This window comes from Homo sapiens, chromosome 8 (assembly GCF_000001405.40).
Source record: "Homo sapiens chromosome 8, GRCh38.p14 Primary Assembly".
In the NCBI taxonomy this organism is placed as follows: Eukaryota; Metazoa; Chordata; class Mammalia; order Primates; family Hominidae; genus Homo; species Homo sapiens.
In genome coordinates, this window is record NC_000008.11 from 43,468,304 (window position 1) to 43,540,392 (window position 72,089).

The 72,089-nt window shown below is 40.8% G+C and overlaps 1 long non-coding RNA gene and 2 pseudogenes across 3 annotated transcripts; all 3 read left to right on the forward strand.

Moving 5' to 3' along the window:
* Window positions 1-18,426: 18,426 nt before the first annotated feature.
* On the forward strand, window positions 18,427-42,472 carry LOC105379397 (uncharacterized). Of its 3 annotated transcripts, none has more exons than XR_949719.2 (4): window positions 18,427-18,524; window positions 27,830-27,959; window positions 35,285-35,581; window positions 42,357-42,472. It is a non-coding gene; the product is annotated as an uncharacterized LOC105379397 (long non-coding RNA). The 3 variants fall into 3 exon arrangements; XR_949720.2 differs by lacking the exon at window positions 42,357-42,472 and adding an exon at window positions 41,207-41,546; XR_949721.2 differs by lacking the exon at window positions 42,357-42,472 and adding an exon at window positions 37,332-38,236.
* SNX18P27 (sorting nexin 18 pseudogene 27) lies at window positions 45,340-46,118 on the forward strand (annotated as a pseudogene).
* Window positions 71,670-72,089, forward strand: part of CYP4F44P (cytochrome P450 family 4 subfamily F member 44, pseudogene) — a 955-nt pseudogene continuing 535 nt past the window's right edge.

The following is a 72,089-nucleotide window of genomic DNA, read 5'->3' on the forward strand; positions in this document are numbered from 1 at the left end:
GTTTTTTTTCAACCTTTGTTCCCTTTGCTTTTCAGTTTTGGAGGTTTCTATTGACAAATCTTCAACTCAGAGAGTCTTTCCCCAACTGTGTCCAGTCTAGTAATAAGCCCATCAGGGACATTCACAGTGTTTGTATCTCTAGCATTTCTCTTTGGTTCTTTCTTGGGATTTCAATCTCTCTGCTTATATTTCCCATCTGTTCTTGCATACTATCTGCTTTATCCATCATATCCCTTAATATATTAAACATAGTTCTTTTAGATTTCCTATCTGATAACTCTAAAATCCAGGCCATCTAGTTCTGGTGTTAGCTCTTTCTCTTTAAAGTGTTTTGTGTCTGGGAGTATGCCTTATAATTTTTCCTGAGAGCTGGACATGAAGTAGTGTATTAAGTAAACCACAGTAAATAGTTCTTTAGTATTGTGACAGTAAGGTTTTAGGAGATGAAACATTTTCTGTAGTTCTACAGTTAGATCTCAGTCTTATAGTGAGCCTGTGCTTCTGGACTGTAAGCCTTACAACTCTTTTTCCATTTTTTTTTCTCCCATCTTAGGTGAGGCAAGATGGTTAGAGTGGGCTGAAGTTTGGTATTTCCATTCTCCCTCATGACAAGGTAGAGCAGGCTGGAGTTGAGTATTTTATTCCCCCAGTTTAGTTAGCCTTTGCTCAAACTGCAGTAGGTTAGTATCTGGTTAACTAATTTATCCTGACAAGAGATTAAAACAACAACAACAACAACAACAGAGTGTTCTAGTATATTTCAAAGTGGTCTCTTTTTTTTCTTCCCCTGCTGGAAGCATGAGGAAATTTTTCTCCTATATTTACTGTGGCTAAGCTCCTGGAGGTAAAACTTAGAAAAGGGCGGTGTCTGTTCTGACTAGGTCACCCTGGATGTATTAACAGAGACATGTTCACACCTAGTCTCCAGCGAGTTATCAATCATAGTTCAGGGTTTCCTACCTTGACACTGGTTCCCATTAAGGCCTCTGTTTTAATATGTGGTGATTCTCTGTATTTGCCTGCTTGTGTCTTCTATTCTGGGCACAGTGGTTTGCTCTGTGGATCTAAGAAGAGTTGTTATTTACTTATTTTTTTGTTTGTTCAGTATTTTACTTTGTTTTTACAACAGAGTGGTGGCTTCCAAGCTTTTTCAATGTAGAATTGGACAGCAGAAGTCCCATATTATTTTCAAGTGCCCATGTAATAGATACCCAATTGAGCCATATTCTTATCATAGCACAAACTTTAATACATTTAAGGAATTGAAATCTTGCAGAATAATGTATATCGTAACAACAGTGGAATCTAACTAGAAATGAATAATAGAAGATTACAGAAAAATCTGAAGCACTTGGAAGCAGAACAGCACATCCTAAATAATCCATGGGTTTAAAAGGAAGCTTCCAAGGAAATCTAAAATCACACTGAACTGAATGAAAATGAAAATACAAATTATAAATTGTGAGATAGAGCTAAAACAGTGTTGAGAGAGAAATTTATAGCATTGAGTACATCTTTAATGAAAGAGAAAATGTATTCAATCAATTATCCAAGCTCCCATCTCAAGATCCTAGGGAAAAATAAACCACATGACACAGAACAAAAATAAAAAAGTTAAGAGAGAAAATTAAGAAAACATAAATACTAAAACAATAAAGAAACATGATGAAAAAATCTGATACAAATATCACTAAAACTTCCAAACCTCTAGAAAAACATAATAAAAAAGAGAGAAGACACAATATCAGAAATTAAAGAGAGGATATCACTACTGGCTCTATAGGCATCAAAAGAATAATACTAAGGATAGTAATGAACACATAAATACAAAAACTTAGTCAAAATAGATACCTACATTACACCTATATGATGTAGATTATTTCAACAGGGCTATGATTATTAAGAAAATTGAATTTATAATTTTCAATTTTTAAAGAAGTATCCAGGCCAAATTGGATTTGCTGGAAAATTCTATCAAACATTTAAAGAATTAACAATGTTACACAATTTCTACTAGAAAATAGAAGACTAAACACTCCACAATTTTAGGAATTTAATATTACTCTGATACCAACATCAGACAAAGACAGTACAAAGATAGAAAACACATATCAATATGCCTTATAAGAATGGACTCAACAGTCTCTCACAAAATATTAGTAAATGGAATTAGTAATATATAAAAAGACATTCACCATGAACAAGCAGGGATTTTTCCATGAATGTAAGCTTAGTTCCATATTTGAAAATCAATCAATATAATCCATAGTATAAACCAAAAAAGAGAAATTACATTACCGTAAGAAATAACGTAGAAAAAATTGACAAATTTAACACAAATTTGTGATAACTCTCAGAAAATAGAAATTGAGGGGAGCTACCTTAACACGATGAACAGTATCTACAGAAAGCCTGGAGCTTATGTTATGCTTGATGATATAACACTGTTTTTCCCCTAAGATATGGAATGTAGCAAGGATGTCTACTGTGAAATTCTTATTCATAATAGTGTTGGACAATCAATACAAAAGATAAGGAAATAAAAGTCCTACAGATGGGAAAAAAAGAAACAAAACTGTTCTCAATTTCAGATGGCATGCGTTTCTAGGAAGAAAATCTCAAGGAATATACAAATATAAATTATAGAACTAATATCTTATCTCCTGCAACCTTCAGTAAAGTCACCAGATATAAGATAAACATTTAGACATCATATTTAAATATATTAGCAATAAATACATGACATCAGTATTTAAAATGTGATATTACTTACAATCACTAAACAAAATTTGAAATAACTCTAAATCTAACAAACCATGTACAGGGCTTGTATGCAGATAAATACAAAATACTGATGAAGCAAGCAAGGAAGAACTACATAAATGGAAAGATATGTGTGTTTAGAGATTGAAGGAATCAACATATTGAAGATGTAAATTCTCCCTCAAGTTAACATACTGATTTAGCACAGTTCTCATCAAAATCCCAGCAATACTTTTTGACATATAGGTAATATTATTGTAAAATATATCTGTATAAGACAAAATATTAGAACAGCTGAAACAATTTTGGTGTGTAAAAATAAAGTGGGAGGAATCAGTCTATCTGGTTTTAAGACTGATTAGATAGTTGTAGTATCCAAGGCTGCATGAAATTTTTGAAGAGAGAGACACACAGATCAAGAGAAAGGATAGAAAACCAGAAATAGACTTATGCAAATTCTGCTCAAGTGATTTTTTTTTTTTTGCAAAAGTGAAAAGGAATTCAAAGGAAAAAAGATAACATTTTAAACAAATAGTGTAGGGGTGACTGGACATCCATGATGAAATAAATAAAAGAATTAATTTTTAGAAATTTTGCCTCACATTTTATACAGAATTAAAACAAAATGTATCATAGACTTAAATGTAAAATGTAACACTATAACATTTTAGATAAAAATTCATCTTCATGATATGAGATCAGGTGATGAGTTTTTTAATTTGACAACAAAAACAGGATTCATAAAGGAAAACTGATTATAATTTGACCTTATCAAAATTAAACAAATTTAATGTGAAAAATCCTGGCAAGAGGATGAAAATACAAGCCAGAGATGCGTAGAAATACTTAAAAAACACATATCTAACAAATGGGCTAGTTTATAGCATGTGTAAATAACTCTCAAACTCCCTAGCATAAAAAGAAACAATTCCTGCAGAGTGCAGTGGTTCACGCCTGTAATCCCAACACTCTGAGAGTCTGAAGCAGGCCGATCACTTGAGGTGAGGAGTTTAAGAGCAGCCTAGCCAACATGGCAAAAACCCTTCTCTACTAAAAATACAAAAATTAGCCAGGCATGGTGGCACATGCCTGTAATCCCAGCTATTCAGGATGCTGAGGGAGGAGAATCATTTGAACCCGGGAGGCGGGGGTCGCAGTGAGTCGAGATCGTGTCACAACACTCCAGCCTGGGCAACAGAATAAGTAGCTGGTGGAATTAAATTGTCAATCTTCTCCTAGTAAGAAAGTGATTGAAGGTGGTAACAGAAGAAATAATCTTGGGAGATAAACTGAAAATATTAACTGCTTTATGTTCTTAGTCAAAAATTCAGAATTTACGCAGCATGCTAATCCCTATAGATTTTCTGTTTGAACAAAAGTGACAATGATCTAATCTTTAACAATACTCAAAAATGTTACAAAACTCCTTTTATTCAAAAATCTACTTTGCAATTGTTTCTAAATGATTTCCAAAAATCCTGTCAGTCGTTAACAAGAGTAAATCTTAAATACACATAACTTTATACTATCTCCTTGCATTATGTTCTTTCGATTTGACATTCTGAGTGTCAGAATGATTTAACTTAACATAAATTACATCAGGAATATTTTTATATTGTACTTGGTTGTTTACATATTAATGACATTGACACAAAAAAATACTTGTTTTAATTCAATCTTTGTGAAAAGACATTACTCCAAAAGGATATTGACCTTCCACTTGCTATCTAGGGTGACGTCTGCAGTAAAGATTTGGGGAATGGCCATTTCCTTAAATGCTGGCTGGCCTTAATGCACCCTCAGATATTCTATGTCCCATAATAATAGCCAAGGTATGGGAATGGGATTTCTAATATGTAGGGTAAGAAAGGATGACAGGTCTGCTTTACTAGTAGGAGAATCTCATTTTGGGTAGTGGAGGATATAAAAGGAAAATTAATCCAGACATTAGAAACTTGGAAGATTTCATTATTGTAATGAAGCCAACATAGGAAATGTGCTACATTAATCCTGCTGAGGTTAAATATTTCTGAGAAAATGTGTGTATTTCAGGAAAAAATCTTCACTGAAAATACTTTAGAGTCATTTCTTAATTGTGCCTCTTCTCATCCATTAGATGGGAGTGAATATTTAATTCATTTAATGGATTAAAGTACCAATACCAGTAAAATACCAATAATCTATATTAGGGATTTTAAAAAGTGGATAGTAAAGTTCATATGTAAAAACAGATAAGAAGAGCTCAGAAAACACTGTAAGAGAAATCTGTGAAGGGGGATTTGCCCTAAAAGGTAAAAACAAACCAATACAAAATCTGTATAATAAAGCCAGTGTGGTATCAGAGCAGAAATAAACAGACCAGTGGAATAGAATAGGAAGTCTGTAAATAGGCTTATGTGCATATGTCACTTTTTTTATAAGGGATAAGTGGCATTTCAAATCACTAACATAAAGATGAGCATTTAATAAAGGGTGCTGGAGCAACTGGGTAGCCATTTAGAAAATGATAAGGTTAGATGTACATCTAACATCATAGACAACAATAAGCTCCAAATGGATGAGGAATAAAATGTAAATTAAAATCATAAAAGTGTGAGGAAAAAAAGATGGGTGGATTTGTCTCTGAACTTGGTATAGGGAAAATGTTCCTAAGGATAACTCAAAATCAGAAGCAATCAAATAAAAGATTAATGTATTTTACTACATAAAACTATTTAAAATGCATGCCCCAAAGACCGCAAGAACAGTCAAAAGATAACTGAAAAACAGAAAGTATATGTAACATACACCATGGTTGAAGGGCTAACATCACCATTATATAAGGAATTCCTAAATGTTAAGGGACAGAGTAGTAAAACTTAGAAAAATGGAAAACCAAATATTATCAGACAAATGATAAATAAATATTTTAAAATAACCTTCAAAAAGGTAAAAAGTAAAAACTAAATCATAGTAAGGAAAATGTTATTTAAAACAAACTAAGATACTATTTTCTATTTATTATATAGGTGAAAATTTAAAGTGTCCTGTTGGTGAGTCTGGAGAAACAGGTACTCTCACATATTGCTGGTAGAAATGATCATCAGTCTAAAAGTGTAAAAGGGACATTTGAATACACACACATACATGTATTTCTCTCTTCTCTCTTTCTCTCAATGATAGATAGATAGAGAGATAGATAGATAGACAGATAGATGAATGATAGATCTATATTCTTGCTTTCTGACCAGGAATCCCACTTCTAGGAATCTACCTTAAAGACATACCCCAGTAATACGGAAATACATAAGCCTAAGATCATTTGTGTTTTATTCACAATCACAAAATATTAAAGACAACCTAAATGACCATACTTAGGAGAGTGGTTGAATAAATTATGGCACATCTACACAAAAGAGTTTTTGGCATGAGGGCAAGCTCTACGCACTGAGCCGGGTCCATGTATAGGATATGTTATTAAGTGAAAAAAGTAAAATGCAAAAGAATGTTTGCAGTATGCTACCTCTCATGTAAAAAAAAGGAGTTTATATATTTATATGGTTCCATTTATGTGAAGTGTTCAAATTAGTCACACTGACAGAATAAGTAGATTTGTAGTTACCTAGAGCTGGAGTGGAGGGGATGGGGAGTGGATGTTAAATGGCTACAAGGCCATTTTGGGGGAAGATGAACATGTTCTAATTAGATCATAGGGATGCTTAGACAACTCTGCTAATACACCAAAATCCACTGAATTGTATAGACTTTGCAGAAGTAAAGTTCATGACATGTAGATTATATAGTACTAATAAATGTTCTAAAATTTAGAAAAAACAGAGGATTTAAGAAAACATATATGTATCAGATTTTTTGTGCCAAAAAATATAGGGAGGAAAAATCACACTTTAAAGAGATTGATTACCTATTGAGGGGATGGAAATATAGGAGAAGAGTGAAAACAAAGGGAGAAATAAATATAGAATATTAGGAATGAAAAGAAACTATCACACTTCTGAATATACATGGGATATGGGATATAGTTTGGATCTTTGTCTTCATCCAAATTTCATGTTGAATTTTCACCCCTAATGCTGGAGGTAGGACCTGGTGGGAGGTGTTTGGATCATGGAGGTGGAGCCCTCATGGCGTGATGCTGTCTTCATGATAGTGACTGAGTTCTCATGGGATCTAGTGGTTCAAAAGTGTGTGGCACTGCCTTCCCTACCACACTCTCTCTCTCTCTTGCTCTTGCTCCTGCTCTTTCCATGTGACATGCCTGTTCCCGCTTTGCCTTCTGCCATGATTGTAAGCCCCCTGAGGCCTCCCAGAAGCAGAAGCCGCTATGCATCCAGTGGGGCTTGTAGAACCATGAGTCAATCAAACCTCTTTTCTTATAATTTACTCAGTCTCAGGCATTTCTTTATAGCAATACGGTAATAGACTAGTACAATATGTTTGTATATTTTTGACTTGTAGAACTATAGTAGTTGTTCACATACTTGAAAAATAAAAGAATAAATAAAATCAACCACAATATGTGGGAAGTACAAAATCAAATACAAATATTAAAAATGAAACTAGCTGTATTACAAACGAAAAACATAAGCACACAAAAATTTGGGAAAAAGTGAACTAACCTAAATAATTTCAGGAAGCAATAGTTTTTGACTGGATATTCTAATGCTAAAGATGAAAATAATTATAAATAAATATTGAGCTCTAGTTAGTAAAGTTGTTTCTCAGAGGGTTATGTGTAGGTGATTCTGAAACCATGTGTAGACTAGGATTAATCAAAGAATAAATGTATTGGAAGTAATTAGAGCTAAGTGTCTCAATATTGAAGAAAGAATTAAAAGAAAGGGAAGGTTAGAAAAAACACTATTTTGGTGGAATGGCATTATAGTTGTCAGTATGAACTCTTGGTTTATAATATACACATACATAGGTAGATATAGAAATAAATATAGCTGTATAACAATGTGTGGATTAGTATTTATATCTCTGTTTCTATCTACTGAATCTATTTCTCTATCTCTATATCTATCTTTCTATCTATCTACATATAATCTATCTATTTCCTAGGTCTATATGCTAAAAGGGCCTAGGAAAATGATGTCCTGGTAGCAATGAGGACACCAAACAGAGAGCTCTTTGTTTCTAAGTATCATTCTCCACTTCAAAATGAAGAAACAACAACAATAAACCAGAGATTTGTGGAGAAGTGGTTGATCTAGACCTAGCACTAGGAAAGTATGAGATGAGCCTGGAAATTAATTGTTCATAAAGAATAAGGAAATGTCAAAACCTGACAGAGATCCCATTGGCCAAACCAGGCACAATCTGAGCAACAAAATAAGTACTGACAGTGTTGGATTATAACTCATAAAATAGAGGTCCATGAATTGGTCATAACTTAACTAAATAATGGAATAAATGAATAATTCATCCTACAAAAGAATTCTAACTAATACATATAGAAGGCACAAGGGAGATACAGAAATCATCATTAAGTAATCATTAATGCAGGCAAGATCCACTGCTGAATGCTAATGTGAGTAAACAGAAGTATGAGGAAAAGCAAAATATTTGAATAGTCTCAAAGTACCTATCTCAAGATATGTATTAGTTACACAAGGGGAAAAATAGTAACTTTAGGCTGGGCATGGTGGCTCATGCCTGTAATCCCAGCACTTTGGGAGGCCAAGGTGGACAGATCACCTGAGGCCAGGAGTTTGAGACCAGCCTGGCAAAGATGGTGAAACCCCGTCTCTACTAAAAAAATGAAAATTAGCAGGGCATGGTTGTGCAAACCTGTAATCCCAGGTACTTGAGAGGTTGAGGTAGGCGAATCACTCAAACCCAGGAGGTGAAGGCTGCAGTGAGCTGAGATCATGCCACTGCACCCCAGCCTGGGTGACACAGTGAGACTCCATCTCAAAAAACAAAGTAACTTTATAGTAGAGAAATACAGCAAACAAAACTTATAAGCAAGTAATGATGCTTAACATCACCAGTAACAAAACATCTATATTTCACAAATCCTAATATGGTACACTGAAAAGGGAACACCTCTGTTGTATTCTCATATCATCATCCCAACCACAAGTAAATAAATAAAAGCAAGAAGCATAACCTCAATATAATCATGAGAAAACATCAGAGAAACCCAAACTGAGAGACATTTTACAAAATAACTGAGGAGTACACATAAAATGAGTCAAGTCATAAAAAGACAAGAAAAAACCTGGAGATTGTGTCAGAAATTGGATAAGACTAAGGAGACACTACTAAACACAACATGGGGTATTGATTTATATCCTGAAACATGAGAAGATCTTAGTGGAAAAAGTGGTAAAATTCAAATAAGACATTGCAGTGGGATAATTAAGGAATCAGAGAGACCGAGGGGTTGAGGAGGAATTATTTAATTATTTATGTGCAACAACTCAGTTGGATTAACATCCAAAGGACTGAGCCCCAAACAAAGAGTCCGGTTACCTTTTAAGCATTTTGGGGTGGTGGTGGTGGGAGATCTGTGCAGGGGGAAGCATATTACAGAAGTGAGAAACAAAGACAGTTATTCAATTAAGACATGCATTACATCATTTCTTACTTTTCAAGGAATAGCATGTTTTACGACTTGAGTTTATCTGCCTAGTGACCTTGCAGCTGCACAGCTAGAGAAACAAGGTCTTCACAATGCCTGGGAAGGGGAGAGATAAGGCTCACTAGCCACAGAAAAGCAGGCAGTTAATTTTAAAGGACTCCAGCTCTTTCTCTTCTTCAGGGGGAATTGGGTTTTCTTACATACAACTGAGTTTTTGCTTACATTCTTTAATTTGTTTTAATTCCTGTTCCAACATGTTACTTGGTCAATACTGCTGAACCAATTTAATTTTCCTAAATGTATCTTTGTTATGTAAGTTGCTACCATGAGGAGCAGTGAGGTGAGGGGTACACATGAATTCTCCTTATTAACTTTGCAACTTTTCTGTAAACATAATATTATTTCAAAATAATAATAATAAGAAGAATGAGGTGCTTTTTACATTTTGGAGATTCAAAAGTTGAGCAAAGAAAAGGGAATGCAAACTGCCCAAGCTGAAACAGTTGTCCATCCGTGATTTAAAATCCAAAAGCCTGAATTCAAAAGCCATTGTCCTAAAACATTCACACAATGTTTAGAATGATGAAGGCACTCAATAACTGAAGGCATTTATAAATTCCAATACCTCAAACTACATAGAAATTTCATATGAACCGGAGAGCAGTTTTCACTGGGTGTCAGTGGAAATGCAGTGAGAGGTTTTGTGGTGGTCCAAAATTACTTGAAGCATTGGCAGTGGGAAAGGGTCAAGAATGTGAATAGCTCTTCAGAGCATGGAAAGATGAGCATAACAACAATAAACACATCTAAAGACCAATTGTGAATTGTGAATCACCAACTGGGGAACACTGAGGAACCAAGAAAGGCATTCTAAATCTGAAAAAGTTGAGTTTGTTTATTAGATCAACACAGACAAATATGTGTAGTGTTTCCAAAGGTAGACTAGCAAGGTGCTGTCTTCTTGCTGAACTTTAAAGCTAATTGTCAGATGCTAAAGTTTGGAGTATATAATTTGTATTCAATTTAGTTACATGTTTGGAGAAAAGATTGTCAATTATTATGATTATTCCTTAGTATTTAATAAAATAATAGGTGATACTTTTATTTGGCCCATATTTGTATATTAAAATTAGACATCTATAATTGAATCAGACCTCAAACCTATATTTTGATTATTTAATCTAAATGTTTTCCAATCGGAAAATGTTACTTTTTCTTCTCATCTTATAGCACATGGAAAAAGCACCACACTACCCTGACAAAGACGAGAAAAGGAACTCAAGGTGCCTCAGTGATGCAGAATGTTATCTTCATGCAATCAGGTTCCCTTCGCAGGTGTGCTGTTTGTGGGATTCACTGTCAGCTCCCATTAATTGTATCTCCTATATTCCTTGTAGATGGTTCCCTCAATGGTGACAGCTTGTTTTAGCAGTAGTCCTATTAACAGCGACTCTCACAAGAAATATCCTCTTCAATTGAAATGGCTTCCATTCAGAACAACTCTTAGTTTTGGCATTCTGTTCTATCCATAATGAATATAGCTTTCCCCAACTAGCACTCCAAGCAACATGTGTCATATCTCCAGTGTCTCTCACCTCCTTACACATGCCTAATTTCTTCACAGTTAACTCTCGCTACTCCAAATGGATACTGTAGAGTCTTTTAGAAATGCAGAATCTCAGGCTCTATGCTAGATTTGCTAAATCAGAGACTGCATTTTAACAAGATCCCCACATGATTTATTTGACCATCAGTTTAAGATGCACTGACCTAGGTGAATCAGTGTGGCAGTTTTAGTACCATATTCAAAGGCCAGCTCATATTGGGGTCCCTGAAAAGTTTTTCAGCGACAGCCTGCTGCAAAACTTCTACAAACTATGCAGAAAGACTCTAGACTAACCAGATATTCAAAAAAATGTTCTAATCAAAATTCCTTACATGTCATTTAAAACTTGATTTTTAGGCCATTATGTAAATACCTATGATTTTACTTTTTGTAAAAAAATTCTGAAAGATGCCATCACAAAATGTGTTTGCTTGCACTAGACAATAAGCTCTTTCAAGACCAGTGTACATGAGTTACTGAGATAGCTGAATATAAAATACTGATTTGGAAGGACCTTCAAAGATTTTGTTATATATTGCTTCCACTTTCTGAAGATGTTTTAATACTTAGTGGGCATTTGGAAAAGACCTTCAAATAGTCACCTCACTCAATTATTAATTATTTAATGTACACAACAGATTTACTTCCAGTCAGCCATGCTTTTATTATCTCCTTAAAAATATTATTCTATATTATCCAGAATATTTGATTCTTCTCATAGACATATTTTAAATCTTTAAGACTGTGAATTCAATTGAAGTCTATCCAATTGGAATAATAATTAGGATTTCTCCTTAAGAAACTTACGCATGAGAGGTGGAGCCAAGATGGCTGAATAGGAACAACTCTAGTCTATAACTCCCAGCATGAGTGACACAGAAGACGGGTGATTTCTGCATTTCCAATTGAGGTACTAGGTTCATCTCACTGGGGAGTGTTGGAAAGTGGGTGCAGGATATTGGGTGGAGTGCACTGAGCATGAGCCAAAGGCATTGCCTCAGCCAGGAAGTGCAAGGGGTCAGGGAATTCCCATTCCTATTCAAAGAAAGGGGTGACAGATGGCACCTGGAAAATTGGGTCACTCCCATCCCAATATTACACTTTTCCAGCAGTCTTATCAAATGGCACACCAGGAGATTATATCCTGTGCCTGGCTCAGAGGGTCCTACGCCCATGGAGCCTCATTCATTGAGAGCACAGCAGTCTGAGATCAAACTACAAGGTGGCAGCGACACTGGGGGAGGGGTGCCCACAATTGCTGAGGCTTGAGTAGGTAAACAAAGGGCCAGGAAACTCGAATTGGGTGGAGCCCATCACAGCTCAAGGAGGCCAGCCTGCCTCTGTAGCCTCCACCTCTGGGGGCAGGGCATTGCCAAACAAAAGGCAGCAGAATCCTCTGCAACTTAAATGTCCCTGTCTGACAGTTTTGAAGAGAGTAGTGGTTCTCTCAGCATGCAGCTGGAAATCAGAGAATGGACAGACTGCCTCCTCAAGTGGGTCCCTGACCCCCAAGTAACCTAACTGGGAGGCACCCCCCAGTAGGGGCAGACTGACACTTCACACAGCCGGTTACTCCTCTGAGACAAAACTTCCAGAGGAATGATCAGGCAGCAACATTTGCTGTTCACCAATATCCGCTGTTCTGCAGCCTCTGCTACTGATATCCAGGCAAACAGAGTCTGGAGTGGACGTCCAGCAAACTCCAAGAGACCTGCAGCTGAGGGTCCTGAATGTTAGAATGAAAACTAACAAACAGAAAAGACATCCACACCAAAACCCCATCTGTACATCACCATCATCAAAGACCAAAGGTAGATAAAAGCACAAAGATGGGGAAAAAACAGAGGAGAAAAACTGGAAACTCTAAAAATCGAGTGCCTCTCCTCCTCCAAAGGAACACAGCTCCTCACCAGCAATGGAACAAAGTTGGATGGAGAATGACTTTGACGAATTGAGAGAAGAAGGCTTCAGATGATCAAACTACTTTGAGCAAAAGGAGGAAGTTCAAACCCACCAGGAAGAAGTTAAAAACCTTGAAAAAAAATTAGACAAATGGCTAACTAGAATAACCAAGGCAGAGACGTCCTTAAATGACCTGATGGAGCTGAAAACCAAGGCAAGAGAACTACGTGAAGAATGCACAAGCCTCAGTAGCCAATTCGATCAACTGGAAGAAAGGGTATCAGTGATGAAAGATCAAATGAATGAAATGAAACAAGAAGAGAAGTTTAGAGAAAAAAGAATAAAAAGAAATGAACAAAGCCTCCAAGAAATATGGGACTATGTCAAAAGACCAAATCTACATCTGATTGGTGTACCTGAAAGTGACGGGAAGAATAGAACCAAGTTGGAAAACACTCTGCAGGATATTATCCAGGAGAACTTCCCCAATCTAGCAAGGCAGGCCAACATTCACATTCAGGAAATACAGAGAATGCCACAAAGATACTCCTCGAGAAAGACAACTCCAAGACACATAATTGTCAGATTCACCAAAGTTGAAATGAAGGAAAAAATGTTAACGGCAGACAGAGAGAAAGGTCAGGTTACCCACAAAGGGAAGACCATCAGACTAACAGCTGATCTCTCAGCAGAAACTCTACAAGCCAGAAGATAGTGGGGGCCAATATTCAACATTCTTAAAGAAAAGAATTTTCAACCCAGAATTTCATATCCAGCCAAACTAAGCTTCATAAGTGAAGGAGAAATAAAACCCTTTACAGACAAGCAAACGCTGAGAGATTTTGTCACCACCAGGCCTGCCCTAAAAGAGCTCGTGAAGGAAGCACTAAACATGCAAATGAACAACTGGTAGCAGCCACTGCAAAAACATGCCAAATTGTAAAGACCATCAAGGCCAGGAAGAAACTGCATGAACTAATGAGCAAAATAACCAGCTAACATCATAATGGTTATTTTATTGGATCAAATTCACACATAACAATATTAACCTTAAATGTAAATGGGCTAAATGCTCCAATGAAAAGGCACAGACTGACAAATTGGATAAAGAGTCAAGACCCATCAGTGTGCTGTATTCAGGAAATGCAACTCACATGCAGAGATAACACATAGGCTCAAAATAAAGGGATGGAAGAAGATCTACCAAGCAAGTGGAATACAAAAAATGGCAGGGGTTGCAATCCTAGTCTCTCATAAAACAGACTTTAAACCAACAAAGATCAAAAGAGACAAAGAAGGCCATTACATAATGGTAAAGGGATCAATTCAACAAGAAGACCTAACTATCCTAAATATATATGCACCCAATACAGGAGCACTCAGATTCATAAAGCAAGTCCTTAGAGACTTAGACTCCCACACAATAATAATGGGAGACTTTAACACTCACTGTCAACATTAGACAGATCAATGAGACAGAAAGTTAACAATGATATCCAGTAATTGAACTCAGCTCTCCACCAAGTGGACCTAATAGACATCTACAGAACTCTGCACCCCAAATCAACAGAATATACATTCATCTCAGCACCACCTCACACTTATTCCAAAATTGACCACATAGTTGGAAGTAAAGCACCCCTCAGCAAATGTAAAAGAACAGAAATTATAAAAAACTGTCTCTCAGACCACAGTGCAATCAAATTAGAACTCAGGATTAAGAAACTCACTCAAAACCACTCAACTACATGGAAACTGAACAACCTGCTCCTGAATGACTACTGGGTACATAACGAAATGAAGGCAGAAATAAAGATGTTCTTTGAAACCAACAAGAACAAAGACACAACATACCAGAATCTCTGGGACACATTCAAAGCAGTGTGTAGAGGGAAATTTATAGCACTAAATGTCCAAAAGAGAAAGCAGGAAAGATCTAAAATTGACACCCTAACAACATCATTAAACGAACTAGAGAAGCAAGAGCAAACACATTCAAAAGCTAGCAGAAGGCAAGAAATAACTAAGATCAGAGCAGAACTGAAAGAAATAGAGATGCAAAAAACCCTTCAAAAAATCAGGGAATCCCAGAGCTGGTTTTTTGAAAAGATCAAAAAAATTGATAGACCACTAGCAAGACTAATAAAGAAAAAAAGAGAGAAGAATCAAATAGATGCATTAAAAAATGATAAAGGGGATATCACCACCAATCCCACAGAAATACAAACTACCATCGGAGAATAACATAAACACCTCTATGCAAATAAACTAGAAAATCTAGAAGAAATGGATAAATTCCTCAACACATACACCCTCCCAAGTCTAAACCAGCAAGAAGTTGAATCCCTGAATAGACCAATAACAGGCTCTCAAATTGAGGCAAAAATTAGTAGCTTACCAACCAGAAAAAGTCCAGGACTAGATGGATTCACAGCTGAATTCTACCAGAGGTACAACGAGGAGATGGTAGCATTCCTTCTGAAACTATTCCAATCATTAGAAAAAGAGGGTATCCTCCCTAACTCATTTTATGAGGTCAGCATCATCCTGATACCAAAGCCTGATAGAGACACAACAAAAAAAGAGAATTTTAGACCAATATCCCTGATGAACATCGATGCAAAAATCCTCAATAAAATACAGGAAACCGAATCCAGCAGCACATCAAAAAGCTTATCCACCATGATCAAGTGGGCTTCATCCCTGCGATGCAAGGCTGGTTCAACATACAGAAATCAATAAACATAATCCAGCATATAAACAGAACCAATGACAAAAACCATATGATTATCTCAATAGATGCAGAAAAGGCATTTGACAAAATTCAATAACTCTTCATGCTAAAAACTCTCAATAAATTAGTAGGTATTGATGGGACATATCTCAAAATAATAAGAGCTATCTATGACAAACCCACAGCCAATATCATACTGAATGGGCAAAAACTGGAGGCATTCCCTTTGAAAACTGGCACAAGACAGGGATGCCCTCTCTCACCACTCCTATTCAACATAGTGTTGGAAGTTCTGGCCGGGGCAATCAGGCAGGAGAAGGAAATAAAGGGTATTCAATTTGGAAAGAGGAAGCCAAATTGTCCCTGTTTGCAGATGACATGATTGTATATCTAGAAAACCCCATTGTCTCAGCCCAAAATCTCCTTAAGCTGATAGGCAACTTCAGCAATGTCTCAGGATACAAAATCAACGTGCAAAAATCACAAGCATTCTTATACACCAACAACAGACAAACAGAGAGCCAAATCATGAGTGAACTCCCATTCACAATTGCTTCAAAGAGAATAAAATTCTTAGGAATCCAACTTACAAGGGACATGAAGGACCTCTTCAAGGAGAACTACAAACCACTGCTCAATGAAATGAAAGCGGATACAAACAAATGGAAGAATATTCCATGCTCATGGGTAGGAAGAATCAAAATCCTGAAAATGGCCATACTGCCCAAGGTAATTTATAGATTCAATGCCATCCCCATCAAGCTACCAATGACTTTCTTCACAGAATTGGAAAAAACTATTTTAAAGTTCATATGGAACCAAAAAAGAGCGCACATTGCTAAGTCAATCCAAAGCCAAAGAACAAAGCTGGAGGCATCACACTACCTGACTTCAAACTATACTACAAGGCTACAGTAACCAAAACAGCATGGTACTGGTACCAAAACAGAGATATAGAACAATGGAACAGAACAGAGCCCTCAGAAATAATGCTGCACATCTACAACTATCTGATCTTTGACAAACCTGAGAAAAACAAGCAATGGGGAAAGGATTCCCTATTTAATAAATGGTGCCGGGAAAACTGGCTAGCCATATGTAGAAAGCTGAAACTGGATCCCTTCCTTAAACCTTATACAAAAATTAATTCAAGATGGATTAAAGACTTAAGTGTTAGACCTAAAACCATAAAAACCCTGGAAGAAAATGTAGACAATACCATTCAGGACATAGGCATGGGCAAGAACTTTATGTCTAAAACACCAAAAGCAATGACAACACAAGCCAAAATTGATGAATGGGATCTAATTAAACTAAAGAGCTTCTGCACAGCAAAAGAAACTACCATCAGAGTGAACAAGCAACCTACGGAATGGGAGAAAATTTTTGCCATCTACTCTTCTGACAAAGGGCTAATATCCAAAATCTACAATGAACTCAAACAAATTTACAGGAAAAAACAACCCTATCAAAAAGTGAGCGAAGGATATTAACAGCCACCTCTCAAAAGAAGACATTTATGCAGCCAACAGACTCATGAAAAAATGCTCATCATCACTGGCCATCAGAGAAATGCAAATCACAACCACAATGAGATACCATCTCACACCAGTTAGAATGGTGATCATCAAAAAGTCAGGAAACAACAGGTGCTGGAGAGGATGTGGAGAAATAGGAACACTTTTACCCTGTTGGTGGGACTGTAAACTAGTTCAACCATTGTGGAAGTCAGTGTGGCAATTCCTCAGGGATCTAGAACTAGAAATGCCATTTGACCCAGCCATCCCATTACTGAGCATATACCCAAAGGACTATAAATCATGCTGCTATAACGACACATGCACACGTATGTTTATTGAGGCACTATTCTCAATAGCAAAGACTTGGAACCAACCCAAATGTCCAACAATGATAGACTGGATTAAGAAACTGTGGCACGTATACACCATGGAATACTATGCAGCCATAAAAAATGGGGAGTTCATGTCCTTTTAGGGACACGGATGAAGCTGGAAACCATCATCCTCAGCAAACTATTGCAAGGACGAAAAACCAAACACCGCATGTTCTCACTCATAAGTGGGAATCGAACAATGAGAACACATGAACACAGGAAGGGGAACATCACACACCGGGGCCTGTTGTGGGGTGGGGGGAGGGGGAGGGATAGCATTAGGAGATATACCTAATGTTAAATGACGAATTACTGGGTGCAGCACACCAACATGGCACATGTATACATATGTAACTAACCTGCACGTTATGCACATGTACCCTAAAACTTAAAGTATAATAAAAAAAATTATCCACCAGGCGTGGTGGCTCATGCCTGTAATCCCAGCACTTTGGGAGGCTAAGGCAGGCGGATCATGAGGTCAGGAGTTTGAGACCAGCCTGTCCAATATGATGAAACCCCGTCTCTTCTAAAAATACAAAAATTAGTTGGGCATCATGGCAATTGCCTGTAATTCCAGCTATTCAGGAGCCTGAGTCAGGAGAATCACTTGAACCCAGGAGGCAGAGATTGTAGTGAACTGAGATTGTGCCACTGCACTCCAGCCTGGGTGACAGAATGACACTCTGTCTCAAAAAAAAATTGTTAAATTTTCGTAACAACCTATTGAAATAAGGCAGCAAAATCCTCACTTTGTAGAAGAAGACATTGAGCCTATGAGAAGTAGGTTCTCCAAGAACAAATAGCTGTTCATTATGGAGCTAGGCCTTATGCAGAGTTGGGACACTTTCTATTATGTCAAGCTAAGGCAAGTTAATTTACTGAGTCACAGTGCCCTCGATTTATGAGTATTTCACCTTTTTTTCTCTTTAATTAGAAGCTTATTGAGAAGCTTGTGGAATGTAGGCGTAAGTGTATTGGATAATTAAAGTTTTGATATTCTGATATTGTTGGAACTACTTGAAGAATTTAACATTTGGTAAGTATTTTTCATATGAGTATTAAAATAGTAATTTTACTTATTATATGTTTATACATAGAATTTGTCAATTACTTTCTGACTACAAAGACAAACAGATACAAAAAAGCCGTTCTCTCAACAGCAATCCAAGTAAGACTTCTGACAGTGAATTACTCTAGGTCAGTGGTTCCCACTCTTTTTGGCACCAGGGACCGGTTTTGTGGACGACAATTTTTCCATGGACTGGAGGAAGGAGGGGATGGTCTTGGGATGATTCCAGCACATTACATTTATTGTGCTACTTTATATTATTATATTGTAATATATAATGAAATAATGATACAACTCTCCATAATGTAGAGTTAGTGAGATCCCTGAACTTGTTTTCCTGTCACTGGATGTTCTCATCTGGAGGCAATGGGAGAAAGTGACAGATCATCAGGCATTGGATTCTCATAAGAAGCACACAACCTAGATCCCTAGCATGTACAGTTTATAGCAGGGTTCATGCTCCAATGAGTATCTAATTCTACCTCTGATCTGACAGGAGGTGGAGCTCAAGTGGGAATAGGAGAAATGGGGTGTGGCTGTATATACAGATAAAGCTTTGCTGGCTTACCTGCCACTCACCTCTTGCTGTGTGGCCTGGTTCCTAACAGGCCATGGGCTGGTACCAGTTTGTTGCCCAGGAGTTGTGGACCCCTGCGCTAGGTGGTCCTACCATAGATAAGAAAGTAAAAGTAAGGAAGTTTTTATCACAAAAAAAAAACAGTTTGAAAAATCACTGTGTATAAATTGCATGTATATATTTTACAATTTTTTTTGAGAGTAGGTTCGATTTCAGAATTATTTAAAAATTTCATTTTAGGTGATTTATAATTTCAAATATCTGAAAAATTTAATTATGGTCTCTAAAATCTTGTATAATATTTTTATGTAAATAAGAAAAACACAAGTTAGTACATGGTATATCTTTTTTACGGTCACATGATAACAAATTGGACTTGTTATACAATTGAATCTTCTATTTAATTATTTAAATAAATGGTTTGCTTTGAGCAAATGAATGTTAATTACAGTTGACCCTTGAACAGTGTAGGACTTAGGGGTACCAATCCTCCATGCAGCCAAAAATCTATGTATAACTTTTGACTTCCCTCATAACTTAACTACTAATAGCCTACTGTTGACCAGAAGCCTTATTGGTAACACAGTCAGTTAAGATGATATTTGGTGTGTTATAAGTATTGTATGTTGTATTTGTACAATAAACTGGAGAAAAGAAACTGTCGGGAAGAAAAAATATAATTAATATCAAGTGGAAGTGGATCATCATAAATGTCTTCATCCTTAATCTTCAAGTTGAATAGGCTGAAGAGGAGAAAGAGGGAGGTTGGGCTTGCTGTCTGAGGTGACAGAGGTAGAAGAAAATCTGCATATGAGTAGTAGACCCCTACAGTTCAAGCCTGTGTTGGTCAAAGGTTAGCTATATTACACTGAGGTTTGTGTCACTAAAAAAGTAACTATCTTTAAAAGTGGAAACTCAGCAATACCTTTCTAATACCATAAGCAAATGAGAATGAGAACTGCAAGACTTAGTCAGTGTGCAGCAACACCAATGAGAAATTATTTTTTTTAAAGATACCTACAGAAGTGTCCCTGTCTGACAGCTTTGAAGAGAGCAGTGGTTTTCCCAGCATGCAGCTGGAGATCTGAGAATGGGCAGACTGCCTCCTCAAGTGGGTACCTGACCCCTGACCCCTGAGCAGCCTAACTGGGAGGCACCCCCCAGCAGGGGCAGACTGACATCTCACACATCTGGCCAGGTACTCCAACAGACCTGCAGCTGAGGGTCTTGTGTGTTAGAAGGAAAACTAACGAACAGAAAGGACATCCACACCAAAAACCCATCTGTACATCACCATCATCAAAGACCAAAAGTAGATAAAACCACAAAGATGGGGAAAAAACAGAGCAGAAAAACTGGAAACTCTAAAAAGCAGAGTGCCTCTCCACCTCCAAAGGAACGCAGTTCCTCACCAGCAATGGAACAAATCTGGACGGAGAATGACTTTGACGAGCTGAGAGAAGAAAGCTTCAGATGATCAAATTACTCCAAGCTACGGGAGGACATTCAAATCAAAGGCAAAGAAGCTGAAAACTTTGAAAAAAATTTAGGAGAATGTATAACTAGAATAACCAATACAGAGAAGTGCTTAAAGGAGCTGATGGAGCTGAAAACCAAGGCTCGAGAACTACCTGAAGAATGCAGAAGCCTCAGGAGCCAATGCAATCAACTGGAAGAAAGGGTATCAGCGATGGAAGATGAAATGAATGAAATGAAGTGAGAAGGGAAGTTTAGAGAAAAAAACAATAAAAAGAAACGAGCAAAGCCTCCAAGAAATATGGGACTATGTCAAAAGACCAAATCTACATCTGATTGGTGTACCTGAAAGTGACGGAGAGAATGGAACCAAGTTGGAAAACACTCTGAAGAATATTATCCAGGAGAACTTCCCCAATCTAGCAAGGCAGGCCAACATTCACATTCAGGAAATACGGAGAATGCCGCAAAGATACTCCTTGAGAAGAGCAACTCCAAGACACATAATTGTCAGATTCACCAAAGTTGAAATGAAGGAAAAAATGTTAAAGGCAGCCAAGGAGATAGGTCGGGTTACCCACAAAGGGAAGCCCATCAGACTAACAGCGGATCTCTCAGCAGAAATTCTACAAGCCAGAAGAGAGTGGGGGCCAATATTCAACATTCTTAAAGAAAAGAATTTTCAATCCAGAATTTCATATCCAGCCAAACTAATCTTCATAAGTGAAGGAGAAATAAAATACTTTACAGACAAGCAAATGCTGAGAGATTTCGTCACCACCAGGCCTGTCCTAAAAGTGCTCTTGAAGGAAGCACTAAACATGGAAAGGAACAACCGGTACCAGCCACTGCAAAATCATGCCAAAATGTAAAGACCATCGATGCTAGGAAGAAACTGCATGAACTAATGAGCAAAATAACCAGCTAACATCATAATGGCAGGATCAAATTCACACATAACAATATTAACTTTAAATGTAAATGGACTAAATGCTCCAATTAAAAGACACAGACTGGCAAATTGGATAAGGAGTCAAGACCCATCAGTGTGCTGTATTCAGGAAACCCATCTCACGTGCAGAGACACATATAGGCTCAAAATAAAAGGATGGAGGAAGATCTATCAAGCAAATGGAAAACAAAAAAAGGCAGGGGTTGCAATCCTAGTCTCTGATAAAACAGACATTAAACCAACAATGATCAAAAGAGACAAAGAAGGCCATTACATAATGGTAAAGGGATCAATTCAACAAGAAGAGCTAACTATCCTAAATATATATGCACCCAATACTGGAGCACCCCAATTCATAAAGCAAGTTCTGAGTGACCTACAAAGAGACTTACACTCCCACACATTAATAATGGGAGACTTTAACACCCCACTGTCAACATTAGACAGATCATTGAGACAGAAAGTCAATAAGGATACCCAGGAATTGAACTCAGCTCTGCACCCAGTGGACCTAATAGACATCTACAGAACTCTCCACCCCAAATCAACAGAGTATACATTTTTTCAGCACCACACCACACCTATTCCAAAATTGACCACATACTTGGAAGTAAAACTCTCCTCAGCAAATGTAAAAGAACAGAAATTATAACAAACTGTCTCTCAGACCACAGTGCAATCAAACTAGAACTCAGGATTAAGAATCTCATTCAAAAACGCTCAACTACATGGAAACTGAACAACCTGCTCCTGAATGACTACTGGGTACATAACGAAATAAAGGCAGAAATAAAGATGTTCTTTGAAACCAACGAGAACAAAGACACAACATACCAGAATCTCTGGGACGCACTCAAAGCAGTGTGTAGAGGGAAATTTATAGCACTAAATGCCCACAAGGGAAAGCAGGAAAGATTGAAAATTGACACCCTAACATCACAATTAAAAGAACTAGAAAAGCAAGAGCAAACACATTCAAAAGCTAGCAGAAGGCAAGAAATAACTAAAATCAGAGCAGAACTGAAGGAAATAGAGACACAAAAAACTCTTCAAAAAATTAATGAATCCAGGAGCTGGTTTTTTGAAAGGATCAACAAAATTGATAGACCGCTAGCAAGACTAATAAGAAAAGAGAGAAGAATCAAATAGATGCAATAAAAAATGATAAAGGGGATATCACCACCGATCCCACAGAAATACAAACTACCATCAGAGAATACTACAAACACCTCTACGCAAATAAACTAGAAAATCTAGAAGAAATGGATAAATTCCTCGACACAGACACTCTCCCAAGACTAAAGCAGGAAGAAGTTGAATCTCTGAATAGACCAATAACAGGATCTGAAATTGTGGCAATAATCAATAGCTTACCAACCAAAAAGAGTCCAGGACCAGATGGATTCACAGCCAAATTCTACCAGAGGTACAAGGAGGAACTGGTACCATTCCTTCTGAAACTATTCCAATCAATAGAAAAAGAGGGAATCCTCCCTAACTCATTTTATGAGGCCAGCATCATCCTGATACCAAAGCCGGGTGGAGGCACAACCAAAAAAAGAATTTTAGACCAATATCCTTGATGAACATTGATGCAAAAATCCTCAATAAAATACTGGCAAACCAAATCCAGCAGCACATCAAAAAGCTTATCCACCATGATCAAGTGGGCTTCATCCTGGGATGCAAGGCTGGTTCAATATACACAAATGAATAAATGTAATCCAGCATATAAACAGAACCAAAGACAAAAACCACATGATTATCTCAATAGATGCAGAAAAGGCCTTAGACAAAATTCAACAACCTTCATGATAAGAACTGTCAATAAATTGGGTATTGATGGGACGTATCTCAAAATAATAAGAGCTATCTATGACAAACCCACAGCCAATATCATACTCAATAAATTAGGTAGTGATGGGACGTATTTCAAAATAATAAGAGCTGTCTATGACAAACCCACAGCCGATATCATACTGAATGGGCAAAAACTGGAAGCATTCCCTTTGAAAACTGGCACAAGACAGGGATGCCCTCTCTCACCACTCCTATTCAACATAGTGTTGGAAGTTCTGGCCAGGGCAATTAGGCAGGAGAAGGAAATAACGGGTATTCAATTAGGAAAAGAGGAAGTCAAATTGTCCCTGTTTACAGTTGACATGATTGTATATCTAGAAAACCCCATTGTCTCAGCTCAAAATCTCCTTAAGCTGATAAGCAACTTCAGCAAAGTCTCAGGATACAAAATCAATGTACAAAAATCACAAGCATTCTTATACACCAACAACAGACAGACAGAGAGCCAAATCATGAGTGAACTCCCATTCATAATTGCTTCAAAGAAAATAAAATACCTAGGAATCCAACTTACAAGGGATGTGAAGGACCTCTTCAAGGAGAACTACAAACCACTGCTCAATGAAATAAAAGAGGACACAAACAAATGGAAGAACATTCCATGCTCATGGGTAGGAAGAATCAATATCGTGAAAATGGTCATACTGCCCAAGGTAATTTACAGATTCAATGCCATCCCCATCAAGCTACCAATGACTTTCTTCACAGAATTGGAAAAAACTACTTTAAAGTTCATATGGAACCAAAAAAGAGCCCACATCACCAAGTCAATCCAAAGCCAAAAGAACAAAGCTGGAGGCATCACACTACCTGACTTCAAACTATACTACAAGGCTACAGTAACCAAAACAGAGATATAGACCAATGGAACAGAACAGAGCCCTCAGAAAGAATGCCGCATATCTACAACTATCTGATCTTTGACAAACCTGAGAAAAACAAGCAATGGGGAAATGATTCCCTATTTAATAAATGGTGCTGGGAAAACTGGCTAGCCATATGGAGAAAGCTGAAACTGGATCCCTTCCTTACACCTTATACAAAAATCAATTCAAGATGGATTAAAGACTTAAACGTTAGACCTAAAACCATAAATACCCTAGAAGAAAGCCTAGGCATTACCATTCAGGACATAGGCATGGGCAAGGACTTCATGTCTAAAACACCAAAAGCAATGGCAACAAAAGCCAAAATTGACAAATGGGATCTAATTAAACTAAAGAGCTTCTGCACAGCAAAAGAAACTACCATCAGAGTGGACAGGAAACCTACAAAATGGGAGAAAATTTTCACAATCTACTCCTCTGACAAAGGGCTAATATCCAGAATCTACAATGAACTCCAACAAATTTACAAGAAAGAAACAAAGAACCCCATCAAAAAGTGGGTAAAGGATATGAACAGACACTTCTCAAAAGAAGACATTTATGCAGCCAACAGACACATGAAAAAATGCTCATCGTTACTGTCCATCAGAGAAATACAAATCAAAACCACAATGTGATATCATCTCACACCAGTTAGAATGGCAATCATTAAAAAGTCAGGAAACAACAGGTGCTGGAGAGGATGTGGAGAAATAGGAACACTTTTACCCTGTTGGTGGGACTGTAAACTAGTTCAACCTTTGTGGAAGACAATGTGGCAATTCCTCAGGGATCTAGAACTAGAAATACCATTTGACCCAGCCATCCCATTACTGGGTATATACCCAAAGGAATATGAATCATGCTGCTATAAAGACACATACACTCATATGTTTATTGCAGCACTATTCACAATAGCAAAGACCTGGAACCAACCCAAATGTCCAATGATAGACTGGATTAAGAAAATGTGGCACATATATACCATGGAATACTATGCAGCCATAAAAAATGATGAGTTCATGTCCTTTGTAGGGACATGGATGAAATTCGAAATCATCATTCTCAGCAAACTTTCTCAAGAACAAAAAACCAAACACCGCATATTCTCACTCATAGGTGGGAATTGAACAATGAGAACACATGGACACAGGAAGGGGAACATCACACTCTGGGGACTGTTGTGGGGTGGGGGAAGGGGGGAGGGATAGCATTGGGAGATATACCTAATGCTAGATGATGAGTTAATGGGTGCAGCACACCAGTATGGCACATGTATACATATGTAACTAACCTGCACATTGTGCACATGTACCCTAAAACTTAAAGTATAATAATAATAAAAAAAACCAGCTAAAGGAAAAGAAATATTTTGAGAACACTGAAAATATGAAAAAAAGAATGATAATCTTCTAAAAGCTATAAAATTGAATGAGGAAACTTTAACAAAAGAGGTATTTCACTACAATGAACAGCTTAGCATTTTGACAACTGAGAATAAAATGCTTGGTTTTAAACTGGGGGATATAAAGCACCACAAGGAAAGACTGGAAACAGAAATTCAATCATATAATTGTAGACTGGCCACTGCTGTATATTTTTGTGACCAAAGTGAGAAAGCAAAAAGAGACCTCTTTCCAGAGAATAAGACACAAATAGGTTCATTTACAGGAGAAAATGAAGTTTGATATGCCTACCCTAAAAGGTAACAGTGAGGTTCTTTCTGAACAACTCTCTAATGCTGACAGTAAAATTAACAGCCTAAAAATTAAGCTCCATCACACAAGATAAACACTCGGAGAAAAGACTTCAGTTTTAGAACATTTCCAAAGAGATCTATGCCAAACACAGACAGTGTCAAAAGAAAGAAATTGAACAAATGTGTCAAAATGAACAAAGCAGAGTAAATAAATATACTGGAGTGCAGAAACCTATGAAGACAGATTTTCTCAACTACAAAGTGAAAATAATTTGCTTTGGCAGCAACTGGATGATGCTGACAAGAAAGCTGAGAGTCAAGAAAAGACAATCAGTACTATCCAAGAGCAATTCCATGCTGTTGTCAGAAATCTTCTAGCTGAGAGTATAAAGTCTTCTGCTGGAAGAGGAAAACGAGGAGATAATCAATGTACGTAATCCCTTGAAAGAAAGAATATATCAATGTGAAAAAGAGACAGTGGGAAAAAAGTAAGTATTAACAAAGATATTTTTCAAACTTCCTGAAAGAAAATTTAAAGTAATATTTGGTTATGGTAAATGTTATATGTATTTGAATATAAAAATATGTAGACCATAAAATATATTTGCTGTACGGCCTAGAAACATACCAGCAAAAAAAGGTAGACCTGAAATTTGCCTTATTTTGAACAACGAAATTGTATCACCTTTGAAATTTTAAGACTTTATTTTACAAATTTACTATATATAGACTAATAGTTCTAATGTGGACTTCTGCTGAAATAATTTTAATATCTCTCTGTGGACTAATTTTAAGACCATGATGAGACAGATAAACAGAAATGCCTTTTACCTGAAATGAATTTTTTGAAATTAAGATTCAATCATGTGGGTTACTTTGACAGTTATTTCCAGATTTCCCAGGTGAACTGAAATATACTGCTGTATCTCATAGTACTTTTTTAAGGTAGCTTTTTATGTATTTATGTTGGTGTAGTTTTATTTTTATTTTTACTGATTTGACTTAAATCTGAGACTTTAAGTCTCACATTATTGTTATGACCTCTCAATTATTTGAAGGCATTTACTTTTTATAAAATCATTATTTGGAACAGATGTGAATTTCCAGCAAAACCATATTTGATTTAGTCGTACCTCTGGTGTTTATAATTTTAATGTTCTTAAAAGTAATTTGCTCATGATTTTTATCTTATGGCTCAATGACTGTCATTTGGCTATAACCTTGTCCAGTACAAAGATAATTGTGTTTGTCTGCAGTTGCTTTGTTTAGCATTGGGTTTTCATTTTAAAGCTAATGAGGGATGGCAGAATTCACATACAGTTGGAATGGAATGAGTAGGGGAGAGAGTTATAGGAACTGAGGTAAGGGAGGGAGGTGGAGGCCAGGTTACCTAGGGCCTCCAAATGTCATTGGAATTTTACTTTTATTCTGAGGTAGAAATCTATTAGAAGGATCTGAGCAGGCAATTGAATATGTGAGGAGTGGGGAGGTTTATTTGAGGTTCTGATAAAAAAGAGGAAAGACATTTTACACTCCAGCATTTTCCACCACTAGTGCCACCCACATACCGAATTTTTGGGACTTCAGTAGGTTGTTAAGCATTGTAAATGTATCAGGGGTTAATGAATAGTGGGCTGATTCTGTCATCTAGCAGAATACTCATTTGGAAGGAATATAACACCTGTGTCCTTAACTGAATTCAGTAATAAGAATGTATACACATGAGGAAAAGAAGGTGAATCCATGTATGTGGTGCTATTTTTCAAAGTATATGTTGAATGTTATGATCATGTTTTAATAATAAGGTGATATATGAAATCAGTAACAAAAATATCTTAACAGGTAATTATGAGACAACTTCTACAAGAACCGGCTGATACCCTGAAAAAAAACCTGTCAGAGCCTTCCCTAGAGGCTACACCACATTGTCACATTAATTTAGAAGAGACACAAGATTCAAAGAAGGAATTAGGTAAAATCAGAGTCAAGTATGTATGAAATGTAACATGTCAACAGTTAATCTGTAGGTGGTGGAGGAATATATAGTTTTAGGATGCTAATTGCAGTGGATAGATTTCTTTTGTATTTTCATTACAATTAATTTTATTATCTTTATCATGCACTTATTTCTTCTGACTTTTCAGTCTGTCATGTTTTTCTCATAAGTATGTACATTTTAAAGATAATATTTACCCTTAAGAAAGCTGGGAATTATACATCATTCCTCACAGAAGTTGAGAGACTTTTTTTTGTGTGTGAAACAGTATTTTTCAGGGATTTCTCTGTTGCCATGTTGAGGCAAGCCAGATTACATCAGAGGATAATGTTCAATAGAATGTTCCAGAAAAGCATCTTATTGCTTATCTTACTTTCTTGGATGGGTGCAGAATCTTTGTATATTTATTGCATGAATTTTAGGATAACTTGTACAGAAAGGCCATTATACTTTTCTCCAAAATGCAGATGTTTTAGGTTAATTTACAAAGTACTTGAAATGTTAAGCATTCCCTTCTTTTTTCTTTCATTTTAAGTATATTGTAAAAGCATGGAAATGCTCAGTTTGTGTAGAGTATATACATCCAAATTAGAGGATTAAGAAACGTATCTAGATCCTACCATTGGGATTTTAAAAGACAATTGTAGTGATGTATAATTTGAACACCATACAGTTCACATGGTCTCTTAGTATATTCACAGAGTTGTATAGCCATCACCATCACCAATTTTAGAATATTTTCATGATCCTAAAAAGAAACAGTGCATCATTTTGCTATTATCCACCAGTTTGCCCTTCCTCAGCTCTAGGGAACCACCAGCCTACTTTGTCTTTATAGAGTTGCCTATTCTGGACATTTCATATCAGTTGAACCACACAATATGTGGTGGTCTTTTGTGATTGGGTTCTTTCACATAGGATAAGGTTTTAAGGCTCATCTGTGTTGTAACATATATCAGTACTCAATTCCCTCTTATTGCTGAGTAATATTCCACTGTGTGGATATATCAGTCATTTTATTTACTCATTCCTCAGTTGTGGACCTTTGAATTGTTTCCATTCTTTGGCTATTAATCATGTCTGCTTTTATGTACAAGTTTTTGTGTTTTCATTTCTCTTGGGTGTATGCATACAAGTGGAATTGCTGGGTCATATTGTAACTCTATATGTAACATTTTGAGGAGCTGCCAGTCTGTTTTCCAGAGTGGCTGTATCATTTTACATTCCTATCAGAATTGTGTAAGGGTTCCAACTTCTCTATTTCTTTGCCAACATTTTTCACATTTTTGATTAAGAAAAGATTTCCTCTTAGTGGTGTGAAATGATACCTCATTCTGGTTCGATTTGCATTTCCATAATTCCCTATGATACCTCATTTTGGTTCGATTTGCATTTCCCTAATGACTAATTACTTTAATCATCTTTTTACGTGCTTCGGAGTGACTTGTGTATCTTCTTTGGAGAAATGTCTATTAAAATGCAGCCTATTTTTAAAAGTGGTTGCCTTTTTGTTTGTGAATCCATAAGATCCTTAACAGATATGATTCTCAAGTATTTTCTTTCACTCAATAGGCTTTTTTAAAACTTTCTTGATGATGTCTGTTCACGTGCAGACATTTCAAATTTTGATAGTCATTAATCTTTTTTTGCAGTCACAAAGATTTATGTCTATGCTTTCTTCTAAAAATTTTATAGTTTTAGCTCTTATATTTAGTGATTCTATTTTGAGTTAATTTTAGATACAGCATATGCCAGGAGTCTATTTTTATTCTTTTGCATGTAGATACCTAGTTTTCCCAGCACCATTTGTGGAAAAGACTATTCTTTTAAATAAATTAATATTCTTTTTTAAGTGTTGTTCTTTTTGGCACCCTTGTTGAAAATCAATTGACCATAAATGTGAGTTTATTTTTGGATTCTCAATTCTAATATGTTGATTTATGTCTACTGTTATGCCATTACCAAAGCAAATTTTAGAATTGTTTTCCAATCGTGTTACTTATTATTACCAATTGCCTAAAGTAAGAATAGAAATTCAAGTACTAGGTAGCCTTTAACTTCACTGTTTGCTTCTTGAAGGAACATGTGGTCAGCTTATATTATGGTAACTTCATGCTTAACCTTTTGAGGAGCTGCCAGTTTGTTTTCCAAAGTGGCTGCACCACTTTACATTTCCAGCAGCATTGTATAAGGGCTTTAATTTCTTTACATTTTTGCTAATATTTATATTTTCCTAATGACTAATTACATTAAGCATCGATTAATGTGCTTATATCCATCTTTTCTTCTTTGCAAAATTTCTATTCAAAATCTTTGCCCATTTTTAATTGGGTCATCTTTTTATTTATGAATTGAAAGGGTTCTTTATATATCCTAGATATAAGTCCCTTATCAGATATATGCTTTCCAAATATTTTCTTCTACTCGTTGACTTGACTTTTCACTTTCTTGACTGTTTTCTCACACACAGAATTTTTCAGTTTTGAAGTCCATTGAATCCATTTTTCCTTTGGAGTCAGAGCTAAGAAAACACTGCCAAATGTAGTTACAAAGACTTATGCCAATGTTTTCTTCTGAAAGTTTTAGAGTTTTAGCTGTTACAGTTAGCTGTTTTATTTTGAGTTAATTATTAAATATGGTATTTAGTGAGAGTCCAACTTTATTATGTTTTTGCATATGGATACCCAGTTGTCCCAGCACCATTTGTCTAAAAGACTATTCTTTTCCCATTTCATTGTTTTGTTAACCCTGTAAAAAATCAATTGACTGAATACGCAGGTTTATTTTTTAATGATCAGTTCTTTGTTTATGTCTATTCTTATGCCAGGGCCAAATTGAATTTAATAAGTTTTTTTCAATCATGTTGCATATTACCAGTTGTCTTATGTCATAATAAATATTAAATATAGTGGAACATCTTTAACTTCACCTTCTGCATCTCCAGAGAGTCTGTGGTCAGCTTATACTTTACTTATCCTAAGACATGATGAGAAGTCAGGCTTACAAGACACAATTCATTTCTTTTTTTTTCCTCCATTCAAGCCTTTAGTGTCTTATCCAGTGCCTCCCTCTATAGTTTCATTTTCAGTAAATTTTGGTCGCAGGATCCGCTGACATAGCCTACTATTTAGTGCATTATGTCTTATTAACTCATTATAATTCATAGAATCATCCATAGATGCTTACCATCTAGAAAGGAGAAGTTTAAGTCTGAGCTGCCAGCTTTCCTCAGTGGAAGTCAAGTGAAGTTATCATCTTTCAATTCGCAGATCCTTTTTCCACCTGGTAGCTGGTTCTCTTGTGTAGCACTGTGGCTGATCCTTTTCTTGGTGCAGATCCTGCATTCTCAGAAACCACAGTTCCCTGTATTGACCTCGTTTTACTGAAACAGAGATGCACAGCTGTGCTTTGTAGCTTAGTAGAAGATTCTTGGAGTAAAAAGTTTAACTCATTGCAAGAAAAATATTTAGGAGTGCAGCGCTTAAAAATCTGGTAATGTTCAGGAAATTTATCAGTAGTAGATTAGTAATTTGAATTTTAAAATTTCAGAGTCAACTTGTGTGCTATAGAGAAGCGTTGTGGTATAACATAGAGATGGGATGGTCTTAACTTCTCCATACAAACAAGCTTGAAGTAAGGATGAAGGAGAAATCGCATTTGATTTCTTAACACTCAAGGCACACTACATTTATTTTACTTCTGTGAAGATTAAAAATAATTCCATCGTGTTCTCCTTGTTTCCCCACTGAGTAAAGGAAAATGAAAATGGAATACTAGATTGATTAATAAATACTCAAAGCTGCTTACTTTTAGAATTTTTAGTTAATTGAAATCAGGTAAACTGTCTGATTTTGGTTATTTAACCAAGTAGTTCTAGTTGTTTTTAAAAATCACGTCTTCTTGCTTTCCAGTCTTATTTCCTAACTTGAGGGGAAATTCTAAGGAGACACCCTTGCCTTGTCATCAGAGTTCATAATTGAAGGGAGTTTTAGGAAAAGTTCATCCTCAGGAACTTATGTCTCTCTCCCAGTTATCTGCTGCTTCTCAATAATGCTTGTCATCAATAAATTAATCTCAACATTTATTTGATTCTACTTTAAAAGAGACTCTTTTCTGCTGTGTAAGTTATGTTTCCTGTTGTCTCTTTTTTAAAATCATTTTTTTCTAACAATTACCCAGAGTTTAGTGGCGTAAAAGAGAAACATTTAAGGCTGGGCACGGTGGCTCATGCTTGTAATCCCAGCACTTTGTGAGGCAGAGGTGGGTGGATCATGAGGTCAGGAGTTCAAGACCAGCCTGGCCAAGATGGTGAAACCCCGTCTCTAATAAAAATACTAAAAAAAGAACAACATTTATTTTGCTCATGAATCTGTGGCTTGGAAAAAGCTTGGCCAGGACAGCTTGTCTCTGCTTCCCTCAGCTTCCCTAGGAACAGCTGAATGACTGGGGAAATGGAATCATCAGATGCTTTGTTCAACCATGTGTTTGATGGTTAATGCTGGCCATTGGCTGGAACCTTGGTTTGGGCAGGCAGCATGAACACTGACACTGGCACTCCCAGGCTCTCTTTGTGGCCTGAGCTCTCTCTTAGTCTGGGGGCTGGGTTTGAAGGGAAAGCAGTTGGAGATAGAGAAGCCACATGGAATCCCTTATTACTGCATTCTTTTCATTAGAAGGAAGTCAGTAAGGTTGGCCCGTATTCTATTTTTTTAGTGGGATGAATTTATCTTCTCTTTTGTTTTTAATTGACATGTATATACAAAATTATGAGTTATAAAGTTATATTTTGATACATGTATATAGTGTGTATTGATCAAGGTATTACTAGCATATTTATTACCTCAATCATTTTTCAAAAAGTCTTCCAGCTTTTTGAAAATATACAATAAATCATAGTTAAGCATATTCACCCTACAATGCTACAGGACGCCAGAACTCATTCCTTTTTTATAACTGTAATTCTGTATCTATTAACCAGCCTCCCCTCCCTTACTTCCTTGAGTTTTTTGTTGTTGTTAAGAGACAGGGTCTTGCTAGTCTAGTCTGGGCCCTGGGCAACTGCAGTCACTCAGACTAGAGACAATGATTTGATCATAGCTCACTGCAGCCTCAAACTCTTGGGCTCATATGATCACCCCACCTTAGCCTCCTGAGCAGCCAGGATTACGGGTGTGCACCACTGCACCTGTCTGATTTTTTACTTTGTAGACATGAGGTCTCATGATGTTGCCCAGGCTGGTCTGGAACTTTTGGCCTCAAGCAGTTCTCCTGCCTTGGTCTTTTAAAGTGCTAGGAAATTGCAGGCATGAGCCATGTTGTCCAGCCTTCAATTTTTCTTTAGCTCCCACACATGAGTGAGAATGTGCAGTATTTTTCTTTCTGTGCCTGCACTTAACATTCTCCAGACTCATCCACGTGGCAACAAATAACAAGATTTCATTCCTCTATATGTGGAATACTATTCCATTTTGTATGTATACTACATTTTTTGTCCATTTGTTGATGGACATATAGGTTGATTCCATACATTAGCTGTTGTAAATAGTGCTACAATAAATGTACGAGTACAGTTATCCTTTTGATCTTTTGTTTTCGATTGGCTGAATACTCAGTAGTGGGTTTGCTGGATCCCTCAGCAGTTCCAATACTAGTTTTTTGAGAAATCCTCATGTTGTTTTCTGTAGTGGCTGCACTAATTTACCTTCCTATCACCAGCATATAAGAGTTTACTGTTCTCTGAAACCTTACCTGCATTTGTTATTTTTTGTCTTTTCAATGATAGTCATTTATTTGAACTGGAGTGAGATTATACCTCGTTGTAGGTTTGATTTGTGTTTCCCTGATGATTAGTGATACTGAGCATTTTTAAATGTATTTATTTGCCATGTGTATTTCTTTTTTTGAAAAAGAAATGTGTATTCAGATCTTTTGCCTTATTTTGAATTCAGATTTTTTTTAATGTCAAGTGTTTGCGTTCTTGTATATTTTGGATATTAGTCCTTTATTAGATGAATAGTTTGAAAGTATTTTCTCCCATTCTACAGGTTTTCTGTTTACTCAGTTGTTTTCTGGGCAAAAGCTCTTTAGCTTAATGTGGTACCATTTGTCTATCATTTGTTTTTTGCCTATGCTTCTGATGTCTTATCCATAAAAATCTTTGTGCAGACTAATGTCCTGAAGCATTTTTCCTATATTTACTGCTAGTAGTTTGATAATTTTGGGCCTGACATTTAAGTCTTCAATTCATTCTGAGTTTATTTTGGTATTGGTGTTAGATAGGAATCTATTATCATTGTTCTCCATATGTATATTCAGTTTTCCCAGTGGCATTCATTTGAAGAGGGTGTCCTTTCCCCAATGTATGTTCTTGGCATCTTAGTCCAAAATCAGCTGGCTGTAAATATGTGGATTTATTTCTGGGTGGCATGTGCCATAGACTTTACCCCAAGAATCATTACTTCTTAAAATGCAATTCAAATTAGCATAAAACATTTGCATTTTAGGGAAAGGCTTATGACATTAGAATCCTTATTTACAGGATTCATTATTTTGTCTCTTTTTTTTGAGATATGGTCTTTGTCTGTTATCCAGGCAGAAGTGCAGTGGTGTGGTCATAATTCACTGCAGCCCTGAACTCTGTGTCCAAGCCACCCTTTTGCCTCATTCTCCCAATGAGCTGGATGTACAAGGCATGAATAATTAAAAATAATTTTTTTTTGTAGAGATGTGGAGTCTCACTGTGTTTCTGTGGCTGCTCTCAAATTCCTGGCCTCAAGTGATCTTTCTGCCACAGACTCCTAAACTGCTAGGATTACAGGCATGAGCCACCATGCCTAGCATAGAGTGTTATATTATTTTCAGTGTCTTATTCTGAGAGCCATTTTTTGACTTTGGCCTAAATATCTTAATATGATATCTCTGAAACTTTTTTTGACAAATTATGGGGAATGATGATGAGGGAAGAGGTTTATAAACTTTCTCCTAAGAGATAACTTAGAGCCATTTAAGGAGGAACAAAAAGAAACAATCAGAATAATAAAAGATCAAGTGCAAAATTTCTGCATCAAAGATGATGATAGTAAAGAATATATTTTTGTGACTCATGGTGGTCTAATTTTGTTCTTGAATTTCTGAGTAATTTAAGGGTTAACATTTGAGGAATCTGCTACATTACAGGTAATATTTTATTCCAAGTAAATGTATTTCAAAAATTTTATTGGTTTATTATTAAACCAAAATTTTTATTGGTTTTATTATTCTCAGCTACTGCATTATCAAGCTGTATTATTTCATTCATGCAGTTTGATGATCTCACAGCAGAATTGGAAGCTGTATCTTTACAATGTGTCTATTTGGCTGAAAACAATCAAGTTACTCAACAGGAGTTATCTATGAAAAAAGTACAACAGGAATGTGAAAAACTTGAGGAAAATAAAAAGATGTTGGAAGAAGGAATAGTAAATCTTATGACACATATGGAAAAATATGGTAGAACTTGGTAAAGTACAAGAATATAAATTGGAGCTAGAAGAAAAAGCAATGCCAGCAATAGAAAAAAAATAGAAGAAATCCATTAACACGTTAGTTTTTAAAGTCAGGTAAGTTTATCTGTAATGTGCTTTCATTTATTTCACTGCAAATTACATTTTAGATATTATATGTATTGTGTTTACTCTGCCTCTCATAGCAATTTGTAGAGTTCTAGAAACAGGTGGCATCTGTGTTTTTCTTTTAAATATTTAAATTTCCATCATTATTATAACAAAATTGATCTTTCAGAGTAATGATTCTCACTATAGACTCACTTGATTGTTAAGACCTGTAGGCATAAGACTATTAGGAAAAGAGAAGATTGTGATTTAGAAATTAAATGATACTTTTGAATTGGTCTTAAGCTACATTGTTCATTGTTCAGTTTTTAAAATTATAAATGGATTCTATTACTTTTTAAATGACCAGATTGCATTAATACTAACACTACTAAACATACACTCATAGAAAATGGAATAAGCTTATTAATTTGTTTTGAAAGCATAATCTAGTGAGATGCCTTCAGGAGATTAGTAGAAAGTGAATGCTAACTTGACAATATAATTTTGGAAAATAATGTCAGTAAATAATCTTACCTTTAAAACGTTAGTCAGGGAGAGGTTCGGTGTCTCCTTCCTCTCTCTCTCTCTCTCTCTTTTGTATGGCTTTTTTTTCCTGAAAAAATCTCATGTAGTTAACTTGATCTATTAGTTTTTTTCACTAAGTATTTTTGAATCGTTATAATTAATAAAGTGATCTTGTTATAAAATTACTTGTCAGAATTACCCTAAGTAGAAATATTAATGAGTTTAATTTACTTTTTGGTACATCACAACCTAAACCCAAAGTGTCAAGTACTACTGCTGCTCTGGGTATATCCTGGCCCTCAGGCATGGAACTGTCCTTGATTGTGATCTTTAGTATTATCACTATAGGGCACCTTAAGAAAGACTATTCTGTGTAACATTTTCAAACTACAGAAAGGCGTTCTTGTGAAATAGGGAATAATTATTACAGGAATGAAAGGAAGTGTGATTCACTAAGTGGTTTCAAAATAACACCTTGTTCAGCCTGAAGGGGTGTGTGGAAGACAGAAAGAAAAAACCCCATCTCCAGTGCCTTGGTCACAATGTTAGGGGCTAATTGTCTTCAGAGATGCTTTAGTTCTTTTTGATCACCAACCAAGCCATCTACTTCTCTACTATGAGTTGTTGCTCAGAATTATTCATCATTGCCAAATGCTTAATTGTTCCTAGATAATGGGTGAAATGTACAAGGGTGAAACCTGAAACTGGTTTACTAAGCACAAGTATTTCTAGCGGTTTTTTTTTTTGGTTCATTTTAGATTTCTTAAATGTATATTATTTAAGGAGTACAACAAGCCGTTTTGATATAACTATTTATAGTGAATTGGTTCTTATAGTCAAACAACTTAACATATTCATTTTGTCACATAGTTACCCTTTAAATACAAGTATTTCTAATAGAATCTTCCAAATCTTACAAGTAGAGTCATTTTAGAAAGCAGCAAGTGTTACCTGTTCAGCCCCACATTACTGATAGCCATTTCTCTTCCCTCTCTACTTTGTTTGAATTGCTTATTCAGTAGAAATCACCCTAGAAACACATGTACTTCTTTTGAACGACTTTAAAATTATAATTGGTTACAACAGATATGCTCTCACACATCTTCGGTGAGAAAACACTTTAGTGGGTAATTTGGTTTACTCTCTCAGCAACTTTTAAAAAAGTGGAAGTCATTAAGACTCACTTAAGGAAAAATGAAATACTAAGCATTTGTCTTTGCTATCTTCACAGATCAAATAAGAAAACAAGTGATCAGCACCAAGCTCCATATGGAGAAAGAGTGGATGAAAGCTTTTCTCAGTGCTCTTTCTATGAGGCCAGGCTCAGAGCCACCTTGTGTTGAAAATCTTAATAGTATAGGACTCAACAGAAAATGTATTCCCAAAACACCTGTAAGAATTCCTACTTCAAGCCCACAGACTTCAAATTACCTTTTCTATTTTGGGTTTTATTTCACTAATAATATTCTTGTTTTTAATTTGGTGAAATACTGAGTTGTTCAGTTGACCTATGCATGTTAAGTAAAGATTATAGTTAGCCATATTAACACAGAAAGGAAATGGGAACTTTACTTTTTTTTAAATTCCCCAGAGCTCTAATTTTCAAGAGACACCCATTTGCTAACTTTATTCAGTAAATGTAAATAAACTGACACATTTCAACTTTCTTTAAAGGCTGCACTTAAGTTAGATTTTAGAAATTGCATGTTATTGCCTAATAACTGAAGGTATATTTTGAGATGCTTTGGCTTACGCTCTAATTGATTGTAGTTTGGCTGTGGTTCATGCCACTTTTAAGGTTTCTTTGTACCATCTCAACTCTTCCCACCCATACTCACAAAGGAATGATTGGCATCCAAACACTTAATCACACATGGGTATTTACTATTTAATAGAATCCAAAATAAGTGCATTTTATGAATTAAATAAACATAAAATACTAAAAGATTCATTTCCATTTTTATTTTAAAAGCCTTGTGCTCTTCTTACATAAGAGTACATCCTCTGACTATAAAAATCCTGGAAGTAAACCTAGGAAATATTCTTCTGGCCATAGTGGTTGGCAATGAATATATGGCTAAGTCCTGAAAAGCAATTGCAAGGATAACAAAAATTGACAAGTGTGATCAAATTAAACTAAAGAGCTTCTACACAGCAAAAGAAACTATCAAGGGATTGAACAGACAGCCTACAGAATGGAAGAAAATATTCACAAACTATGCATACAGCAAAGGCCTATTATCCAGAATCCATAAGGGACCTAAACAAATATACAAACAAAAAATAACTCCATTAAAAAATGAGCAAAGGACATGAACAGACACTTTTCAAAAGAACACATATAAGTAGCCAACAAACATATTAACAATTGCTTATCACTAATCATCAGAGAAATGCAAAACAAAACAACAAGATACCATCTCACACCAATCAGAATGAATATTGTTAAAAAGTAAAAAAAAACTGGTGTTGGGAGGATTGGAGAAAAGGGAACAATTACACACTGTTGGTGGCAATAAAAAATTAGTTCAGCTGCTATGGAGAGCAGTTTGGAAATTAAGAACTAAGAATGATCATTGGATGCAGCAACCCCATTTCTATGCTGGGGGTATACCTAAAGGAAAAGAAATCATCGTAACAAAAAGATGCATGCACATGTATGTTCCTTGCAGTACTATTCACAATAGCAAAGACATGGAGTCAACCAAGGTGCATCCAAGGTAGACTGAAAATCCAAAGTAGATTGGAAAATTTCACATACACCATGGATTACTATGCAGCCATAGAAACAACAAAATCATGTCCAACATGGATACAACTGGAATCCATTATCCTAAGCAAACTATCATAGAAACAGAAAACCAAATATCTCATGTTCTTACTCATAATGTGGGAGATAGGCATTGGGTTCACACTGTCATAAACATGGGAATAGTAGACACTGGGAAATAAGAACGGGGAGGGACAGAGTAGGCCAGGGTTGAAAAACTACTTATTGGATCCTATGCTCACTACATGGGTGACGGGTTCAGTTGGACCCCAAACCTCAGCATTCCTCAATATACCTTTGGAAGAAACCTACACAGGTACCACCTTGATTTAGAATACAATCTAGAAAAAATTTACTATAAAAAAGGTTACTGTAAGTGGAGAATAGAAATTTCTTTTTAAGGAAAAGTTTACTGAAGTAAAAAATGGATTGAACTTTTATAAAGGGCAGAATTTTGCTAAGAGTTTTGAAGCAATGTATTCATTGCAAAACATGACTTTAATTGTTTAACCTTTGTACTAATAAAACACCACCTTTTTAAAATTATTTATATACAATAGACCAATATTAATTTTATTGTTATCAGATAAATCTAAACAGCATTACACAGATATATCCTCTATTATCTAAACTTAAAATAAGTAGAAATTTTATTTTATTTATGTGATTATTTTTCTATTTAAACAAGTGTTCAAGTTATGTGTAGTCACTAAATATACTAAAGGCCACATTTTGTAAGTGATATATTATTCTCACGATAATGTCTCTTGTTTAACTTAAACATTATTATTATTTTTACTTGAGATGGAGTTGGACTGTGTAGAACAAATAATTAGAGAAACAAAGAAAAGTATGTTGCCAAAATTTATTAATTAAATTTAGACTTATTTTAGAAATAAACTGTATATAGCAAATGGCATTCCTTTTCATTGTTGGGTTAGTAGATACTATGTTATTCTTTTCTTACATACATCTAATGACAGATGTGAAAACAAAAACTTTCACAATGAAGAGTATACTTATGCACCATTAATTCATCATGTTCCATAGCTTAAAAAATTCCCAAGAAGTCTATGCATCCCTTTTTTACTGGCTCTACACTTTATTCACTTTTGTCATTCTCATGGAACTGTCAGCCAGCACACTCAAACAATTCTCAGCAAACAAAGGCATCATCAGGTTCTCAGGGTTCCGGTAGAGACTTAAGACCAACAGACCTCATGCTCATTTAGAAATACTCAGCTGAGCCATAACCATTCATAAGCAGTCACTTGACAGGTGACATTTTAAATTTTCTGTCATTTACTTTGTCATTGGCTTACTTTTGTTCTCAGGAAAAGTTCTAAATTTTTCACCATGGAATAAAAACACCTACATCAATGTGATTCTTGTCAAGTTACTCAGCCTTGTCTCTAGCCACTTACCACACTCTGCCCTTTGCTCTAGCACCAAACTGGATGGAGTGGAACTCCACAGGGTTCTTCCTCACCTCAGGCTCTTTGCCTTCATCTCTTCCCTCTATCTGGCAATCTTTTCCTCGTCCTTCAGGCATCAACCTACCTATCTTCTCCACCAGAAAGCCTATGATATTGACACAAAACTGGGATAGATGACTCTTCTGTGTGTTCCAGTAGTACCCTGCTATATACCTGTCATGGCATCTATGACTCTATGTGGACATTGCCTGCCTGTCTGTTTTTTCAGATTACAGCATATGATTGTTGAGAGGTGGACCATACTATCTTCATCTTGTAATTCCAGTGCTGGTTCTAGTACCTTAGCACATGGCTGTTGAGTATGTGAATGAAGAATAAAAAGCTCTCATATTTAACCACAATTGTAATTAATTCCATGTGTAAATACGAGCAAATTCTATTTAATAGTAATTTTGTATTATAATTGTACATACATATTTCTCATTCTTATTAACCCTGATAAAGTTCTGAACTCTTTATTTATTTATTTATTTATTTTGAGATGGAGTTTTGCTCTTTTTGTCTAGGCTAGAGTGCAATGGTATGATCTCAGTTCACCGCAACCTCCTCCTCCCAGGTTCAAATGATTCTCCTGCCTAAGCCCTACGAGTAGCTGGGATTACAGGAATGTGCCACCATGCCTGGCTAATTTTGTATTTTTAGTAGAGATGGGGTTTCTGCATGTTGGTCAGACTGGTTTCGAACTCCTAACCTCAGGTGATCTGCCCACCTCAGCCTCCCCAAGTGTGGGGATTACAGGTGTGAGTGACTGCACCTGGCCAACTCTTTAGTTTTTAAACTTACACATAGTTAACTGAAATGTTTTAGGTAAAGAACATAATTCTTTATTTTTCTTTCCAGCTTTTGCTGTGTTGGACATTTTCTCCCATCTGGTTTCTTCTTTAGAATCCACTGATGAGCAACAACTAATGAAGAGAATATCTAAACCATAAAATCTTAAGGAAAAAGTTTATGATTTAAAAGACCTAAAACATCTTAAAACTTTATTACTGATCTGTGTACATGACATTTTAATTGTTTCTCATAAAATATGTAACATCATGATCTTCACTAAAGTAGAATATGTTTGTATCATATGTGTGATGAAAATGTATATGGTATTTTAAATGATTTTTTAGCCTCTTTAAGTTTTAAGTTGATCTTGTAAATGAAAACCAGTATTGTTGAGTTTGACATACTCAAATTGCCCAGATTTCAGCTGTTTAAACAGCCAAACAATCAAGTCATCATTGATACTTCAGTAGAGGTCATTGATGGCTTATTGGCATTTTATAGCTTTTACTACTATATATAATAGGAGACTTGAGGAGTACCAGCCTGGTATGTTCGTGCTAATGTTACTATTTCCTTTTTTTCTTTTTTTGAGATGAAGTTTTGCTCTTGTCACCCAGGCTGGAGTGTAATGGCGTGATCTCGGTCACTGCAACCTCTGCCTCCTGAGTTCAAGTGACTCTCCTGCCTTAGCCTCCCGAGTAGCTGAGGTTACAAGCACCTGCCACCACACCCAGCTAATTTTTTTTTTTTATTTTTAGTAGAGACGGGGTTTCATCATATTGGCCAGGCTGGTGTCGAACTGACTTCATGTGATCCACCCACCTCAGCCTCCCAGAGTGTTACTATTTCCTTTTTGTAGTTCAACAGTATTTTGTGTGGAGATATTTTGAGGCTCTGTAAATATCTGGTTGCTCCTCAAAACCCACTAGATTTAGCATTTCATGGATGACTTGTGTTTGAGCAATTATTACCGTAATGATTGCCAAATGATTACTTTCTTATTCTCTCCTTTGTTCTACATGGAGAAATAAAACCAATACATAACCGAGAAGGGAAAGCTCGTGATTCTGGTCCTCAAATGCCCCAAGATTAGGCCAGTGGTAGACATTTCAAGCTCCCTTCATCTCTTTTTTATTTGTCCCCATTAGTCTGTCAGCACTTTTTTACTTTCTGGCACAAGATGCTCCAAGCTTATCTTGTATTTTCTCTGCCCCAGCCCTGGAATGAGTGATTGTTCTTAGAAGCAGAGGTGGAGCCACCGAGGAAGCACAGGATGAGCATTCCGCAGCTTGCACTTACTGGTCCCCAGTAGGAAGAACCACTGCTGCATCCACTGAGGTACCAAGAAAGTAGCAAAGAACCTTCTGACTGTCTGGGGACAGTCCTCATGTGGTCCTTGGCTCAGCCTGAAAGGTTCTGGATTAGTCTCCTTGAAGCCCCTGTGATTTGTCTCTAGACCTGTGCTCTGCAGGAAGGGCCCTGAGAGACCAAGCAGCACAGGGTGTCTCATCTGCCAAATGTCCCTCCCTTCCTCCCACTCTGAGACTCAGGAATAGGCTAGATGATGTGTTCAGGCAGTGCCAGGCCACCTCACTGTCTCCTTTGAGATGGGCCCAGAGGACCTTGGGGGGTGAGTGAGAAGCTGGGCACATGGAGCCTGAGGCTGACTGTCCCTCCCTGTGTCTTGGAGGAAAGGCCTTGTCCCAAGAAGACCCACAGGGCCTGATCTGTGGGCACACATGCAGGGAGGGATGGTCTGTGGGCTGACTGGGACATTGGAATGAGACTTTGAGCACTGCTGCTCAGGGGCCTGGTCAGTGGCCCATGGTCAGTGATGACCTGGTCATCAGGACCTGGCCAGTTGGGGCAGGATCAGGGACCTCGTTAGTGGTGGCCTCCTCAGTGAAGGCCTCATCAATGGGGACCTGAAGACCTAGTCATTGGAAGACTGGTTAGTGGTGACCTGGTCAGTGGTGGCCTTATTAGTGGGGCCTGGTCAGTTGGAACATAAACAAGGAAAAAGTAGTTGGTGGGATCTGTATACTTGGGGTCTGGTCAGTTGGGGCCTTAATGGGCTGGGACCTGGTCAGTGGGAGCCTAGTCAGGGGGGCCTAGCCAGCTAGGGACTAATTCATGGAGAATTGTTTAGTGGGATTCGGGTGAGCAGCAACCAGGTAAATTGTGGTCTTCTCAGTGGGGGCCTGGTCAGAGGAAAATTGGTCAGTGGAGTCTGGTCCATGGGGCCTATTAATGGGGGCCTAGTTCGGGAGAGATGGCCAGTGGGTACTTGGTCAATGGGGACCTGGTAAATGGAAGAGTGGACATTAGGAACCTGGCTAGTGGGAACCTGGCCAGCTGGCCGCTGTGTGACCTCAGGCAGGGGGTTTGTCTGAGGAACCTCCTTGCCTCCACCTGTAGGGTAGGTGAGTCAGGTCACCCTGGAGGGCTACTGGGAAGAGGATCTGAGAAGTTGTATTGAATCCAGCATTGCTGGGCAGACCTAGCACTTTACACACGACCTAGATTCCACCTAGGGAGGGTGCCAGCCCTCTGCTGTACCCAGTGCCCCTCCTCTGCATCCCCATGACCACCCTGGGTGGGGAGGACAGAGATTGGGGAGCTCCTGTGGAGACACTAATGCTGGCCCCAGGCCCTGGTGGTGACAGTGATGAGGACCTGGGTGCACCTGTGAGTGGAGCACCTAGGCCTAGCCATAGAAGCAACACAAACACACACATGCACACAAAAACACACACACACATGCACAAACACGTTGCACACACACATCTCAGTTCAGGGGATAAGGGATACTGACTCTGTGCCCTGTTTATCCAAGCAGGCTCCCATTGTGATGGGTTATGTTGCCCCACGATGTCATCATTGCTGAGCCCCCAGTGCCTCTGTGTTGTGGAGCAGTTAGAGACACATGGCAGTGTCCTTGAGTGGCTCTGAGTGTGGGACCATTTTCTAGGTGATCACTCAGCATAGCTTACCGATCAGACTCAAGTGAATGGAACCTGCCCTCTTCCCTTCCTCCTGGCTTTGGAACAGTTGCTACCAGGTGAGTGGTTTTTCCCTCCAGACAGTTACTGAGAGTAATCCCTGAGCACTCACTGGGTGCCTGTTCTGTGCTGACAGTCATCTCATTCATCCTAACAGCAATTCCATTCTGCATCTTCTCTGGACACCCCCAGGACCATCCAGGACAACCCTGCCTGACACCAGGCCTAGTGTGGCTCCATGATAACAAAGACGCAGGTCCAGAGACAATCCCCCTACATGGTGCCTGCATCTGATTCCCCTTGGTGGGTAGTGACGATCACAACATGGAAGAAGCCAGGGCAGCTTGCAGCCAGCTGCTGTGCAGCCCCAGATGGCTCCTGGACCTTGGGAAGTAATTCTCAAAGGGGAAGCTGGTCACTTTGAGGTCCCTGGAGGGATGGGTGAATGTGGCATACTGGCAACGCTGACAGCCAGCAGCATGCCATACATCTCACCTAACATGTGGGACAGAGGCCCCCTCCAAGAGCACGAGTCTCATACATGAAGCATCCTGTCTCAGGCCTCATCCTGAGCCCTAGGAGGGGAGGGGTACCGTGGGCCACCAGCAGCAGCCAGGATTACCACACACGGGACTCAGTATTCTGTAGCCCTGGCCAGACTTAGAATTTGGCCCAAGACAGGACAATATCACTCGGAGCAGCATGTCGGTACTTGGGGTCTGTGCATGCCAGGCAAGACCAACCTGGCTCAAAGAGCAATCAGCCACCTCTATAAGGGTGTCCCAGGAGCAGGTGGACCAGCCACCAACCTCACCCACTCAAGGAAGCAGGGATAGCCAGGTTCCCACAGCCTGAGTGGCCACTACATAACAGCTGATGGAGTAGAGGCCTGAGGAAAGCAGATGGCACTGGGCCCTACCTCCAGGGTAGAGGAACTGATATATCTAGATTGGCAGCGTGTGAGGTTGGTGACTGGTCCACCTGCTCCTGGCACACCTTTGTGGAGGTGGCCGCTTGCTCTTTGAGCCAGTTTGGCCTTGCTGGCATGCACAGGCCTCAGTGCAACAACTGTGCTGCAAATGGAGCCACATGGAGGAAATGAGCAGCAGGCTCAGGAGCAGGCTGTGTGCTGCCTTTGGGGCTCCAGTCCATGTATCAGTTCTCACACAGCACTGAGGGCTTCTTGGGTGCCAAGAGGCAGACCACAGGTCATTTTGAGGAGGACTTTATGTCCAGATGCAGAAAGGGCCCAATCTGGTGGATGAACCACATGCCAGCTTCTGGGTGCAGGCACAGTGCCACATCTTCCATCACTTCCTGATATGTGCCCCACCAGCACTGAAGAGACAGCCTGGAAACAGGACAATATAAAGGCTGAGAAGGGTGAGATGGTGAGTGCCAGCTTCCAAATGACCCTGAGTCCACCCCCATGGTAGCCTTCAACCTTTAGGAATCGAATGCTACACCAAGAAGATGGACAACAGGGCACTCAACTCAACTTCACAGCCAATGAGTTGACATGCAAGCAGATGATGGTGGCAGGCTTTAAGAAGGAGCATCAGAAGGCAGGCAGTTTTTCTTCAGCCTCAGCCAGGCCTTGGAGCTGGACCAGGCCATCCACTTCACCAGAGGTGCCAGCAACACCATCAGTGAGCTCTCTGCCAATCTGTCCCAACAAGGCCTGGACCCCATGATGCACCTGTTATTGTTGTCTCAGGGACACCAGTCCAACGTCCTGGACATCATCCATGTACCCAAGGAAGCTCTTGCCAAAGTCATGGAAAGCAGGCAACATGTGGCAGAAAGGAAGCAGAAGTGCAGAGGCTGATGACATCAGGATCACGGTAACAGGATTTATTTGGCCACTTTGGCTGAAATTCACCACTTCCATCCAACTAAATTGAGAAACTTGAAATCACAAATGCAGTATTTCTTGCAACAAGAGATACTATTTTTCCAAAAAGTCACCCAGGAATTGAGAGTGTTGAATGACTAGATATTCAACTGCGGACTTTTTCCAGTTCAAGGATACCTTCTACAGCAGAATAATAACACTATCAAAGAGCCAGTGCCAGCTATTGTGGTAGTACAAGTATTGTTTTGTGTTAGACTAAAACCCAGCTGAATATTGACTTGTGCAGGAAGCAGTTAATATGGTGATAGAATAGAAACAGCACCAAACTAAATCATACTACAAATGCTTACACTACCTTTGTAACTTTTGGAAGAATGATAATACCATTTACTTCATTGCTTTTTGAAGTATGAATATTTTAGTGTATATGCTGTAGACCTTATATTTATGAAAAGTCTCAAAGAAGCTGGCTGGATAAAGCCTGCTGTAGATGGTTTTATACTGAAAGATTGATGATATGATTCAAATATGTGTCCCCACCAAATTTCATGTTGAATTATGTTTCCTAATGTTGAAGGTGGAAGCTGGTATGAGGTGATTGAATTATGAAAACAAATTTCTCATGAATGGTTTAGCACCATCACTTTGCTACTCTCCTTGTAATCATGAGTGACTTCTTGTGAGATCTGGTCATTGAAAACTCTATGCCACCTCCTTACTTTCCATGTTTTCCTCTTGCCATGTGAGAAAATTCAGTCTTTGTCTTCCACAATGATTGAAAGATTTCTGAGGCCTCCCAGAAGCAAAAGCCACTGTGCTTCCTGTACACTGCTGAATCAAGGGTCAGTTAAACCTCTGTTTCAAAATAAAGCACACAGAAAATGGCAAATGAGGATTGAACGATTGCTATGAAGATACCTGAAAGTGTGGAAGTAGCTTTGGAAGTAAGTAATGGGCAGAGGTTGGAAGATTTGAGATGGCTCAAGTGAAGACAGATAGATGGGAAAATTTCTGGACCATCTTAGAGACTGTTTAAATGGTTGTGACCAAAATGCTGACAGAAACATGGACAGTGAAGGCCAGGCTGAGAAAGGTCTCAGATTGAAATAAGAAGACTTCAAGAAAATGTCTTCCTTTTGGATACGGAAATCTTACACAATGCCTGTACCACTATTGTACCTTAGAAGCAGTGAACTTGCTTTCTATTTCAGCACCTCATAGGCAAAAGAGACTGTAGCCTTGGCTCAGATGGTACTTTGCACTTTCTAACTTTGAGTTAATGGTGGAATGAGTTAAGAATTTGGGAGACTGTTGGCAAGGGATGATTGTTTTTGCAATATGAGAAGGACATTAAATTCGTGGGAGGGACAGAATAATATGGTTTATCTCTACTTCCCTACCAGAACTCATACTCCCTAATGTTAGAGGTGGGGCCTAGGTAGAAAAAGATTTAATCATAAAAGGGTGAGGGTGGATCCTTCATGAATGGTAAAGCAACATGCCCTTAATGCTGTCCTCCTGATAGTGAGTTCTCATGAGATCTGGTTGTTTAAAAGGGGGTGGAACCTCTTTTCTTGCTCTGCCTTGCTCCCACTCTTGTTGTAGGAGACATCTCATTGTCCCTAAGCTGTCTGGTGTGATTGGGAAGCTCTCTGACTCTTCCCAGAAACAGAAGACACAATGCTTCCTTTACAGCCTGCAGAACACTCATTAAATTAAACCTCTATTATTTATGATAATACAGAAATTTGGTACTGCAGAGGGGAGCTGTGAAATGTCTTCAAGGCCTTTTCCCCTTTGACTTGGCTATCAGCACTGGGCTTCTTTATGTGCAAATTTCTGAAGACTTCTTGAATTTTTCCCCTTAAATGGGGTTTTGTGTTATTGCTACATAGTCAAGCTGTTACAGAGATACCTGAAAATGTAGAAGCACGTTCAGAAGTGGGTAACAAAGAATGGGAGAGTTTGGAGGGCTTAGAGGATGACAGAAAAATGAGGGCCTGGTGAGAATGATTTGATCATGAACAGGAGGTGGGTGAGAGTGGAAGAAAAAAGGGGTGGGTAGGATGGGGAGAAGTAGGTTGGCAGTAGGGTGGTGGGAGTGTGGAGGGTAGTAGGAAGGGGGAGTAGCCTGCTGTAGAGGCAGAGCCTCATGGAAAACCTCTATTAGGGCGTTGCACCTGTGGTTTTGCAGGGTTTAGCCTCCATGGCTGCTCTCATGGACGGGGTTGCTGTTGAGTGCCTGTAGCTTTTCCAGACTGAGGGTGCAAGCTGTTGGTGGGTATATGAATCTGGAATCTAGAGGATGCTGATCCCCTTTGTGGAAGCTCAAAGCCCACTATTTTCCTTCCGCACTGCCCTAGCAGAGGTTTTCCAAGAGGCTCTGCTTCTGCAACAGGCTTCTGCCTAGAAACCATGGTGGGTGAGGGTGGAGGATGGATCCTTTACTAATGGGTAAGCATCATCTTCTTGATGCTGTCCTCATGATATAGAGTTCTCATGAGATCTGGTTGGATTACAGGGTGTGGCACCACTTTCCTCTCTCTGTCTTGCTCCTTTTCCTGCCATGTGACACATCTCCTTGCCCCTTGACCTTTTGGTATGATTGGGAGGTTTCCTGATTCCCTCCAGAAGTAGAAGCCACTATGCATCCTTTACAGCTTGCAGAACCATGAGCCAATTAAACCTCTTTTCTTTATGATCATACAGAAAATATAGTACCTTGAAGTGGACCTAGGAAATGACTTCAAGGACTTTTCTCCATTTTCTTGGCAATCAGCAGTCAGCTTGTTTTCATGCAAATATCTGAAGCCTGGTTGAATTTTCCCCCTGAAAATGGATGTTTCTTCTTTTACGACATTCCCAGGCTGTGACAAAGCTGGAATGTAGAAGCAGGCTCAGAAGTGGGTAATGAACAGAGGTTGGGAGAATTTGGAGAGTTTAGAAGACAGGAAGATGAGGAAAAGTTTGGACCACTGTAGAGCATTTTACTAGTCATGTTCAGAAGGCTGACAGAAGCGTGGATAGTGAAGGCCAGACTTTGAAAGTCTCAGATGAATATGAAAAGCTTACTGGGAACAGGAGCCAAGGTCACTTTTGTTTTGCCTTAGCAAAGAAGGTGTCTGCTAGGTGAACCTGCCCTGGAGATTGGTGAAAGTTTGAACTTGCTGGTGATCATTTGGGGTGTAACTAGCAGAATGACCTTCTAAGCAGCAAAGCTCAAGAGGTATCCTGTCTGCATTGAACAGCCTGTGCTCTTAGGTGTGATCAAAGAAATGACTTCAAGTTGGAAATTATACTTAAATAAGAAGCAGAGCTTCAAAGTTAGAAAAATCTGCAGCCTCCTTAAGTGGTCAAAAACGAAAGCTGATTTTCAGAGGGAAAATCCAAGAAGGCTGTAGAAATTTACGTAAAATGGAGTCCAGTGCTAATAGCCAAGGCAATGGGGAAATGGCCTTGAAGGCATTTCAGAGACCTTTGTAGCAGCCCTTGCTGTCACTGGCCCTGAGGACTGTGAAAGAATAATGGTTTCCTGAAACAGCCACATGGCCTCACTGCTGTGTGCAGCCTCAGGACACTGCTGCCTGCATCCCTGCAGTGCCAGCTCCAGCTCTAGCAATGGCTGAAAGATGCACATGTACAGCTTGGGTCACAGCTTTGGGGCCTGCAAGCTATAAGCTTTGGTGGCTTCCACATAGTGTTCAGCCAGCGGGTGTGTAGAGCATGAGACAAGAGGCTTTGGAGCCTTTGTATAGATTTTGGAAGATGTATGGAAATGCCTGGGTGTCCAGGCAGAAGACTGCCAAAGGAGGAGAGCCTCATGGAAAACCTCTACTAGGGCAGTGCAGAAGGAAAATATGGGGTTGGAGCCTCCACACTGGAGGCCACCACTCTCAAAACCTCAGATTCATACACCCCCAACAGCTTGTACCCTTAGAGGGGAAAAGCTACAGGCACTCAACACCAGCCTAGCCCATGAGAGCAGCCATGGTCACTAAACAGTGCAAAGACACAGGTGCAGGTCTGCCCAAGGCCTTGGGAGCCCAGCCCTCACACCCCTGTGCTCTGGATTTGGGACAGTGAAGCAAAAAGGATGATTTTGGAGCTGTAGGATTGAAAGACTTGACTGCTGTGTTCTGGAATTTCATGAGGCCTGTAAGTCTCATCTGCTTTTGTTCTTTCTGGCAAAATTCTTCCTTTTGGCTGGGAATGCTTACCCATTGCCTGTGCAACCATTGTACCTTGGAAGTAGATAACTTGCTTTATATTTCAGAGGCTCATGGGCAGAAGGGAGTGTAGCCTGTGTCAGATGAGATTTTAAGCTATAAACAATTATGTAAATGCTGGAAAGGGTTAAGATTTGGAGGACTGTAGGGAAGGCAACATTGTATTGTGCAATGTGAGGAGGACACGAGATATTGGGGGCCAGGGCAAAATAATATGATTTTGCTCTGTGTCCCTACCAAAACTCATATGGAATTGTCATCGGGAATGTTAAAAGTGGGGCCTGGTGGAAGGTGATGTAATCATGGATGAGAGTGGGGGTTGGAAGTTGGGAGGTGGTTGGGAGAATGGCAGGGATTATGGTGGTGGGGGAGGGAAAGGTCGGGGTGGTGTGAATCCTTCACAAATGGTTAAACACCATCTCCTTCATGCTGTCCTCATGATAGTGATTCTCATGATGATTTTGGAGCTGTAAGATTGAATGAATAGTGGCTGGCTGGATTTTGGGCTTGCATTGGGCCTGTGGTCCCATTTGTGTTATTTTCCTGGGAAATTTCTTCCCTTTGGATTGAGAAAGCTTACCCAATACCTGTACCATCATTGTACCTTGGAAGAAAAGAACTCCTTTTTAAATTCAGGGACTCATTTGCAGCCTTATCTTATATGAGACAATGAACTTTTTACATTTGAATTAATGCTGAAATCAGTTAAGATTTTTGGAAACTTTTGAAAAGAAATGATTGTATTTTGCTCTGTGAGAAGGACATGAGATTCAGAAGGGTCGAGGTCAGAATAATACGGTTAGGGTATTTGTCCCTACCACAACTCATGTGGAATTGAAATCTCAAATGCTTGAGGTAGGGCCTGGTGGGAGGTGATATAATAATGGAAGGGAGGGGGGTGGGGGTGCAAGGAAAAAGGGGTGGGTAGGGTGGGGAAAAGTAGGTTTTCAGTAGGGTGGTGGGAGGGTGAAGGGTAGTAGGAAGCAGAGTAGCCTGCTGTAGAGACAGAGCCTCATAGAAAAACTCTACTAGGGCAGTGTGCCGTGGATTCACAGGGTTTAGCCCCCGTGGCTGCTCTCATGGGCTGGGCTGGTGTTGAATGCCTGTAGCTTTTTCACATTGAGGGTGCAAGCTGTTGGTGGGTCTATGAATCTGGGGTCTGGAGGATGGTGGCCCCCTGTGTGGGGGCTCCACGCCCATATTTTCCTTCTGCAGTGCCCGAGTAGCAGTTTTCCAAGAGGCTCGGCCTCTGCAGCAGGTTCTGCCTGAAAACAGTGGTGGGTGGGTGTGGGAGAAGATCCCTCACCCATGGTTAACCACCGTCTTCTTGATGTGGGCCTCATGATAGTTCTCATGAGATCTGGTTGTATAAAAGCATGTGGCACCTCTTTCCTCTTTCTGTCTTTCTCCTACTCCTGCCATTTGAAACATCTCATTGCTCCTCAGCCTTCTGGTATGATTGGGAGGCTTCCTGGGTCCTCCCAGAAACAGAAGCCACTCTGCTTCCTTTACATCCTACAGAAACCAGAGCCAATTTAACCTCTTTTCTTTATGATCACACAGAAAATTAGTACTGCAAAGTGGAGCTATGAAATGCCTTCAAGGCCTTTTCTTCATTATCTTGCCTGTTAGCATTGGCCTACCTTTTTTATGCAAAGATCTGAAGCTTTCTTGAATTTTCTCCCTGAAAATGGGGTTTTCTTCTTTTACCACATTGCCAGGTGTGACTAAATTAGCTGAAAATGTAGAAGCAGGTTCAGAAGTGGGTAACAGCCAAAGGTCAGAGAGTTTGGAGGGCTTTGAAGAAGATAGGGACATGACAGAAAGTTGGACCTATTGTAGAAATGTTTTAAATAATTATGATTAAAAGGTTGACAGATGTATAGTGAAGGCCAGGCTTAGAAGGTCTCAGTTGAAAATGAGGAAGTTATACTGGGAATAAAAGCCCAGGTCACTTTTGTCTTACCATAGCAAAGAACTTAGCCGACTGGTGACCCTGCCCTCAAGATATGTGAATCTTTGATCCTGAGGGTAAAGATTTAGGGTGTATCTGGGTGGAATGAACTTCTATGCAGCAAAGCTCAAGAGGTGTCCTGTCTGTGTCAAACAGCCTGTGCTCTTACGTGTGACTGAGGAAATGACCTCAAGTTGGAACTCATATTTAAGTGAGAAGCTGAGCTTAAAAGTTTGGAAAATTTGCTGCTGGCCAAGTGGTCAAAAAGAAAAGCTGATTTTCAGGAGGGAAAATTTAAGAAGTCTTCAGAAATTTGCATAAAAAGGAGCCCAGCGCTAATAGCCAAGACAATGAGAAAAAGGCCTTGAAGGCATTTCAGAGACCTTTGCAGCAGCCCTTAGTGTCACAGGCCCTGGGGCCTAAGAGAGAAGAATGGTTTCCTGGGCCAGACCCATGGCCCTGCTGCTGTGTGCAGCCTCAGGACACTGCACCTTGCATCCCTACAGCTCCAGCTCCAGCTTCAGCCCTGGCTCAAAGATGCACAGGTACAACTTGAGTCACTGCTTCAGAGGGTGCAAGCTATAAGCCTTGGTGGCTTCTGCATAGTATTAACCCATTGGGCACACAGAGCCCACGACTAGAGTCTTGGGATCCTCCTCAAAGACTTCAGAAGATGTATGGGAATGCCTGTGTGTCCAGGCAGAAGCCTGCCCAAAAGGAGGAACCTCATGGGAAACCTCTACTATGGAAGTGCAGGAGGAAAATATGGGTTGGATCCCCCACACTGGTTTGTCATTGGGAATGTTAAAGGTGGGGACTGGTGGAAAATGATTTAATCATGGATGAGAGTGGGGACTGGAAGGTCGGGGGTGAGGAGAATGGGACGGATGATGGTGGGAGTGGGAGGTGAAATTTGGAAGTGTGGGGGGGATCCTTCAAAAATGGTTAAACACCATCTCCTTAATGGTGTCCTCATGATAGTGATTTCTCATAATTATTTTGGAGCCGTTAGATCGAATGATTACTGTCTTGCCGGGTTCTGGACTTGCATTGCGCCTGTGGTTGCTTTCGTGTTATTTTTGTGGGAAATTTCTTCCTTTTGATTGAGAAAGCTTACCCAAAGACTGTACCATCATTGCACCTTGAAAGAAAATAACTCCTTTTGAATTCAGGGACTCATCAACAGAAGGGACTGTAGCCTTGTCTCAGATGAGACTTTGAGCTTTTAACATTTGAGTTCACGCTGGAATGAATTAAGACCTAGGAAACTTTTGAAAAGGCATGACTGCATTTTGCTCTGTGAGAACAACATGGGATTTCCAGGGGTCAAGGTCAGCATAACACGGTTTGTCTGTGTGTCCCTACCAAACCTTATGTGGAATTGTAATCTCAAACCCCAGAGGTGGGGTCTGGTGGACGGTGATTTGATCATGGATGGGAGTGGCGTGGGGGTGGAATGAAAAAGTGGTAGGTGGGGTGAGGAAGAGTAGGTTTTTCAGTAGGGTGGTGGGAGGGTGGGGGTAGTAGGAAGTGGGAGTAGCCTGCTGCAGAGGCAGAGCCTCATGGAAAACCTCTACTGGGGCAATGCACCTGAGGCTTTGCAGAATTTAGCTCCTGCAGCTGCCCTCAAGGGCTGAACTGGTGTTGAGTGCCTGTAGCTTCCTCACACTGAGGGTGCAAGCCATTGGTGGGTCTGTGAATCTGGTGTCTGGAGGATTGTGTCCTGTGCGGGGGCTCCAAACCCATATTTTCCTTCTGTATTGCCCAAATAGAGGTTCTCCAAGAGGCTCTGTCTCTTCCATAGGCTTCTGCCTGGAAACAGTGTTGGTTGAGGGTGGGGGGTATATCTTTCACCTATGGTTAAGCACCACCTTCTAGATGCTAACTTCATGATAGTGAGTTCTCATGATATCTGGTTGTATAACAGCATGTGACACATTTTTCCTCTCTCTGTCTTGCTCCTACTTCTACCACATGAAACTTCTCATTGCCTCTTGGCCTTCTGGTATGATTGGCAAGCTTCCTGAGTCCTCTCAGAAGCAGAAACCACTCTGCTGTTTTTACAGCCTGTAGAACCCTGAGCAAATTAAACCTCTTTTCTTGGCCTGGCATGGTGGTTCATGCCTGTAATCACAGCGCTTTTGGAGGCTGAGGTGGGCAGATCATGAGGTCAAGAGATCAAGACCATCCTGGCAAACAGGGTGAAACCTTGTCTCTACTAAAAAAAAAAAAAAAAAAAAAAAACCAAAAAACAAAAACCTGGGCCTGGTGGTGCACACCTGTATTCCCAGATACTCAGCAGACTGAGGCAGCAGAATCACTTGAACCTGGGAGGTGGAGGTTGCAGTGAGCCAAGATCGGACCACTGCACTCCAGCCTGGTGACAGAGGGAGATTCCATCTCAAAAAATAAATAAATAAAAATAAAATACTCTTTTCTTTATGATCATACCAAAAATTAGTATTGGGAAGTGGAGCTATAAAATGCCTTCATGACCTTTTCCCCATTGTCTTGGCTATTAGCACTGGGCTGCTTTTATATGCAAATATATGAACCCTTGAATTTTCCCCCTGAAAGTGAACTTTTCTTCTTTTACCACATTGCCAGGTTGTGACAAAGATCACTGAAAATGTAGAAGCTGGTTCAGAATATTGGTAATAAAGCTCAAAATCCTGAGGAAATTGAACACTCAAATAAAGGATTCTTAGCAAAGCAATTTTACTTCTGCACAGAGGGGTGCTTCTCCTTGGCCAGTCACCATGAGAGCACATCTGAACAAAGGGGCATGAGAGCCTTTATTCCTGATGCAATTCCTGCCCCTGTACCCTTTTCCCATTGGCCAGGGTCAGGTCACACAATCTGAACTAATCCTGGTTGGCTAAACATTTGAACTTTCTTTAGATAAAGTGGGCACATAAGGGAGAGAGGGGAAAAGGGGAAGGGGTGTCTGCAATGACCTAGAGAGGTAGTCTTTTTTCCAAATAAGGAAAGGAATGTGAACTTGTACTGATAAGCCTGGTACTGTGGTGTGTCTGGGCATGTAACAAAGGCAGAAAGGAAAAAAGACAAAAAGGAAAAGGGGGTGAGCATGGGTAATATGAATGAATAAAGGATTGATCAGGCTATTTGAAGAGAAACCTCATCATATCACACAAGAAGTGAGTAATGGCCAGAGGTCAGAGAGTTTGGAGGGCTTGGAAGAAGACAGGAACATGAGGGAAAGTTTGACTCATTGTAGAGACTTGTTAAATAATTTTAATTAAAAGGCTGACAGAAGGACATACAGTGAAGCCAGGCTTAGAAGGTCTCAGATGAAAATGAGGAACTTACTGGGAACAGAGCCAAGGTCACTTTTGTTTTGCCGCAGCAAAGAATGTGGCTCCACAGTGACCCTGCCCTTGAGATCTGTCACTCTTTGAACTTGAGAGTGATGATATAGGGTGTATCTGGTGAAATGAACTTCTAGGCAGCAAAGTTCAAGAGGTGTCCTGTCTGTGTCAAACAGCCTGTACTCTTATACGTGACTGAAGAAATGACCTCAAGTTGGGACTCATATTTAAATGAGAAGCTGAACTTAAAACTTTGGAAAATTTGTAGCCTGGCCAAGTAGTCAAAAACAAAAGCTGATTTTCAGGAGGGAAAATTCAAGAAGGCTTCAGAAATTTGCATAAAAAGGAGCCCAGTGCTAACAGCCAGGGCAATGAGGAAAAGGCCTTGAAAGCAATTCAGAGCTCTTTGCAGCCACCCTTACTGTCACAGGCCCTGGGGTCTATGAGAGAAGAATGGTTTCCCGGGCCAGACCTATGGCTCCACTGCTGTGTGCAGCCTCAGTTCCAGCTCCAGCCATGGGTCAAAGAGGCGCAGGTACAACTTGTGTTACTGCTTCAGAGGATGTATTCTATAAGCCTTATTGTCTTTTACATAGTGTTAAGCCAGCGGGCACACAATGCATGAGTCTACAGGCTTGGGAGCCTCTGTCTAGATTTCAGAAAATGTACAGAAAAGCCTGGATATCCAGGCAGAAGACTTTCCAAGAGGCAGAGCCTCATGGGAAACCTCTGCTAGAGCAGTGCAGATGGAAAATATGGGGTTGGAGCCACCCCTAGAACCTTGGGTCTGGAAGCAGGCCACCATCTTCCAGACCCCAGATTCATAGACCCACCAACAGCTTGCACCCTAAGTGTGGGAAAGCTACAGGCACTCAACACCAGCCCCAGTCTGAGAGCAGCCACAGAAGCTAAACCCTACAAAGCCACAGGTACAAAGCTACCCAAGGCCCTAGGAGTCCCACTCTCAGTCCTGTGTGCCCTGGGTGTGGGATATAGGTTCAAAGAAGATGATTTTGGAGCTGTAGTGTAGCAGGAGAAGCCTCAGACAAAACCCCTCAGATACCAAGTTAAAGAAGGAAGGGATTTATTTGGCCGGGAGCTTCAGCAAGATTCATGTCTCCAACAACCGAGCTCCCTGAGTGAGCAATTCCTGTCCCTTTTAAGGGCTCACAACTCTAAGGGGGTCCACATGAGAAGGTCGTGATTGATTGAGCAAGCAGAGGGTACGTGACTGGGGGCTGCTTACACCAGTGATTAGAATGGAACAGAACAAGACTGGGATCTTCACAGAACTTTTTTAACGCAAGTAACTGATTAGGTCGGGGTCGATCTTTAACTACCAGACCCAGGATGTGGCGCCAGGCTGTCTGCTTGTGGATTTCATTCCTGCCTTTTAGTTTTTACTTCTTTTTTCTTTGGAGGCAGAAATTGGGCATAAGAAAATACTAGGGGTGGTCTCCTCCCTTAGTAGGATTGAATGACTGGCCTGCTGGGTTTTGGACTTGGAAGGGGCCTGTAAATCTCAGCTGTATTTTGTTCTACTTTCTCCAAAATTCTTCCTTTTGAATTTGAAACGCTTTCCCAATCCCTGCAGTCATTGTGTCTTGGCAGTAGTTAACTCGCTTTATATTTCAGAGACTCATGGGCAGAAAGAACTGTAACACTGTCTCAGATGAGACTTTGGGCTTTGGACATTTGAGTAAATGCTGGAATGAGTTAAGATTTGGGGGACTGCATAGAAGGCATCATTATATTTGACAACATAACTAGAACACGAGATTTGGGGGCCAGTGGCAGAATAATATGGTTTTGCTGTGGGTCCCTTCCAAATCTCGTGTGGAATTGTCATCCTGGATGTTGGAGGTGGGACCTAGTGGAAGGTGATTTAATGATGTTCTGGAGTGTGGGGTGGAAAGTGGGGAAGGAGTGAGGAGCATTGTGAGGAGTATGGTGGGTGGTGGGGAGTGAAATGTGGGGATGGGATCCAGATCTTTCATGGGTGCTAAACACCATTTCCTTAATGCTGTCCTCACATGAGTGAGTTCTTGTGATGATTTTGGAGCTGTAAGATTGAATGAATACTGTCCTGCTGAGTTTTGGACTTGCATTGGTTCTGTGGTCTCATTTGTGTTATTTTTCTGGCAAATGTTTTCTTTTTGGATTGGGAATGCTTATGCAATGCCTATATCATCATTGTATCTTGAAGGAAGAGAACTTTGTTTTTAATTCAGAGGTTCCTTGGCAGAAGGGATTGTAGCCTTGTCTGAGATGAGAGTTTGTACTCTATACATTTGAGTTAATGCTGAAATGAGTTAAGAATTTGGAAAACATTTGAAAATGCATGATTTTGTTTTCCATTGTGAGGAGGACATGAGATTTTGGGGGCCAAGGACAGAATAATGTGGTTTGGCTGTGTGATCCTACCAAAACTCATGTGGAATTGTAATCTCAAATGTTGGCAGTGGGGCCTGGTTGGGGGTGATTTAATCATGGACAGGAGGATGGTGGACCTGGAAGGAAACAAGAGTGGATAAAGCAGAGAGGAGTAGGTTGGTAGTAGGGTGGTGAGAAGGTAGGGGTTAGTAGAAAGAGGGACTAGCCTGCTGCAGAGGCAGAGGCTCATGGAAAACCTCTACTAGGGCAATGCATCTGTGGCTTTTCAGAGTTTAACCCCCATGGCTGCTCTCATGGGCTGGGCTGATGTTGAGTGCCTGTAAGTTTTTCACACTGAGGGTGCAAGCTGGTGGTGGGTCTATGAATCTGGGGTCTAGAGGATGGTGGTCTCCCACGTGGGGGCTCCAAGTCCATATTTTTTTCTGCATTGCCTTAGTAGAGGTTTTTCAAGAGGCTCTGTGTCTGCAGCCAGCCTCCGCCTGGAAAGAGCAGGGGGTGGGATGGGGGTTGCATTCTTCACCAATGGTTGAGCACCATCTTCTTGATGCTGACCTCGTGAGAGTGAGTTCTCATGAGATTTGCTTATATAATAGGATGTGACACCACTTTCATCTCTCTGTCCTGCTCCTCCTTTTGCCATATGAAATATCTCTTTGCCCTTGGCCTTCTGTTATGATTGGGAGGCTTCCTGAGCCCTCCCAGAAGCAGAAGTCACTGTGCTTTCTTTACAGCCTGCAGAACCCCGAGCCAGTTAAACCTCTTTTTAAAATAACATGGCAGAAAACTAGTACTGTAGAGTGAAGCTATGAAATTCCCTCACGGCCTTTTCCTCCTTCTTTTGCATCAGCACTTGCCTCCTTTCTTATTCAAATATCTGAAACCTTGTTGAATTTTCCCCCTGAAAATGGATGTTTCTTCTTTTACCACATTGCCAGGCTGCAGCAAAGATACCTTGCAGGTTCAGAAGTGGGTAAAGGACAGACAATGGAGAGTTTGAAGGGCTTAAGAGAATACAGCGAAATGGGGGAAACTTTGAACCACTGTAGACTTGTTAAATAGTTGTGATCAAAAGGCTGACCGAAGAATAGACAGTAAAGACCAGGATTAGAAGGTCTTAGATGAAAATGAGAGAGTTACTGGGAACAGAGGCCAAGGTTAGTTTGTTTTGTCATAGCAAAGAATGTTGCTGCATGGTGCCCCTGTCCAGGAGACGTGTGAAATTTTGAACTTGAGGGTGATGACTTAGGTAGTATGTGGTGAAATGAACTTCTAAGGAGCAAAGCTCAAGAGGTGTCCTGCCTGCATTGAACTACCTATGCTCTTATGTGTGACCAAACAAATGACCTCAAGTTGAAATTTGTGTTTAAATGAAAAGCTGAGCTTAAAAGTTTGGAAAATTTGCAGCCTGGCCAAGTGGCAAAAAAAAAAAAAAAAAAAAAAAAAAAAAAAAAGCTGATTTTCAGGGGGGAAATTAAAGAAGGCTTCAGAAATTTGCATAAAAAGGAGCCCAGTGCTAACAGCCAAGACAATGGGGGAAAAGGCTTGAAGGCATTTCAGAGACCTTTGCAGCAGCCCTTGGTATCACTGACCCTGGGACCTATGAGAGAAGAATGGTTTCCTCTACCAGACCCCTGGCCTTGCTTCTGTGTGTAGCCTGAGGACACCACTGCCTGCATCCTGCAGCTCCAGCTCCAGCTGCAACTCCAGCTCCAGTCATGGTTCAAAGATGTACAGGTACAGCTTGGGTTACTGCTTCACAGGGTATAATTTGAGGGGGACCAGGGGCAGAATCATATAATTTGGCTGCATTTTCCTACTAAAACTGACATCATATCATAATATTTCATGTTGGTGGTTGGGTCTGGATGCCAAGGTGAGGAGAGGTGAAAAGTGGGGATGGTGTTCAGAGTTTGCAGGACTAGAGTGGTGGGCTCGGAGCTTATTTGGAGAGAGGGGTATTGTACATTTTCAGGGCATGGGGGTGGGGCGCAGATTCTTTACCAATGGTTAAGCACCATCTCCTTGATGCTGTCCTCATGATATTGAGTTCTCATGAGATTTGCGGGGTTTTTTGTTTGTTTTTTTTTATAGTGTGTGGCACCACTTTCCTCTCTCTCTTGCTCTTACTTTGGCCATATGGGACATCTCTTTGCTCCTTGGCCTTCTGGGATAATTGGGAAGCTTCCTGAGTCCTGCCAGATGTAGAACCCACTTTGCCTTCTTTACAGTCTGCAGAACCATGAGGCAATTAAACCTCTTTTCTTTATGATCATAGAGAAAATTGGTACTGTGGAGTGGAGCTATGAAATGCCTTCAAGGCCCTTTTTCCATTGTCTTGGCTATTAGCACTCAGGTTTTGTTTTATGCATATATCTAAGCCTTCTTGAATTTTACTTCTGAAAATGGACTTTTCTTCTTTTACCTCATTACCTGGCTTTGACAAATATACCTGAAAATGTAGAAGACAGCTTAGAAGTGGGTAACAGACAGAGGCAGAGAGTTTGGAGGTCTTAGAAGAACAGAATAAGATAAAAGAAAGTTTGGACCATTGTAGAGACTTGTTAAATAGTTGTGATTAAAAGGTCAACAGAAGAATGGACAATGAAGGCCAGAGTGAGGAGGTCTGAGGTGGAAATCAGGAACTTACTGGGAACAGAAGCAAAAGTTACTTTTGTTTGGCATTAACAAAGAAAGTGACTGCATGGTGGCCCCGCCCTGGAGATCTGTGAAACTCTGAACTTGAGGGTGATGATTTAGGGTATATTCGGTGGAATGAACTTCTAACTAGCACAGCTGTAGATATGTCCCACCTGTGTCAAACAGCCTGTTCTCTTATGTGTGGACCAAAAAATGACTTCAAGTCAGAACTTACCTTTAAATGAGAAGTGGAGCTTAAAAGTTTGGTAAATTTGCAGGCTTTTTTCTCAAGTTATGCATTTTTAGAATGACATGAGGTTTGGAGGGACGGGGCAGGGTAATATGGTTTGGCTTCATGTCCCTGCCAAAACTGATGTCAAATTTTAGTTTTTAATGATGAAGTTTGGACAGTAGGTGTTGATGGACTCATGTGGGTGGGTTATTAATGAATGGTATAGCACCATCCCCTTGATGCTGTTTTCATGATAGTGAGTGAGTTTTTATGAGATCTGGTTGTTTATAAGTGGGTTGTACCTCTTTTTCTGTTTTGCTTCTGTGCTTATTATATGAGATGTCTCAGTCTTTTTTTTGCCCTCCTTTCTGACTTGAAGTTTCATGAGGCCTCTCAGAAGTGGAAACTACTATGCTTTTTATACAAGCTGCATAACTATGAGGCAGTTAAAACTTATTTTCACATGATAACACTGAAAATAGGTGCTGAGGAGTGAAACACTTGACTAAAGATACCTGACAATATGGGAAGAGGTTTGGGTCTGGGTAGTGGGCAGAGGTTAGAGTTTGGCATGCTCAGTAGGAGATGGGGATTTAAGGGGAATTTTGGAACATCTTTGAGATTGTTTAAATGATTATGATCAAAATGTTGACAGAAATGCTGACAGTGAAGGCCAGGTTAGGTGGTCTCATAGGGAAATGAGGAATTTAGTGGGAATTGGAACAAAGGTCACTTTTGTCTTGCCTTAGCCAAAAATGTGGCTGCTTTGTGCCCATTTTATAGGGATGTTTAAAACTTTGAACTTAAGTGTGATAATTTAGAATATCTAGCATAATAAATTTATAAGCAGTGAAGCATTCAAGAGGTTGTGTGTCTGCTTCTAATTGCCTGTCTTCATATGAGTGAGCATAGAAATGACCTAAAGTGTGAATTTATATTTAAAGAGAAAGCAGAGATTAAAAGTTTGGAATATATGTAGTCTGGACATGTGGTAGAACAGAAAGCCCATTTTTAGGGGAGTAATTTTGGATGACTTCAGAAATTGGCATATGTAAAAAGGAGCCAAGTGGTAATAGCCAAGACAATGGGGGAAAGGCTTCCAAGGCATTTGAGAGAGCTTTGCAGCATCTGCTTTCATCACAGGTTCTGAGGCCTAGGAGGAAAGAATGGTTTCATGGGCCAGGCCCAGGGCCTTACATCCCCGCACAGCCTCAAGAGACCGCTTCTTGCATTTCATCTGCTTTCTCTCCAGCTCAAGACATATGTCAAAGGGGCCCAGGTATGACTCATTTTACTTCATCAGATGTTTAAAGCCAGAAGCCTTGGTGACGTCTATGGTTTTTTTTTTTTTTTTTTTTTGAGACGGAGTCTTGCTCTGTTGCCCAGGCTGGAGTGTGGTGGCATGATCTTGGCTCACTGCAAGCTCTGCCTCCTGAGTTTATGCCATTCTCCTGCCTCAGCCTCCTGAGTAGCTGGGACTACAGGTGCCCATGACCACACCCAGCTAAATTTTTGTATTTTTTAGTAGAGATGGGGTTTCACCATGTTAGCTGGGATGGTCTCGATCTCCTGACCTCGTGATCCACTCACCTTGGCCTCCCAAAGTGCAGGGATTACAGGCATGGGCCACTGCACCTGGCCCTCTATGTGGTTTTAAGTCTGCAGGTGCACAGAGTCTGCAGGTGCACAGAGGCTTGGAGCCTCCACTCGGAACCCCCACCTAGATTTTAGAGGATGTATGCAAAAGACTGAGTGTCCAGGTAAGAGCTGACTCTAGGGATGTGGCTGTTATCAAGAATCTCTTCTAGGGCAGTGCAGAGGGAACATGTTGGGTTGAGCCCCCAACACAGAGTTTCCACCGGGGCACTGCCTAATGATGCTGTGAGAAAGGAGCTACCATCCTCCACATCCCAGAATGGTAGTTGCACCAGCAACCTGCACCCTGAGTGTGGAAAAGCCACTGGCACTTAATGCCTGCTCAGCTTGTTACTGCAGACATGGGGGTGGAACCCTGCAAAGCAACAGGAGTAGAGTGGCCCAAGCCCTTGGGAGTCCACCCCTTACACCAGTGTGTCCTCAAAGTGGGACATGGAGTCAAGATTATTTTGGAACTTCAACATTTTATGACAGCCCTGCTAGGATTTAGACTTGCATGGGGCCTGTAGTCCTGTGGGGTTTTTTTAAGCAAATTTTTTCCTTTTGGATTAGGAATGTTTTGCCACTGCCTGTACCCTTATTATATCATGGAAGTAACTAACTCATTTTTTTATTTTACAGTCTCATAAGAGAATGGAAGTCTAGCCTTGTCTCAGATGAGACTTTGAACTTTGGACCTCTGAGTTAATGTTGGAATGAGTTAAGAATTTGGGAGAGTATTGGGAAGGCATGATTGTATTTTTCAACGTGAGAAGGACATGAGATTGACAGGTCAGGGGCAGGATAATATGATTTGGCTCTGTGCCTCTCCCAAAACTTGTGTCAAACTCATGTAATCCCTAATGTTGGAGGTGGGGCCTGGTGGCAGGTGACTGAATCATAGGGGTGGATGCTTTATTAATGGTCTACCATCTTTGTTTCTGTCTTGATCCTGCTCCCACCATATGAAACATCTTAGTTCTCCTTTGCCTTCTGCCATGTTTGGAAGGTTCCTGAGGTTTCCCCAGAAGTAGAAGCTGCTGTAATTCCTCTACAGCATGAGCCAATTAAACCTCTTTTCTTTATATGTTACCTAGTCTCAGGTATTTCTTTATAGCAATGTGAGAACATACTATACAATTGAAATTACCTAAATTCAGTCTGTTCTCTATTTAGGTCCTAGAGCAGCATTGCTACTCTGTGCTTTTAAATTTATCTGCACACCTTTTTTTTCTTAGTGAAAGGCTGAAAGGTGAGTACACATAAAACAGAGTGATGATCATACATTGGCAGTGGAGGTTGTGGGATCGAGGATCAGCTGCCAACAAATTGGACAGCTAGTATTATGATCTGATAAAATGCTGGGACATGCAGAGGTGTGAGATTCAGTGCACATCTTTTACATGAAGTCTGTTAGAAAAGAAATAATGCACTGTGTTCCCTTAGAGGCAGCTGTAGCATCATCTCGTCATGCAAGTGTCCTGAAACTTAGTTTGATAATTTCAGCAAATGTGTCTTCTGGCATGAGAAGGAGGATTCTCTTCTGTCAGAGAATTAAAGTGTAGAAGCAGTGATGACACGCACTTGGTTTCAGTTCTTAGGAGAGTTTCGTTTTTGATGTTTTAGCTTGAAGATTTTCCTTCAGTAGTGTTTTTAAAATGAATCTATACTGGTAACTGATAAAGACTCTACTATGCAATTCACTCATTGAATTAAAAAATTTCCAAGGTTGTCTGTAAATCTCAGGGTTCTATGTCATGAAAACTGGTATCGGTTGATGTAAGGAGGAACCAGAAATAATTTATTTCCAGTACTGAAGAAAAAATAATTGATTTATAGTTTGATTTTTAAAAAGTATTGATAAGTCCCCAGAACATTTAATCTTGAAAATATTTTAAATTTTAAAAGGATTATAATGCAAATAAAAATAGCTGATAAATATGAAGATTCAAAAGGAGCTTAATTTAAAAAGCACAAAGAGATTGTCTTGCATTGCTGAAATCTCAATATTTTTATAGTTCCTGGGCTAAATAATTTGATGTTGAGTTTACAGATTTAAAAACTGTGGCTGAAAGGTTAAAGTCTCTACTATTTATATGAAGTCCAACTTATGCTGCCCCAAATCCCTGGGTACTGAAATTGTAACAAGTCAAATTGAAACACTGATGAATAACAATGATGAAATAAAATGATCCGTTTGCAGATAGTCATAAAAAGAAGAGATTACTAAAATCATCATGCAGCAGCACATTGACTCTCAGAAGTAATTTCTTATGGGTTGAATTTTAAGATCAGATTCTCATAATTTTGATATTTGCTCAAAACTTCGTCCCTTAGGTTACTTAGAGCCAGATTTAACATCAGGTGGTGTTGTCTGTACTACACACATGTAGACTGTAACCAGAAATATTGTTCTCTAAAAACAAGATCGAACAACTACCAAAAACTAATTCAGCTCCTAGGACTGAAGAAAACTGGGCAAGTGAGGTTCAGGAGGCCAGGTGCCTACCTCTGCCATCCTTGGCAGTTGCATTTTATGGTAAGAAAACATCAAGATGGCACCACTCACTGAAAGGAGGCTCCAAGTTGGGAACCAGAGGTACCAGCTTAGATTCCTTAATCCCTAAGAAGGCCTCCCTCTCAAAGACAAAGACCCCTTCCTTGGCCTCAAGTCCTCATTCTTGTTGGTTAAACACAATTAATTCTTCATCATTATCACCTGCCTGTTTTTTGACTTGCCCAGAGCTCTGAAGGAAACCCTGGACACTCTGCGGCAAGCGCGAAGAGAGGGCTGTGCAGCCCAGGCCCCTGATCAGCTTCTCCCAGCCTTTCCCTCCCAAAGGCTATAGCAGGGCTGAGTGCCAACATGGACCTGCAGAGGCCTGGGAGGGGAGCAAATGGCTGGGGTTCTTGTGGCATTTGGGATGTTCATGACAGTTAGTGCAAAGCATCCATGGCAGGATCTGTTGTCACCTCTCTCCACCATCCCTGGATTGCCAGGCTCCAGTGGCCTTTCTTTCCTCTCTTCTTCTCTGCCCTCCCTCCCTCCATTTCCTCCCTCCCTCTCTCTTCCTCTCTCTCCTTCTGTCTTTTCTTCCCTCCTGTTTTCCCTTTTTCTTCCTTCACATCTATGCCTCCTCCCAGTATCTGGCAGCCCCATGTCCTCAGCCTGTGCTGGGTGAGTCTGATGAACTCAGACAGGATGTATAGGAGGGGCTTTCATCAGTTCATCCTGGGCAGCTGTTCTAGAAGTGACTACGATGGGGCAAATGCATGGGTACGTGTGTGTGAGTATGCACAAGTGCGTGTGTGTGCCTGTGCATGCCTGTTGACCACATGTCTTCTCTAAGTTTGTGTCCATAACTCCAGAGGACCCCAGGTGTGCTCTCGATGTCATGTTCAGGGATCAAGCACAGCTCCTGCTGGTGGGAATTGCACTGTGTGACACTTTCCTCAGGGACCTGGGGGTGTCAGATCCCAGTAGTCTCCCAGTAGGCTTTCAGATAGGTCAGAAAGATGTTCTATTGTTGTTTTATTTTCTTTTTTTCATCCATGGTTTTACTACCTTCTTCTTCTTAGTGATTTTTCATGAAGGGACATCTGGGTTGGGGAAAGGTAGCTAATAAGAAATGATGTCACCATAAAATAGCAAAGAGTCTCCTGGCTCTGTGGGGACAGTCTTCATATGGTCCCTGGCCCAGCCTCGAGGGCCCTGGTCCAGTCACCTTATGGCCTCTGTGCTGTGTCCCTAGATCTGGGCTCTGTGGGAAAGACCCTGGGAGACCCAGCAGAATGGAGTACCTTGTGTGCCAAATGTCCCCCCTTTACTCTGGCTCTATGACTCTTTCTCCCTGTGTCCTGGAGGAGAGGACCTGTCTGGAGAAGACCCTCAGGGCCTGGCCCTGTCGATTAAGATAGGAGGGAAGGGTCTGTGGCCTGAGGCAGGGCATTGGAAGGGAATTTTGAGCACTGCTGCTCAGGTGCCTGGTCACTGGGACCCAGTGTTTCCCTTGTCAGCAGGGGCCTGGTCAGTGGGACTGTGGTCAGGGGACTATTGATCAGTGTGGCCTATTCTGTGAGGACATGGTTAGGGGGAACCTGGTCAGTGGGAACATTTTTAGGGGGATCAGTCAGTGGGGACCAGGTCAGTGAGGACCTGGTGAGCGGAGGCCTGGTCAGTGGGACCTGGGCATCGGGGCCTGTTCAGTGGGGACCTGCTCAGTGGAGATGTTTTCACTGTGGTCCCCCTCAGTGGGACCTAGACAGTGGGGGCCTGATCAGCGAGACCTGGTCAGTGGCAACCTGATCTGTGGGAACGTGGTCACTGGGGACCTGGTTAATAGAAACCTGGTCAGTGATGGCCTAATGAGTGAGGTCTTGATGAGTGGGGAACCTTGTCAGTGAAGGCCTACTCAGTGGGGTTAGTCACTTTTGACCTGACAGTGAGCACCTGGCCACTTTGGCCTTGCCAGTGGGGGCTTGGTAAGAGGGGCCTGATCAGTGTGGGCCTGCTTAGTGGACCTAGTCAGTTGGGACATTGTCAGTGAGGTCTATTTAGTGGGGTCCTGGTCACCATGGGCTGGGTCCCTGATGACCAGGTCATGGGGCTCTATTCAGTGGAGGCCTGGTCACATGGGACCTAGTCAGCAGGGCCTGGTGGGCATGTCCTCATCAGTGAAGCCCTTGTCAGTGGGTCCATGGTTAGGGCATCCTGGTCAATGGATCATAATCAGCAAGGGCCTGGTCAGAAGAGAATTGGTCAGAGGGGACTTGGTCAGTGGTGGCTTTTGTAGCACTGGTCTAATCAGTGGTGACCTGGTCAGCGGGGATCTGAGCAGTGAGTGCCTGTTCAGTGGGGCCTACTCACTAGGGTTCTAGTCATGGACATCTGGCCACCTCAGGCCTGGCCAGTAGGGGCCTCATCTGTGGGACCAGGCAATGGGGTCATGATTGGTGGAACCTGGTGACTGAGGCCTTGTCAGTAAGGACCTGGTCAGTGGAGTCCTGGTCAGTTAGGCCTTGTCAGTAAGGTCCTGGGCAGTGGGTCCTGGTCAGTGGGTTCTGGTCATTGTGGGCCTGGCAGTGGGGGCCTGGTAAGTGTGGCCTGGTGAGTGGGGTATAATCAGTGAGGGTGTGGCTAGGGAGGACCAGCTGTGCAGGGTCTGGTCAGCAGGGACCTGGTCAGTGGGGGCTGCTGAGCATTGCTGGGAGATGTCAGGTGTAACATGTGTTATTGATGGTCCTGTAGACACCTGGGATGGCCCAGTGGTGCCCAACAGCCCAGTTAAAAGTGGACAAGGCAGGTGTTTGGATGGACTTGGGAGGTCTTGCTCAGAGATTCCGACAGAATAAAGGTAAAGAAGGGCCAGAGTGGCTGGAGAGATGGTCACAGTCTGTGGGCTACACAGGATGGAGGAAGTCAGGGTGTTCCCAGGCAAGGTGGGTAGCTGGGATGCAGGGAGAGGCAGGTGGATGCTGAGAGGTCAGATCCTGCGAGGGCTCTGGGGGCATCAGGTAGGATGGGCTCTTGTAGGGTCCATCCCCACAGGGTCTGTGGGTCTCTCCCCGTGTGCAGAGATGAGAGAGTGTAGAAATAAAGATACAAGACAAAGAGATAAAAGAAAAGGCAGCTGAGCCCGGGGGACCACTGCCACCAAGTCACTGAGACCGGTAGTGGCCCCAAATGCCAGGCTGCACTGATATTTATTGGATACAATACAAAGGGGCAGGATAAGGAGAGTGAGCCATCTCCAATCATAGGTAAGGCCACGTGGGTCATGTGTCCACTGGACAGGGGGCCCTTCCCTTCCTGGCAGCTGAGGCAGAGAGAGAGAGGAGACAAAGAGAAAGACAGCTTATGCCATTATTTCTGCATATCAGAGACTTTTAGTACTTTCACTAATTTACTACTGCTACCTAGCAGGCAGAGCCAGGTGTACAGGATGGAACATGAAGGTGGACTAGGAGCGTGACCACTGAAGCACAGCATCACAGGGAGATGGTTAGGCCTCTGGATAACTGCTGGTGAGCCTGACTAATGTCAGGCCCTCCACAAGAGGTGGAGGAGTAGTCTTCTCTAAACTCCCCCGGGGAAAGGGAGACTCCCTTTCCCGGTCTGCTAAGTAGTGGGTGTTTTCCCTTGACACTTACGCTACCGCTAGACCACGGTCCACCTGGCAATGGGCATCTTCCCAGAAGCTGGCATTACCGCTAGACCAAGGAGTGCTCTGGTGGCCCTGTCTGGGCATAACAGAAGGCTCGCACTCTTGTCTTCTGGTCACTCCTCACTATGTCCCCTCAGCTCCTATCTCTGTATGGCCTGGTTTTTCCTAGGTTATGATTATAGAGAGAGAATTATTTTAATATTGGAATAAATAATTGCTACAAACTAATGATTAATGATATTAATATATAATCATATCTAAGATCTATATCTAGTATAACTATTCTTGTTTTATATTTTATTATACTGGAACAGCTCGTGTCCTCGGTCTCTTGCCTCGGCACCTGGGTGGCTTGCCGCCCACAGGCTCTGTGCACCATCAGTGCACTGGGCAGGTCTCAGCCCAGGCTCCCTGGACCCTGGCCAGGTGATGTGGTCACTCCATGGGGGACTGCTGTCATGCCCTGGCCACCCACCCTGGGCAGCACAGTCTTATCTCATGATTGGCCTTTCTCTGATCCTGCAGAGGGCACAGCTCGCAGCCCAGGAGGGGCAGTCCCAGGGTGCAGCTTGAGTTCTCCACGGGCCTGAAGCATCCCCTGCCAGCCCTGTACTTTCTCTTCTCCCAGGTCTCGCTTTTCCAGTGTCACCCAGCAGGAAGGCCCCATCCTCCCTTCCTTGTGTGTCTCCTAGGCTGAGACCTGTGGTGGATGGGGACAGGGAGAGTACTTCCTCAGGTCCACTTGGGGAGGAGACTTGCTCCCAGCCTGGTGAAGGTAGTCAGCTTTACCTTGGTTGCCTTAGAATGAGATGGATCTGCCCCCTTTTAGTGCCCTCAAGGTGAAGGTGAGAGACGGTCCCTGCTGTGCAGGAGGTTGGTTTAGGGATGGAGGACTTGGCAGGTCCTCCCAGACTGTCAGGCTTGGGCAGCACTATCCAATTTCAGGACTCAGAAAGTCCAGCCCTGAGACGGGACTGTGCTGCCCAGGGTGGGTGGCCAGGGCCTGACAGCAGTACCCCAGGGAGTGACCACATCACCCGGCTGGGGTCCAGGGAGCCTGGGCTGAGACCTGCCCAGTGTGCTGAGGGTGCACCTGGAGCCCACCCCACCTGACACTCCCACATCCTCACAGGTTCTTCTCTCCTAGCATGCACTTGCCTTTCCCTGCTCCTCAGCAGCCCACTCTGCCTCTTCCCTGACTTCCTCCATGGTGTCCAGCAGGATGGGCTGGACAGGGGGGCAGCCTGTGTGCACATTTTGTGGAAGTGGGACTAACACACACTCCCTGGGAGGCACCATGGTTCCTGCCAAATCCAACCCCAGAACTCTGTCCCTGAGGTGGTTTTACTAAACCCTAAACTCAGAACTGTGGCTGTGGCTCAGGGGTCAGCACCTGCTAGTGCCAAGACACTACTGGGAGTGTGGGACCTTAGCAAACCCCATGGTGTCTGGCCTGAGGACAGGGTGTCTTGGGGCTGAGACAAACACTGGGGCTGAGACCGTCTGACCCAACTGGCCACCAATGGCCATTGGGTCAGATGATCTCAGCCCCAGTGTTTGTCCTTCCCTGGCTCCTTCTGGTTCAGTCCCATCAAGGCCCTGGAGCCCAAATCCCATCATCAAACATCCCCTCCAGGAATCCTGGCCACTCAATTCACTTTATCGTGTTTCATCGTAGAGCAAAAATGACAGAACAGATGCATAGAAAAATGGCTTCAGTTGCTTAATGACTAGAAGAAATCTGGGAGAAGCAAGAAGGTAATGTGGAGAGGGAGAGACCTCCATGATCACTCTCTGCAGAGCCAGGGGCACAGGCACCCAGTGCAGAGGCCTGATGCCACCTGCCTCTCAGAGGGTGTGTGGCACACTGTCATTACCCGGAAGACATCAGGTCTGGTCACCAGCTTTTCTGCCTGTCCTGTAAGCATCAAGTTTTGGAAGAGAATCTCATGCCAGGGCCTGGAACACACCTGGCTCAGGGGTTAGGGGTTGCCCCTTGGTAATCTAAATGAAAAAAATAGGTCCAGATCAGAGTTCCTAATGCGGAGCACTCATCCACTCTTTGAATTGTAAAAGGGGAGGCCTGGTCCTAGGTATACCTAAGATCTTTGAGGAACTGAAGATCCCAAGATTCTGGAAAATTCCAGAGTCCTCAGGCCCTAATCCTCCCTGTCCTCCTGTGGCCTGTCCCATCAGCACACTCTTCTATCTGTAGATGTTTTGGCTGCTCTGTAAGGGAGTCCCCCTGCAGGTTTGGGGCTGGGCATGGTCACCCCTGCTGCATGTCGAGAAGGTGAAAGCCAAGAACACAGGGTACAGTGTTTCCACGCTCATCCAGAGCAGGACAAACAGGCCAGGTTGTGTCAGGAGCCCAAGTATCCAGTTGGTGCAAATGTCAAACCTGCTGTGGAAGGAGGGGTCCATTGCCCATCCTAGGTACAGATGGTAATGTAGCGCAGGTAAGCTGGGCTTGGTAGCCCTCCCTAGCTTTGGAAATAAGCCAAACAAGGAGCTTTCTGGAGAATGAAATCTCTTTTCCTTCCAGAAGCACTCCTGAATTTTTGGTGATTGCCATTTGTGGCAGTGAGTTTTTGTCTGTTCTGGGGCTGGGCTGGTTTCTCTGATTGGCCCTGCCCTACAGAGCATAAAGGAAAAGTGCAAGAGGTCCCCAGCAAAAATGTGCAGATAGCCCTGGACATAAGCCACATTCTGAGAAACATGTCATGTTCTGAGAAGGCTAAGGCATCAAGTAAATCATATGGGACTGGAGGATCCCAGGGTAGGTGGGGCAGTTCAGAGCAGTGCGGGCTTCCCTGGGAATTGGGAGAGGCAGGGGTTCCAGAGGAGGGAATCACAGGGCCACCAAGGGCTCTCTTGGCCCTGGGAGAAGTCAACATAATGGATTGAACACCTGCTGGGCTTCAAGCCCTGGGCCAGGCTGGGGCATGTGGAGCTAGGAGGCAGCTCAAATTGGGAGGCAGAGAGAGAAGTGTGCTGAGACGGCGCCGTTTCTGGGTGTAATATGGTCCTGAGATTCTGTATGGGAAGTGCTTCCAGGGTTTCATATGTTATGGGGTTGCTTCCTCTCCCCAGCCTCACCCTGCAGGAATCCCAGTGACTATATCGCCACCATCTTGGAGCTCAGTGCCCTCATAATGTAACGGCAACAGCAGATCTTCCTGCACAGGGACTTTCTGTACTACGTCACTGCTGAGGGGTGGTGCTTCTGCAGGGCCTGTGTTGTGGTGCACAACTTCAGACACCATCATCCTGGAGCAGCACTGCACCCTCACTAGCCAGGGAGTTAATAACTTCCTGAAGGTCACAGCCACATTCAAGACTTTGGACTTCATTGATGTGCTTGTGCTGGACAAGGTGGGCTTCTCTGGGATCTTAATTCAGGAGGTAGGATAGAGCTTGACATAAAATTCAGATAAAAGAACTTGACCTTCATCTGGAGGGCTCTGGGGAGCCATGGAAGTTGCTGGAAGAAAGGTGGGAAAACTCAGATAAGCTTCAGT